General features: G+C 40.5%; 1 protein-coding gene across 1 annotated transcript; it reads left to right on the top strand.

Annotated features, from left to right (window-relative positions):
- The first annotated feature begins 18,305 nt into the window (after positions 1-18,305).
- SLC10A2 (solute carrier family 10 member 2) lies at positions 18,306-36,297 on the top strand. The gene is made up of 6 exons (XM_030856620.2): positions 18,306-18,682; positions 25,489-25,607; positions 29,821-29,909; positions 31,102-31,277; positions 33,448-33,605; positions 36,140-36,297. The coding sequence occupies exons 1-6, from the start codon at positions 18,306-18,308 to the stop codon at positions 36,295-36,297; spliced, it is 1,077 nt and encodes a 358-aa protein (XP_030712480.1).
- The last annotated feature ends 35,792 nt before the right edge of the window (positions 36,298-72,089 follow it).

Raw genomic sequence — 72,089 nt, 5'->3', positions numbered from 1 at the left:
CAAAGTAAGCAATTTTGAACAACATTCCAATGAGATTAAAATAAGTGTCAACACCTTTTTAAAATCTGCTTGAGGATAAGAGAGCTGATAAGACAAGGAATGTAGAGCTGCAAGGAGGTTAAACAAGTATTGGTGATCACATTCCCCCAAGGTTGGAATTCTAAAAGAGAGCATAGAAAGGATTAGTTGCACAGTTGACACTTTTTAGGGATGGAACACTGTGCTCAGAGTTTAGCACATAAAAAATAACCAAGAACTTGCTGTGTGACCGCCTGGAGGGGTGGGATAGGGAGGGTGGGAGGGAGGGTGACGCAAGCGGGAAGAGATATGGGAACATATGTATATATATAACTGATTCATTTTGTTGTGAAGCTGAAACTAACATACCATTGTAAAGCAATTATGCTCCAATAAAGATGTTTAAAAAAATAAAATAAAATAATCAAGAACTTAAGAATACAGGACAAACTAAAGCCCAGTGGGAGAAAAAAAAGGCACCAGAATCAGATGCATGGTGGTTCCAAATACTGGAGAGTCTGTATTTTAAAAGAAGTATGACTACTGTTTTCAACAAGATTGCAAACAATTGATAGTTATGATCTGAGAACTGGCCAATTTCAAGATAATGAAAATTCTAAAAATAAAAGGCACAATAACTGAAATTAGGTAGATATGAATCAGTTTAGCAACAGAACAAACACAGCTAAATGAAAAGAGAATTGGTGAACTGGTAGATAGACCAGAAGAGAAGATTCAAAATAAAGGATAGAGAAAATGTTATAGAAAATATATGAGAGAATAAACAATTCAGAAGGCACAATAACAAGACCTAAAATATATGTAATTTGTGTCTGAGAAAAAATAGGACAGAAGTAATATTTGCAAAAGACAATGGCTGACAGCTTGTCAAAATTGAGGAAAGATGTCAAACAACATATTTAAGAATACTATAAAGTCCAGGCAAGATACATAAAAAATATATGTAAATACAACATATAAAATGCTGACAACCAAAGACAAAGAGAAAATATTAAAATCAGGGAGATGGGGGAGGGAAAAAGGCAAATACTTTCAAAAGTGCAACAATAAGATTTACAGTTAATTCTCAACAAGCGCAATGAAATTCAGAAGAAAATGGAATAATTTCAAAGCTCTGAAAGCAGGTAACTGCTGAAATAGAATTTCACATCTAGTTTAAATATCCTGCAAGAATGAAGATGAAAATCAAAACTAGAAGAATTTTGTTAGAAGCTCCTCCTTAAAGAAAATGTTGAGTGCTGTTTGCAGGCAGAAAGAAAACCATCCCAGATGGAAGCTCAGAAATGTAAAAAAAAAAAAAAGTAAATAGAAAGATTACAAATAAAAGAATACAAAAAGATGTACTATGCAAGCAGTAACGAGAAGAAATTCATCATAGTCATATTAAAAATTGAGAAAATTTATTTTTTGACAAAACGTATTACCAGAGATAGAAACAGCTGTAATAAAGAAATGTTTAAATCATTAAGAAGACATAATTTTTTTTTTTTTTTGGTGGTATGCGAGCCTCTCACTGTTGTGGCCTCTCCCGTTGGCTCAGCGGCCATGGTTCACGGGCCCAGCCACTCCGCGGCATGTGGGATCTTCCCAGACCAGGGCACGCACCTGTGTCCCCTGCATCGGCAGGCAGACTCTCAACCACTGCGCCACCAGGGAAGCCCAGAAGACATAATTTGAGATTTCTATAATTTAATAAAATAGCTCACAATACATTAAACCAAAGCTGACAGAACTTTAAGAAGGTGTAAGTATATTCACAATTATCATAGGATATTTTAACGTACCTCTCTATATAACTAATAGAACAAGCAGACAAAAAATGGTGGAATACAGAATATTTTAAAAATATGATTAACAAATGTGACCTAAATAACACTATAGTCAAAATTGCAGGGTACAAATTCTTATCCAGTGCACACAGAACATTTACCAAAATGGAACATAGGCTCATTCATTAAACAAATCTCAACAAATTTCAAAGGATTAAAGCAAAACATGTCCCTTAACCACAATGCAAGCTATAAATTTCTTAAAAAGATAATTAGGAAACTATATATTTGGTAAATATTAATATATACCTCTAAATAAACCTTGTATCAAAGAAGAAATTTTTAAAAAATTAGAAAACATTTGCCACCTAAACATGCCTCCCTAAAGACCATAGTAAGGTTTTGCTTCTTTTTTGCATTTTAAATAAATAAAATCACAGACTATGGGTTCTGGTAATGGCAGAGTGGCTCATGGTGAGCTCATCCTCCTACAGATATCAATTATAAATTTTGGCAAAAATATTAAAAAGAACTATTTGAAGGTAATGAATAGCCACCAAAGGCAGGAAGAAACCAAAAGACATTTGATTTTTGATTTAAAAAAAAAAAAAAGAAAGGAACCACCTGGGTGAGATCTATGATGACAAAGCTTCTTTCTGAAGGCAGCCCTCTGTCCATGCAGTGTGGTGTAGAATTAAAGCAGAAAGCCACACAAGCTTGAGATGTCAGAGAAAAAGAAATTGGGATTGCCAGAGAATCTAAAAGTTAAGGGAAAATCCCAGGAAGAAGGAAGATATAGGGAGATTTCCCCAATTCTCCATATAATCTTCCTGAAATCCTTGGCTAACTCCTCAACAGCTTATGTGCGGGGGAGGCACCGAGGAGCGAGGCCGAAAGACAGAGCTGGGAGTCCGAAAGAGGTGGGCATAGTCTTCAGCTTCTGCCCACCACAGAAGAAACGACTTCCGATTTGAGTTCCTACAAATTAGAGGGGTTTTGTAAACACTTCAGGCTTCCCATCAAAGTCAAAGAAGGGCCATGCCTCAAAAGTAAAATCTATGTCTCAAGACTAAGAGTCTAGCCGTTAAGATTAGACTAAGTATGAAACGAAGAGCCTCACTCTTACAAAATGAAAAGCCGATACAAGTTCAATGTAATAAGCCAGTAATTTAACCCAGTAATTTACTGGGTCAATAAGAAACACTCTTCAGAAGAAGATCCTATAATTAAGGTCTCTGCAACATGTAATGTACAATATCCAGTACACACTTGAGAAAATAAAACCTAGACATGTGAAGAAACAGGAAAATGTAACCCATACTCAAGCAAAAATGTAATGATGTCTAGAAAAGACCTCGAAATGTGACATTTAGTCTCAAAAACTAGTAAAGTCCAGCATCCTTCCTCAAATAAAAAAAAGTCTAGAAACAAACAGGTTGGATACATAACCCAAAGGTAAGAATTTCAACATGTAGTATCCCATCAATGGGTGAATAGATGAAGAAGTTATCTATTCATATATATATATAATGGACTAGGAATAGTACTCAGCCATTAAAAAAAAAAGAAATCTTGTCATTTGCAGCAACATGGATGGACCCTGACAGCATTATGCTAAGTGAAATAGGCCAGATGGAGAAAGACAAATAATGTATGATTTCACTCATATGTGGAATATAAAAAACTAATAAACAAACAAAATAACAAATGAATAAAGCAAAACAAACAAGCAGATATAGAGAACAGGGTAGTGTTTACCAGAGGGGAGTGGGCAGGGGAGAGGATGAAGTGGGTAAAGGGCATCAACTGTATGGTGACAGGGGGAAAATAAATTTTTAGGGTGAGTGCACTGTAGGGTATGCAGAAGTAGAAATATCATGTACAAATGAAACTTATACAATGTTATAAAACAATGTTACCTCAATAATTTTTTTAAAACAAGAATATTTTACCTAGTCAAGTTGCTCTTCCAATAGGCAGGCAAAAAGGTATTCATTCTCAAACAGGAAAGAACAGGTGATGAGCCTTTCTCGATAAAACTAATCAATTGAATACACACAATTAAAAAGATAAATCAAAATCCAAAACTCATAAAAGGAGAACTCAAATAATCTGTGAGGAATTAAAATTGGCCACAATTTCTTTTGTCATTCCCCCCAACGAAAGATGAAGGTTTGGGCTTCCCTGGTGGCGCAGTGGTTGAGAGTCCGCCTGCCGATGCAGGGGACACGGGTTCGTGCCCCGGTCCGGGAAGATCCCACATGCCGCGGAGCGGCTGGGCCGGTGAGCCATGGCCGCTGGGCCTGCGCGTCCGGAGCCTGTGCTCCACAACGGGAGAGGCCACAGCAGTGAGAAGCCTCCGTACCGCAAAAAAAATGATGGTTTTTCTTCCCTACCTGGAATCTGCATCAGAAACGGCGCTGTGCCAGTTCCAGACGTAGATTTCAAGGGGACTGGGATGCTTTCTCTCAGAACCCAAGCATCAAGATGCGAGAAAGTTCTAGCCACGTGGAGCGGCAGTGTGTAACTGTTACAGGCAACAGCTCCAGCTGAGCTTCCAGCCAACAGCCAGCATGTGAATGATCCATCCTAGATGCTGTAGTCAACCACAGAAGCACGGGAATTAATGTTATGGTTATTGTTTGAAATCACTAAGCTGTGGGATATTTTGTTACACAGCACTTTAAAAAAACTAAAACACTAATATAGAAGAATTGACAGTAAACACTAAATCCATTTTTAAAAATCTAAACATCCATGAAACATAATTATAAAGCAGGATGTAAATATTATAATGACTGCAATGAGAAAAAGAATATTATGACTCATCATGGCTCATACTTCACTTCGAGTATAAGCCAACATCCTTACAATGGCTTATAGGGCTCTGCTTGGTCAGCCCTTCCAATCTGTAAACTTCTGCCCTCTTCTGTTCCTCTCTTATTCACTCACTCCTGTCCAGCCCTGCTGACCTCCTCACTGGTCCTAGAATTGCCAGGCATGGCTGAGGGATTTAATCTAGGTTTCCTATGGCTAGAATGGGTACACCAGCTATCTGACTCCACTCACATCTTTTCTGCAATCTTGCCTTCAAAACGAATTATTCAAGAGAATAACCTTCTCTCAACACCCATACCTGGCACTCCAACTCCTTCTTACCCTTTGTTTTTCTATTTTTATTTATGTTTAATTTCATTATTTATCTTCTCTCTCCCTCTGACCATACTACAAGCTCCACAAGGACAAAAATCTATTCATTCTATTCATGGACGTATCCCAAACACCTAGAACAGTTCCTGGCTGATAGTAGGTGATCAAATATATATTAAGTAATATAGTCGGAAGCTGGCAGATTGAGAAGAAATGTGAGAATGCTGATTTTTCCTATCTTTTATGCTAGGGAGTCAAAATTGCATAAAATTCATTATGAGTTTTTAAATGCATTCAATGTCTTATGCTTTCCATAATACCCTCTCAATATTTATTTGAAATCCTTTATTTTACATTTTTCTGATAAACTCATATGAAATCACTTTAATGCATCTAATTTTTACAAGAGTGTGCATACATGATCTCATTTTTATAAGCTTATCTCTTTCTGTGCCAACAGAAAGACCTTACCCTTCCCTCAGCTTATCTGCATGGGGACACATTTGACCTGATGCTCATTTAATATTAACAAAGGTTATTTCTGGAGGCTGGTATTTGGACATTTTTCTTACTTCCTTCTTTGAACCTGTTTGCATTAATCGAATTCTTTATAATAAATATTTATCAGTTGTAAAAATTATAAAGTTAAATTTAAAAGATAAATTACTTACTGCTTAATGAAGTACCGGTACCCAAATGTCCCCAAGGTAGCTCATATTCAACATGTACCAAAAAAATTGACTATCCTCATCCTATTTACCCCAAGCTTGTTTTCTTGTGCTTCATTGAGGATGAGGCCTGCTTATCAAATTGCAACTTGAAATTGAAATCTCTCTTTGACTCTGTCTTAACAAGGCACCTAGTTACCAAGCGTTCTTTGTTTATAATTTTAATTAGTGTCTCAGATCCATGTCTGCTCCTCAATTCCATTGCTGTGATCAAAACCCCTGTGCAGGAAGCAGTCCAAATTCCTTCATACATCACTGAAATATCTGATCATTTGTCCTTAATAGCTTTTCCTCTCTGTCATTGTCTCTCCCCAGCCTAAGCACCCCTCCTGAATTCTTAAAAGCCTGGACAATTTGCCTATATGTAGGCTTTCCTGTATTTTATTAGTTTTGTTTTCTCCTCTCTTTGTATTTACTCAAGTATCCTTCGGAAAGTCGAGTGTTTCAAAGCGCAAAGGAAAACAAGCAAAGATTGTCTGTCTGTTTTGTTGTCTTGGTTTCCCCCCAACCTAGAAGTTTGACAGGAGCTAGAGTACATGAAGATGGTGAAGAGGTGGGGAACCAAAGGGAGAAAATCTGAGAAAGAAGACACATCAAAGGGCATATTCCAGTGTTAACGTCATCTGCTTAATTAGCTGCCCCTGCCACTTGGACAGGTCTATTGCCCGGATACCACTGCTCCAGGTTTGGTGGGTGTGTGTTTTATTAGAAAGCTTGGTACCCTGAACTTTGTTTTTCAAAGTACAATTGAACATGGCCTCCTGACATGACTGACAAATAATTGGCATGCAATGGCCAGGCCCTGGGTCCTCTCTGAGGTCCAGGCAGCGGTGAAGCCACCTCCTAGGGCATCATCTCTCATGGGTCAGAGGTCAAGCTGTGGTGGACATGACCAGTTCTTTGAGGACCAGGAGAGACAACGGTAATCCAGGCACCTGTAGAGAAGCATCGGAAGTCAAAGTGAAACCATGTTCAAGGGCTTGTGAGGTTGGGGCTGGCAATAAAGCTGAGGTCAAAGAGGGGTGGAGGAGAGTTGCTGAGCAAGGACAGTAGGTCCCAGTCACGTAGCAAACTGACAGGCGAGGCAGGGAGTAAAGGTGGAGATGACTGATACAGTCAGGACACAGGAAGCTGCATGCGTGCATCGACCATGGAAACCCCCACGACAGGGGTTATCACAGCCTGATACAAAGCACTAAGCAAAGGTCCGACTGAATGTGTGCAGGAAGAGAATATTCTCATGCATTTAGTTAGCAAGGACATCCTTCCTGACACCATTCTGGTTCCAAATACACAGTAATGAGTAAGCAGGAGCCATTCTCCAGAAGGAACTCATAGGGTTGGTGCTATGGATTCAATTGCGTCCCCCCAAAATTTGTGTGTTGAAGTTCTAACCCCCAGTACCTCAGAATGTAGCCTTATTTGGACATACAGTCTCTACAGACGATCAATTTAAGATGAGGTCATTAGGGTGGAGCCTAGTCTAATACAATTTATTTTTAGGTCTCATTTCAAGTTTTATTTTTTACTTTTTAATTATGTTTTATTGCAGTAGAGTTGATTTACAATGTTGTGTTAGTTTCAGGTATACAGCAAAGTGAATCAGTTATACATATATGTATATCCACTCTTTTTTAGATCTTACTCCCATATAGGCCATTATAGAGTACTGAGGTTCTTATTAGTTATCTAGTTTGGGCTTCCCTAGTGGTGCAGTGGTTGACAGTCCACCTGCTGATGCAGGGGACACGGGTTTGTGCCCCGGTCCGGGAAGATCCCACATGTCACAGAGCGGCTGGGCCCATAAGCCATGGCCACTGAGCCTGCACGTACGGAGCCTGTGCTCCACAATGGGAGAGGCCCACGTACCGCAAAAAAAAAAAAAAAAAAAAAAAAAACTACAATGAGATATCATCTCACACCGGTTAGAATGGCCATCATCAAAAAATCTACAAACAATAACTGCTGGAGAGGGTGTGGAGAAAAGGGAACCCTCTTGCACTGTTCGTGGTAATGTAAATTGATACAGCCACTATGGAGAACAGTATGGAGGTCCCTTTAAAAACTAAAAATAGAACTACCATGTGACCCAGCATTCCCACTACTGGGCATATACCCTGAGAAAACCATAATTCAAAAAGAGTCATGTACCAAAATGTTCATTGCAGCTCTACTTACAATAGCCAGGACATGGAAGCAATCTAAGCATCCATCAACAGAAGAATGGATAAAGAAGATGTGGCACATATATACAATGGAATATTACTCAGCCATTAAAAGAAACGAAATTGAGTTATTTGTAGTGAGGTGGATGGACCTAGAGACTGTCATACAGAGGGAAGTAAGTCAGAAAGAGAAAAACAAATACTGTATGCTAACACATATATACGGAATCTAAAACACAAACAAACAAAAAAATGGTCATGAAGAACCTAGGGGCAAGATGGCAATAAAGATGCAGACCTACTAGAGAATGGACTTGAGGATATGGGGAGGGGGAAGGGTAAGCTGGGACAAAGTGAGAGAGTGACATGGACATATATACACTACCAAACATGAAATAGATAGCTAGTGGGAAGCAGCCACATAGCATGGGGAGATCAGCTTGGTGCTTTGTGACTACCTAGAGGGGTGGGATAGGGAGAGTGGGAGGGAGGGATACGCAAGAGGGAAGAGATATGGGGACATATGTATATGTATAACTGATTCACTTTGTTATAAAGCAGAAACTAACACACCATTATAAAGCAATTATACTCCAATAAAGATGTTAAAAACAAACAAAAAGATAAAAATAAATAAATATATTACATGCCCCAACCGAAAGACACTGACTGGCTGAATGGATACAAAAACAAGACCCATATATATGCTGTCTACAAGAGACCCACTTCAGACCTAGGGACACGTACAGATTGAAGATGAAGGGATGGAAAAAGATATTCCATGCAAACGGAAATCACAAGGAAGCTGGAGTAGCAATACTCGTATCCAATAAAATAGACTTTAAAATAAAGACTGTTACAAGAGATAAGGAAGGACACTACTTGATAATCAAGGGATCAACCCAAGAAGAAGATATAACAATTATGTATATTTTTGCACCCAACATAAGAGCACCTCAATACATAAGGCAAATGTTAACAACCATGAAAGGAGAAATCAACAGTATCACAATGATAGTAGGGGACACGCCACTTATACCAATGGACAGATCATCCAAACAAAATAAATAAGGAAACACATGCTTTAAATGATACAATAGACCAGATAGGTTTCGTTGATATTTATATAACATTCCATCCAAAAGTGGCAGAATACACTTTCTTCTCAAGTGCACACAGAACATTCTCCAGGATAGATCACATCCTGGGTCACAAATCAAGCCTTGGAAAATTTAAGAAAATTGAAATCATATCAAACATCTTTTCTAACCACAATATTCTGAGATTGGAAATCAATTACAGGAAAAAAAATGTAAAAAACACAAATACATGGAAGCTAAACAGTGCGCTAGTAAATAACCAAGAGATTAAAGAAATCAAAGAAGAAATTATAAAAAATACATAGAAACAAATGAAAATGAAAACATGATGACTCAAAACCTATGGAACACAGCAAAAGCAGTTCCAAGAGGAAAATTTACAGCAATTCAATCTCACCTCAAGAAACAAGAAAAATCTCAAATAAACAATCTAACCCTACACTTAAAATAACTAGAGAAAGAAGAACAAAGAAAACCCAAAGTCAGTAGAAGGAAAGAAATCATAAAAATCAGAGCAGAAATAAATGAAACAGAAACAAAGAAAACAATAGCAAAGATCAATAAAACTAAAAGCTGCTTCTTTGAGAAGATAAAATAAATTGATAAACCCTTAGCCAGACTCATCAAGAAAAAAAGGAAGAGGATGTAAATCAATAAAATTAGAAATGAAAAAGGAGAAATCACAACTGACACCACAGAAATACAGAGGATTATAAGAGACTACTACAAATAACTATATGCCAATAAATTGGACAACCATGAAGAAATGGACAAATTCCTGGAATGGTACAATTTTCAAAGACTGAACCAGGAATAATTAGAAAATATAAACAGACCTATCACAAGTAATGAAATTGAAACCATAATTACAAATCTTCCCACAAACAAAAGTCCAGGACCAGATGACTTCACAAGTGAATTCTATCAAACATTTAGAGAAGAGCTAACACTGATCCTTCTCAAATTCTTCCCAAAAATTGCAGAGGGAGAAACACTCTCAAATTCATTCTACGAAGCCACCATCACCCTGATACCAAAACCAGAAAAAGATATCACAGAAAAAGAAAATTAGAGACCACTATCTCTGATGAACATAGATGCAAAACTCCTGAACAAAATACTAGCAAACAGAATCCAGCAACACATTAAAAGGATCATGCACCATGATCAAGTGGTATTTATCCCAGGGATGCAAGGATTCTTCAGTATATGCAAATCAATCAATGTGATACACCACATTAACAAATTAAGGAATAAAAAACATAAGATCATCTCAATAGATGCAGAAAAAGCTTTTGACAAAATTCAACACCCATTTATGATAAAAACTCTCCAGAAACTGGGCATAGAGGGAACCTACCTCAACATAATAAAGGCCATATACGACAAAACCACAGCAAACATCATTCTCAATGGTGAAAAACTGAAAGCATTTCCTCTAAGATCAGGAACAAGCCAAGGATGTCCAATTTTGCCACTATTATTCAACACAGTTTTGGAAGTCCAAGCTATGGCAAGCAGAGAAGAAAAAGAAATAAAAGGAATACAAATTGGAAGAGAAGAAGTAGAACTGTCACTGTTTGCAGATGACATGTTGCTATACATAGAAAATCCTAAAGATGCCACCAGAAAACTACTAGAACTAATCAATGAATTTGGTAAGGTTTCAGGATACAAAATTAATGCACAGAAGTCTCTGGCATTCCTATACACCAACAACAAAAAACCATAAAGAGAAATTAAGGAAACAATCCCATTTACCATCACAACAAAAAGAATAAAATACCTAGGAATAAACCTGCCTAAGGAGCGAAAGACTTGTACTCAGAAAACTATAAAACAGTGATGAAAGAAATGTAAGATAACATAAGCAGATGGAGAAATATACCATGTTCTTGGATTGGAAGAATCAATATTGTAAAAATGACTATACTATCCAAAGCAATCTACAGATTCAACGCAAACCCTATCAAACTACCAATGCCGTTCTTCACAGAATTACAACAAAAATTTTACAATTCGTATGGAAACACAAAAGACCCCGAATGGCCAGAGCAATCTTGAGAAAGAAAAATGGAGTTGGAGGAATCAGGCTCCCAGCCTTCAAACTATACCACAAAGCTATAGTAATCAAGACAGTAAGGTACTTGCACAAAAACAGAAATATAGATCGATGGAACAGGATAGAAAGCCCAGAGGTAAACCCATGCACCTATGGTCACCTAATTTATGACAAGGGAGGCAAGAACATACAATGGAGAAAGGACAGCCTCTTCAATAAGTGGTTCCAGGAAAACTGGACAGCTACACGTAAAAGAATGAAATTAGAACATCCCTAACACCATACACAAAAATAAACTCCAAATGGCTTAAAGACCTAAATGTAAGACCAGACACTATAAAACTCTCAGAGGAAAACATAGGAAAAACATTCTTTGACATAAACTACAGCAAGATTTTTTCTGACCCACCTCCTAGAGTAATGCAAATAAAAACTAAAATAAACAAATGGGACTTAATTAAACTTAAAAGCTTTTGCGCAGCAAAGGAAACCGTAAATAGGACAAAAAGACAACACTCAGAATGGGAGAAAATATTTGCAAATGAAACAACAGACAAAGGATTAATCGCCAAAATATACAAACAGCACATGGAGCTCAATATCAAAAAAACAAACAATCTAATTAAAAAATGGGCAGAAGACCTAAATAGACATTTCACCAAGGAAGACATACAGATGGCCAAGAGGCACACGAAAAGATGCTCGGCATCACTAATTATTAGAGAAATGCAAATCAAAACTACAGTGAGGGGGCTTCCCTGGTGGCGCAGTGGTTGAGAGTCCGCCTGCCGATGCAGGGGACATGGGTTCGTGTCCCGGTCCAGGAGGATCCCACATGCCGCGGAGCGGCTGGGCCCGTGAGCCATGGCCACTGAACCTGCGCGTCCGGAGCCTGTGCTCCGCAACGGGAGAGGCCACAACAGTGAGAGGCCCGCATACCTCAAAAATAAAAAAATAAAAAAACTACAGTGAGGTATCACCTCACACCAGTCACAATGGCCATTATCAAAAAACTCTGGAAACAATAAATGCTGGAAAGGGTGTGGTGAAAAGGGAACCCTCCTGCACCTTTGGTGGGAATGTAAATTGATACAAGCATTATGGAAAACAGTATGGAGGTTCCTTAAAAAACTAAAAGTAGAGCTACCATATGACCCAGCAATCCCACTCCTGGGCATATACCCTGAGAAAACCATGATTCAAAAGGAGACATGTACCACTATGTTCACTGCAGCACTATTACAATAGCCAGGACATGGAAACAACCTAAATGTCCATTGACAGATGTGAAACATATATACAATGGAATATTACTCAGCCATAAAAAGAAATGAAGTTGAGTTATTTGTAGTGAGGTGGATGGACCTAGAGTCTGTCATACAGAGTGAAGTAAGTCAGAAACATAAAAACAAACACCGTATTCTAACACATATATGTGGAATCTAAAAAAAAACAAAAAATGGTACTGATGAACCTAGTTGCAGGGCAGGAATAAAGATGTAGACATAGAGAATGGACTTGAGGACACGGGGTGGGAGGGGGAAGTTGGGGCGAAGTGAGAGTAGCGTTGACATATATACATTACCAAATGTAAAATAGTTAGCTAGTGGAAAGCAGCATAGCACAGGGTATAGCACAGGGAGATCAGCTCGGTGCTTTGCGATGACCTAGAGTGGTGGGATAGGGAGGGTGGGAGGGAGGCTCAAGAGGGAGGGGATATGGGGACATGTGTGTGCATATTGCTGATTCACTTTGGTGTACAACAGAAACTAACACAGTATTGTAAAGCAATTATACTCCAATAAAGATTAAAAAAAAAAAAAAAGGAGCTGATACTCCCAGGTCTTCCACATCTGCTTGTGTGATCTGAGCATAAGGAAGGCTTACTTCCTCTGAGCCTCAGTTACTTCATCTGTAAATTGGGGATGATAATACCTTCCTTACAAGGAGATAGACTATTATTCTATGTTACAATGTCATGATCTTACTTCCAAACTTGACAGATGATAACTGAATAATTTAAGACCCTGGTGACCTTCTCTAAGCAGCCAAATTTCACTTAATCTATTGATGGTATACAAATTTACAGAGGGTAAATGATTGAAGAGCTGAGATTATGAAACCATTCCTTGAAATTACGCATCTACGTTTCCACCAGCTCTTGATGATGTGATCACATGGTTGAAGATTCTCAGAGAATCTGGCTCAGGTAGGAACACAAGTTCTCCATTTTTTTTAAAGATAGTGTCAACTTTCAAGTTTAGTACCACTTTGAAATCATTGTGTGAGTTGCAGTGTGTGATTAGCTGTATTTGTATAAAAATGTTTGCAGGTTTGAACCATTAAAAACTAAAAAGCATACCCAAGAAATAGCGATGGTCATCCTCCTAATAAGAGAGGACATGACCCAGAAAACAAACTTATGGTTACCAAAGGGGAAAGGGGGTGGGGGAGGGATAAATTAGGAGTTTGGGGTTAACACATACACGCACTACTATATATAAAATAGATAACAAACAAGGACTCACTGTATAGCACAGGGAACTCTACTCAATATTTTGCAATAACCTATAACAAAAAAGAATCTGAAAAAAATATATATGTATATGTGTATAAATGAAGCACTGTGCTGTACACCGAAAACTAACACAACATTGTAAATCAACTAAACTTCAATAAAATAATTTTTTTTAATATTATGGGTCACTGAGGAAGCAAAAAGGACAGAAGCATTGCCTTCTATAAAGAGAATTTGCTTGGAGGTTTATCTAGAATTAACCCAAAAGTACTTTATTAAAGATTCACAGAGATTCATGTTTTTAGACATTTAGAAAATGTTTAATTGACCACCACAAAGTTACTAAGCCATAGTTAGTTAGTTAGTAACCAGAGGATGGTTAATAGAACCAATCCTTGCTAAATGGTAAGAGCAAAACATCCATCTCCCTACCTCCCTCCTAATCTTGATCCTCCCCAAACCCCCCACTTCTACCCCCTGCTTTATTCTCACACGAAATCATCTCAAGTCTAGTGTTATCTTCTGTCACTTGACTTCCCTAGGACAGGACGTATATCTCCTCCCAGGCTGTTCCTACCAGGATAGAAGCATTGTTATTTTTAACTTCCTATTGAAGTATGGCATACTTCTGACCTCTTCAGTCTCTTTTCTCCTGCATCCAAGGGTAATACCATCCCGACCTCTAACACCATAGATTAGCGCTGCCTGTTTTTGTATGGGCTCTTGTGAGTCTGGTCTCTTTCACTCAACATTAACCTTGTCACGGTAGATCATCCATCCTAATTGATGTATAAAATTACACTGTGTGAACAGATCACAATTTATGTACCCATTCTACTCCTGATGGACTTTTGAATAGTTTCCAGTTTGGAGCTATTATGAATAGGGCTACCATGAACATTCTAGTCCATGTCTTTCAAGGAACTCAATTTATGCATCTGTTTAGGTCCTTACCTGGGACTGGAATGACTGGGTCAGAGCCCATGTGTATAATTTAGCTTTAATCGTTTTTGAAAATGGTTGCACCTCCTCCAGACTTTTAATAAGGTTTCACGTCCATTCATAAAAGCCTTAAAAGTTGGCCCAGTGTTTCCCACAGAAGAAGACCTAGAACTCAGATCTTCTGATTCCAAGTCCAGTGCTTTTCACATTCAGTAAATTTTAAACCCTTCATACTACTTCCTCTCACCAATACTTTGCTGTTTTTTTCCTTTAATGCAACTCAGATGCGTGGACAGCTAGTCATTCATAGGCTATTCTCCCCAGGGTATTTTTGCCTCAAAGAGCGTCCTTGGAGACTCCAAATAACAACTCTAATTGTGGACTTGCAGGTTCCACAAAAGGATGGGAGAAAGGAGAGAGGAAGGTCATTTCAGTCAGAGAGAACAGTTCTCCGGAATCTCTCAAGTCCCAAAAGACTGTTGGTCTGAAGAGAGCCATCCCTGATGAAACACAGTAGAAAATTGAAAGCTCATCTTTTATCATATGAACTTCAGAGCAAACACCTTGAAAAGTTATTAAATCCTCATTTCTCCAGAGCGATACACCAGAACCAGAGGGAAGCCTGAGCTGTCGAGTTGACTCACAGCCCTTGGTTTCTCCACCCAGGGAGCTAGGAACAGAAATCTGCTGCTGGTTTCTTGAAGACTGCCTATAGCTGAGCCCAGGGCATGAAGAAACTGAGCAGAAAAGATTGAAAAAGATGACAGTGGAAATCAAGCCCCAGCCTCCTGACGGCCCACTCAGGTGTGCATCTGTTCCCCGATTCTGTGTCGTAATGAAAGCAAATGATTTTTTTTTCATATTTAGATCTTTCCTATTCATCCTGGTCTGATGCCTGAATTTGAATGCAGCTGAAGTTCAGGGTATTAATTAATTGTGAATCTCTCCGATACTTGAATAGAAGGCCTCTCGAGCCTTAATGTGCAAATTTATGCAAAAACAATGTGAAAATTAGAAATGCACTGGCACATTTGTTTTAACCAGAACTGTAGCACTCTGTCTAGTCAAACAGACTGCTCATTTGCAAGTTGTCTATATGCAAAGCATTCTGCCCCTGGGAGCCTCAAATCTCCTTAGCAAGTCATCTGAAATTTGAGCAGAGCTTTGTTCTGATCCTACCCTCTCTCTCTCCCTTCACTTTCTCTCCTGCGGACCAGAGGCTCAGTAGGCTTTCACCTGGCACCTCCAGGCACGGCCAGAACATGAAGCCCCTCCCGGGAAAAATCCTAATCCTTCACCCCACCCGACAGGACCCCAATTTCCCTTTCCAGACCAGACCCAGTGAAGTAAAAGAGGCTGTTTGCGGGCAGGGCCTGGGCTAGCTTTCAGACTCTCGGGTGATGCTGGAGGTCAGAGTAGGGCAGCTGCTTGGAAAGCTGACGGACCCTGGGTATGTATGTGTCAAGTGCATGATTCTGCAGCTCTGCACCAGGCTGCCCCTCACCGCCCCCCAGCTTGGCTGGAGAAGAGCCAGCACAGCAGGTGCCAAGGTGCAGCGGCAGGGGGCGCGTTCAGCTCATGCGCCCTTGGCTGGCTGGCACGTGAGCCAAGAAGTGGGTCAGAGATCAGGAGATGCTTGGAGGCAGCCAGCAGGGCAGGGCCAAGTCACTCCACGCCTAGGAGTGGGAAGGGAGCCCTGACGGGAACGAGCTAGCTAATCATTTAGCTGTGGGAGTGAGAAGGGTGATGGGAGAGACAGAGGATCTCCAGGATCTAGCAAGCAGTCAGGCAGAGCTGATGGCAGCCCACCCATGCGGGGAAGGCAGCTGAGGAAGAGCGCTCCTGGGACAGGGGGCTGCACCAGCAGTGAGCGTGAGTCACTGTCACCCTTTGTGGACGGGACTCAAGGTTTTCCCAGCAGCTTAATCCAAGATGAAGAGGCCATCGTCAGGGACCCCAGGGGCTGAGGCTTTTGGCTCAATTGGCTCCTTTGCTTGGTGGCCCCCCTGCTGCCCATAGCTCATGTTCATTCAAGTTATGGAATCAAGTTGCTCTGGAAACGCTGTTTTCAGGAAGTTCTTCAGTAAGTAAGTGACCAGTAAATTCAATTTTTACCAGCTTGGGTGCACTTAGGGTCACCCTGATGTCAGTATCCTGAGACCAGTGTGGTCCCTGGGTCAGCATCGTCACCGTGACCTGTGAGCTTGTCAGAAACGCGGACGCCTGAGGCCCACCCCAGACTTCCAGATTCAGAATCTGCCTTTTAACAAGACCCACCCGGGAGCTGTGAGCACGCTGAGTTTGGAGCAGCTCCTTTCTAAGGTATTTCTCTCAATCGCCTCCAAGCCAAACTGAGTTCCAGTATTTCCAGTTATCTGCTGGGTAACCTTGAATAAAGCACTTCATTTCCTAGGCTCTCAAGTCCTCATCTGTGAAATGGGGATGCTAACCCTATTTAAGGTGATTAAACTGAATAATAAATTAGAATTTGTCCTATAAATTGTGAATCATGATCCAAATATTCAATTTGTTTTGTTTTGCTTTGTTTTGTTTTTTTGCGGTACGCAGGCCTCTAACTGTTGTGGCCTCTCCCGTTGCAGAGCACAGTCTCCGGACGCACAGGCCCAGCGGCCATGGCTCACAGGCCCAGCCGCTCCGCAGCATGTGGGATCTTCCCGGACCGGGGCACGAACCCGTGTCCCCTGCATCGGCGGCGGACTCTCAACCACTGCGCCACCAGGGGAGCCCCAAATATTCAATTTTATTCTTATGCCGCATCCTGACCCAAAAATTGGATTATAAACTCCTAAGAATAGGAAGAATCTCTCCTCTACTTCTTTTTTATCTTCCTTATATGCTGAGGACAGCTTTCTGCTCATAATACGTTTGACCATTTGACATGCACAGAAATCAACCTCCCTTGGAACCTCAGATTCCCCCCCCACCGCAAAAAAAATTTCTAATTTCCATTCCTGATGTCAAGCACAAAGAGCTCCCATCACTTTGACCTAATCCTCTGAGGTTCATCCCTCCAAATAATTGTATTGTCTCTTGCTATGCAGCACTTTGTTACCATGGCAACACATACATAATTATGTGTGTAAGTAACTGAGGGGGGCTTTCCTGGCCGCCTTCCCACCAGACAGTACAGAAAGCATCCTACCCTCCTGCATGCTACTCTCCCATAGGTTTGCATCAAAACCCTACAAGTTTCTCAAACGTAAATATTCTTTATGCACACTACAGACCAATACACACAGACAGAATAATACAGTAGGAAAACTAGTAGGGGAGTAAATTGATGGCCTGGGTTCCAGCTCAGAGTCTGATACTAATCGGCAATTTGATTTGTCACAAGGCACTGGACTTCTCAGGACCCAATCGCCCCCATTGCAAGGAGATGCTTTCCTGCGGCTTAACCCCTACAATGTTCTGTAATAGTCGGAGTTGATTTTAAGCGTCATTTAACTGAGATTATTGAACAAAGCTTCCCAGCATTAAACATTAACACAGCTCTTTTTATATGGCACAGTTCATTATCATGTCAATAAATGATTAATTAGAATTCTCTGTCTGGACCAATAATTTGGCAGGACTTTTATGATCCATAATTTGTGCTGTGTTGTAAGGTTACCTCTCGAAACTGACATACTAGCATTTATTGTTTTTTATTGCCTCTCTGAGGTGGCTTTTGAAGGAGACACCAGGTGACATATGTTTAAAAAGGGTTTAAAAGTTTGATGCAGTTGGAGTAGACAGTCCTCATCTAGTGAGGAGTAGAGGACAAGCGCTTCTGTGGACTTCTGTGAGAATTTGAGCAGAAAAGCCAGCAATGAATAATTCAACGGTCTGTTTGGCCAACGCAACAGTCTGCGATGGCCCGTCCTGTGTGCTGCCGGAGGATGATTTCAACACCACTCTAAGTGTGGTCCTGAGCACGGTCTTGACCATCCTGTTGTCTCTGGTGATGTTCTCCATGGGATGCAATGTGGAAATCGAGAAATTCCTAGGGCACATAAAGCGGCCATGGGGCATATGTGTTGGCTTCCTCTGTCAGTTTGGAATCATGCCCCTCACAGGATTCGTCCTCTCAGTGACCTTTGACATCCTCCCCATCCAAGCTGTAGTGGTGCTCATCATGGGATGCTGTCCGGGAGGAACCACCTCCAACATCTTGGCCTATTGGGTTGATGGCGACATGGACCTGAGGTAAGATACCTAAACCTCCCAGTACTGCAATCACCTTGAATTAATCTTCTCAGAAGCCTGTGGCGTTGTGAACGGCCGTCTGATCTGCCACTGATCTAGGGTCCAGCTAAGAATTGAAACAGGAGACGAAATGCCTTTACTCGCCTTCCTATGCAGCTGCTTAGCTCTGCGAATTTAGGGGTTCTCTTTTGTGTTTGCGTTTTAAAATCTAACTCAGTTAACAAGGAGTTGTATAATTGCTGTTTCTCTTTGGGAAAAAAGTCAAAGTTTTTCAAAAAAGAAATCCTTTCCAAGCCACAAGCTGCAGCTGAGAAAGTTTTCCTTGTTGGTATCAGAAAAAAAGAAAAACAAGAAACACTTTCTTTGTGGTGATCAGGAGCTTTGAATGCAATCGTGAAACTAAGTTGTTCATTAAAAGTTAGACCCTAGGATGAAACAATGGCCAAGCACCTCCAGTTTTTTGGACAAGCTTTTTCTTGGTATAAGGTGTAAGAAAGATTTTGTACATTTGCTTCACTTCTACTGGCATTAAACAAAAAAAAAGAAAAGAAAAGAAAACCTCTACAACAGCTTTTTTAAAATTATGCTTACCTTCCTATAAAATAAACAGAAAATGGTTTCTCTGCTTCCCACAGAGTAATCTAAATTGCAATGCTTGCCCAATTCATCCTGTGCCAGTCTGAACTAGCATTGGGGAAAAAAAAAAAAAAGTAATAGGAATAAGACAAAGCAGTAATGCAAGGACACCAAGAATTTTAACGCTGCAAGTTGAATAGACAAATGTCTTTTTCCTTCCCTCACCATTCCTCATTTCCTGTGAAAGGTATGCCTTTCTGCAAACCTGCCAGGTGTCAGTGTAACGAGTGCTTATTAAATACTGTACAGTAGGCAATGGGCTCTGTGCATCACGTTATAACACTCCGAAGCAAGAAGCTCATGTGTAGAAATGTAACCAGAGCAAAATGTCAGACTGGATTCCAGGTTGATCCAGTGCCTAGTGGGCAACTGGAAGCCTGCCACCTGAGCCCGGCTGGTGAGGATTTCTCCAGAAGCTTTAGAAAAGCCATACAAACAATATACCTTCACGTGACATCTCTCTCCCATAAGGAAATACCATCTCTTCCTTGCAATAGATTTTTTTCTAAGGAAAGTCTTGTGAGGAGCAAAGGATGGCAAGTGCGCTTCAGGTTTAGTTAATCTGTGAACCACCCTACAGAGATAAGGCCTTGCTAGATTTCAACTTGGTGTGACCTGGGTGAAAGCACAGGGTTAAAATTCTACAGGCAAGTTGAGGGGAGTGAACTGAACTGAATACAGGACTTTGCCACCAAACATCTTTTACATAATATTTGTAACTTTTTAAGAAAACAGGAGAGTCTTGTGCCTCCACGAAATGCCACACGTGTCATCATTCTGTAAGACAGAAAAGTGTGTGTGATGCTGAGCTGAGCAGCTACTGGGGCAGATTCCCTTCCGGGGGCTGAAACTGTAAAAACCTAACCTACAAACTCCAAGTTACACTTTCCTGTGGTTTTAAGGAAATCTTGTTTCTCTGGAAACAGGAGATGATTATGTAATCTTATCTCCCTCACATAACAATGCCTGTAAGACGTAAGAACCAGAATTAGAATTTGAAACCTTGGTGGAAAACCCCCAGCTGAATCAGTATAGGTGAATCCTTCAGCAGCTCCTCTAATGGGACACGTGCCACTGAAAATTATTAATTTTCATTCTAGAAAGTGTGCACTCCACAGATCTCCCTTGTCTTGTAAACAACACCAGCACACATCCAGTGCAGTCATCACCTCTCTAGCAACTTCACCTATCCGGAACTCAAACAAGACCCAGTGAAAGACTCTGCACACCCAAAGTAAATCATTCTTCATCTCACAGACGTTCCTCACACAGCACCCACTTACTCTCCCGATTGTAAAGCTCTAAAACTTTTTCCCAGCACAGAAGATGAAAAACAAGAAGTAGGGTGGAGCAAGTTGTTAGAAGGGGCAGGCCTATGTCCCACAGCAGCCAGTGGCCCCAAAAGCCTGACTGCAAAGGAAAAGATCAAAATGCCTCCAAAGAGAAGAAGCTAAGTCAGAAAGCACAGCAGCTCTGCATCACTATTTTAGGGACACACAGCTCTGTAAGCGTATCACCCAGAAGACATCACCACATTTTAGTGGAACAAGTAATAACGATAACCCATGATCACTGAAAGGACGTTAAATTATGCCTCTAGGAAGATCATGACATTATGCATTGCATATGTTAGAGGAAAAACTGTTGAAATATTTCTTCAGAGCAAATTAAGAAAGTGACACCTCAGCTATTGGGAAACAGTTTTCCAACACTTTTTATTCTTCTGGAGTGAGCAGTAGATAACTAAAGTCTCATGATCATTTATGTAGATACAATTCTATCTACCCTTTATATTTCCGATTCTGTCCTCTTGGAACTTTACCTTCTCCATTTCCACTTGAACTCTAGCAATGGCAGCGAAGACATGACTGTTTATACCAACAGGTATCTGCACTAGTTGAGCAGATACCATATAACACCGGCAAAACAACTCCATCTGGCTTTAACTTCCTGGATGTGGTTCCTGGGAGAAACTGAATCATCTCCCCTTCACGCTGTCATCTCTTCCCAAACCTGGGAAACCATTGCATTCTGCAGTCTCTGGTGACTTCAACACACACACACACACACACACACACACACACACACACACACACACACACACACACACACACACACACACACACACACACACACACACACACACACACACACACACACACACACACACACACACACACACACACACACACACACACACACACACACAGCAAAAAAAGCAGACCTTACTAATGGAATCCTTGCTCATTGTAATACAGCAAGTAATATTTCAGCTCCTTCTTAGACCACTCCAGCCTAGAAAGTTGTGGGAATCTCATCTGTGAACAAGTATTTTCACCTGTTCTAGCTCTGCCGTGGGCGCGTTATGAAAAAAATGTCTCAGGGAGAAAGGAAGGTGGTGCTCTCAGGTGAATTTGCTGGTGGCCCACAGTTTGGGGAACAAACACAGAGGCTTCCACCCCCTTGTGTCTTCTGTATACCCAAAGACTCCCCACTTTTTAATGTTTCCTTTCTTTAGCAATGGCCTCGGTCACACCACACAAGGATTTTCCTTTCTTTATTTTTTTAAATTTTTGTTGGAGTAGAGTTGATTTACAATGTTGTGTTAGTTTAAGGTGTACAGCAAAGTGAATCAGTTATACATACACATATATCCACTTTTTTTCTTTGGATTCTCTTCCCATACAGAGGATTGAGTGGAGTTCCCTGTACTACACAGTAGGTCCCTATTAGTTATCTATTTTATATATACTCGTGTGGATATGTCAGTCCCGATCTCCCAATTTATCCCTCCCCAACCCCTTAACCCCTGGTAACCCTAAGTTTGTTTTCTACATCCATGACTCTACTTCTTTTTCATAAATAAGTTCATTTGAATCCTTTCTAGAGATTGTCATACTGAGCGAAGTAAGTCAGACACTGAAAGACAAATATCATATGATATCGCTTACATGTGGAATCCATTTTCCTTTCTCTGACTTCTTCTTTGGGGAATCCCTGCCTCTGCATCCTTTCTTCAGGTTCCCCCAATTCCTTCACTGCTATGCACTGTCTACACTCCCTTTGATTATTTTCTAGATTTAAGAGTTTCTAAGTTTTCTTACTACAACCTTTGTTCTTTTGCCAAATGTTGTTACATTTTTCATCTTCCAACTTTGTGTTCACTGTTATTTTAGTTGTTCAAAATCCCTGACCCTCTGGCTTATCACAAATTCAAAGCAGTTCTTCCCATTTCAATGACACAAATGTCCAGCTCCTCTCTAATCTAAGAATTAATCCAACACTATTTGAATTCCCCTTTATTTTCCCTCAGAGGAACCAAGCTTTGTTTTGCTCTGCAGCATTTCTTTTTATTTACTAGCTAACATTTAGTGGACACTGTTAGGGGCCACTCACAGTATAAGTCCTCTAGGTGTATTTTAATCCTCAAACTAATCCTCTGAGGTTAGTACTATTATTTTCTGCATTTAATAGATGATAAAATTAAGGCTCCTATCCTTGACAGAGGTCATAGTCAGTACACGTGAGAGTCAGAATCGGAATCCAGACCTATTCACTTAGCCCTGTCCGGACTCTTAACCTCTGTTCAACACTATTTCTAACAATCATCATGTCTCCGCCTTCTAGCCCCACCTGTATACACTTCTTTTGATCTTTCAAACTTGGTGTTTCATTTCTAATATGATTATAATCTTTGCATTCCTTATCACGGACTTCACCAAATTCCTCAACATTCACTGAATTCTCATTTATTGCTTCCGAAAAGAAAAAAGAAGGAAAACTATTCTCCCTGGCAATGAATAGGACTAAGGAAAGAATTTAAACCAAGAGATTTTTTTCTGATGTTTTCTCTTATTCCAATATAAATGCAGGGTATAGTGTTTCCATTGTTGACATCTTTGCTCTTTGTAGAACTTCAAATTTTTTATGTAAAATGATTTTTCCTTGCTAATTTATTCTCCTACATTGTTCCTTAAAATCGTTTATCTGAGTTGGTTTTCATCTCATTTTGAGTGGCTCTGGCCATCTTTTCTCTTGCCTCTCTGCAGCATCTCATGGTCAAGGTGGCCACTAAATCTGAACCACTCCCTTCTCCAACTCCTGTTTTGTCGCTTCTCGTGGGCTTCAAGAAACCATTCTTGCCAAACTCAAGCCAGGACACAACTTCATAAGTTGTCTTAGCAATGAGACAGAATTGAAGCTTTCAGAAGGAAATTTGAAAGAAAAACAAGGGGAGGAGCAGACTTCCTTCTAACAGTTGTTCTCATGGTTTAAAACAAAAAATGGTCAGCCATCTCTTCATTGTGATGCAGGTAATGAACACTGCCCCCTTCTCCACCCCCATCCCATCATCTCCACTCTGGAAAGCATATTGGATGCACTGGAATAAAAGTAATTTTATTATGGGGATAACTTTAAATCCATCCTAATTTATTTCTTTAAATAAAAGATGAAAAAGAGAATGGCAAAGGAAGAGAGAGAGGGGAAAATCAAACTCCAGGATCTTACTTATAAGTAGGACAAAGCACTATTCGTAACAAATTAACTTATTATTCTGGTGTGGAACTCTGCCTTTAGCATCCTATTGCATATCTAAATTAAGTTAACGTGTCACCATAACAGATCGAACTTTTTGGCAATGCTTTACATACATCCCCAGCACTGGTTATTGTTACACAATTTTAGCTCTACTAAGACAAGTATTTTTTTCTAAATCCTTTAAACATGTCTTAAGCGACTTCATTCTGGTTTTTAAAAAAATGATTATTATGCAAGGTAAGCCGCCGGATAAACACCACCCCATCCTTCATTTTGCCAAAACTGCTTAGTTAGATGCAATGAAACGAGCTTCCTCACCTCCAGCTGTTTTCCTTAGCAATGTGTAGGGTGGTTTGTGGTCTTGGGTTGTTTTTCCGGAGGGGAGGCAGGTGTTGTAAATAACTTAATATTTCCTTGAAGTCCACATACAATTCCTTTAAGAACTTACTACTCTGATAGTGCTACGGCTATTAGAGAAAGGGCCTTTCAGAAAAATCTCTCTAGCTTCCTGATTCTGTATTATGCTGAAACACAACAGAGACACACACACACACACAATGGCTGGATAGGGTTAGGGTTAGGGTTACAGTTAACTGGCTTTTAATGAGCGCCTTGCGTTATTCTAAGTACTGGACTCATTGGGTCCCTTAGTCCTCACAGCCTATGAGGTAGTGATGATTATGATTTTCTTCATTTCACAGATAAGGAAACTGGCAAAGGGAACTCAAGTAAATTACCCATAGTCATAAACGTGGCCACGCCTCCTTCCAAGCCAGCCAGTGTCTGGCCCAGCCGTTTAAGGGCTCTGTTTCCCAGGAAGAGAATATGCCCCCATACACAGGGCACTTTTCAGGGACCAAAAGACCCGCTACCCAAAACCTCTCCTCCATCCACTGCAGTAGTGCTAAAAATAGCATCATTCCATGCCCTCCACTCCAAAGCCAAAGTCCACTTGCTCAACCGTGTCCACTCACTCAAACACTGATGCTTCAGGAGGAGCGCTACCAGACCCTGGTGCTACTGGGCACCATCTGCTAAATTTCTTAGCAGAACTAGAACCCAGACCCACCCTGCCTGCTTGCATGTTTTCCTTGGTTTTTGAAGTCAGCTTCCTCTCCTTCTCTCAAGCTTCGGGCGTTAGGGGAATAATTTGTCTGCTTTAAGGAAAGACATCGAGGCTTCCTCCCTTGGACGTGCATTCTCCTCCAGGGGCCACGGAGGCCCGTCTCACCCCGAGCAGACACAGCAAAGCCCCTGATGTCTTGGCGGGTATAAATGTGTCTGCTGTTCTCTGATTGGAGGTTCGAAGGGTGGCATGTCCAAGCACCTTGTACCTTGTTTTAACAATGAGTTTATACAGTCACAAAATATCTTCTCTGATCCTTGAGAACCAATGGGGAGGGAGGGGTGGCACAAGACAAAGTAGAAAGACACGAAATACAGATCTCACCATCTTCTCCCCGGTGTGGCCCTGCACAGACCAGGGTACATGTGTATTTCTGTCCATCGGACCGGATGGTGCTGCCGGCGGAGGGTCTTTGGCAGGACTTTCTAATCACGCACCGAAAAATGAAACAACCTCTCCCGTAGAAAACCCAGTTGGCTGTATCACCCTGCCCGTTTCCTTTCAGCATCAGCATGACCACATGCTCCACGCTGCTTGCCCTGGGGATGATGCCGCTGTGCCTCTTAATCTATACCAAAATGTGGGTCGACTCTGGGATAATCATAATTCCCTATGATAAAATAGGTAAGTCATTCCCCCACCAGGTTGCTTAACCCGGCCCTCCTCCCCTCTGCTTGTCCCTGGGTAGCTCCTCAGGCCAGGCTCAGACCCAGCTAGACCTTACCTCTCGCACCAGCAGTAGTTTGTGCCCAGTTAGGATTTCAGGACAAGTCTCGCCTGCGCTTGAATGAGGACTGGCCGAATGTGAATTCTAAAGCTTGACACCGTGGGAGAACTGGTTTTGTCCTCCACTGAAATCACCAGGGAGGGGGCTGACGGAATGGACCCCCGTGCACAGCCGTGTGGACCTGAGGAGGCTGGGGCTGCCAAGGCACAGGAGGCTCTGTCCTTCCCTTATCCCAGGGCACGACGGGTCCAGGGCGCTCCGGAACACTCATATTGAACAAATACAAAAAGCATTCTATTTATGGTTTCAAAATAGGGCACCCGGTAAGCAATGGCCATGAGAACCCTCCACATATAAATAGTGAGTTCCATGAGAAACACACTATTTATAACCCTCCACTGGGAACCACGTCGTGATTCAGAAGTTGATCTACTGGCCCAGCTTGTGTACCAGGCCCTGGGAGTCAAATGTGCAAGTTATATCTCTGTCTCCACTCAGCTCCCAGATGGTCACCCCCAGCCCCAAAGGGCTTTATTTCCTGTTTCTGGGAGAACAGATATTGGTGGGAGGTTAAGTCATTTGTGGAACATGGGGTCAAGGGCAGGACAAGACAGTTCCTGGTCTACCCAAACCAAGCATCCGCTAGAACCACGGTCATCAAAGATGAGATGTAAGTGAACTAGTACCTCAGTACCAATGGCCAGCTACTTGACATGCTAAACAGTCTTTTTTCAGCTGACCTTGCAGACCAGTGTCTCCCTGATGGGCTGCCTCAAAGAGGTGCAGGGGTCCCGTGGAAGGGAACATGTGAGCAAAGACTGAACAGTGCCTCAGAAAGATGTTTGTAAACAGGATTCCTGTTGACATGGGAAGCTGGACTGGATGGCTTCCATTTCTAAGAAAAACTGTTTCTGTGATAAAAACATGATTCGGCTCTACACAACTGAGTTAGAACAAACTTTGGAACACTCACGGGGGACAATCTGTTTTGCAACATTTTCTCACACAGAGTCTACTCTATTCCTACCATGGCCATTAGACATCCTCCCCACACATACAAAAAAGTGGTCCTTTTTGGCACACCTTGTTCAGTGTGGGATTTCTCCTCACGCGGTCCTTCTACATACCCCAGGGAGCTCCTTCCTATCAGATGTCATCTCCTGCAAGCAGGCTTTAGGGTGACCCTGTACAGCCACCTACCTGTGCCTCATGCTGCTCAACTCTCAGTCTGCTCCCTGGGAGGACACCTTCCTTCAAGGAAAAGAGCGCAGTTTGCTTGAGTGGTGTGCACTGTAGGCCTCTCACAGAATGTGTCTGCTGAATGAGGAGTTTTAATTCTATATTATTTGTCGTTGAAGAAAAAAATGTAAGCCTTAAAATAGTCTCCTCTTGATAGTCTTTCCCTCCTGGAAAATGCCCCATGGCGATATTGGGAAATTCTAACTACAGTGTGAATGACTGATAGCACCTTCTTCAATGTGAATACATTTTGAAAAGAAGAGAAAGTGAGTCATTAGTACCTGAAAGGAGGAAAAGGTCATCCTACAAGGCATAAAGGGCAAAAAGAAAAGAAAAAAGAAAACAGAAGGGGAGAGAAGTGAAGAGGAAAAGATAAAAAGTTTTAAAATGAGAGTTTGAAAAAGCAAAAGTATTAACTCTGCTTAGTCACCATTTTGTCCTTGTCCTTTTTCCAACCTAACCATCTTGCTACCCTTTAATGTAGAAAACACACAACCTGATTAATTCACAAGATGTTTTTGATACTTTTCAATGAGGCAATTAAGTAAGGCTCGGGGTATGTGTTTAATTTGTCCAAGATGACCAGGGAGCTGGAAATAACCCTCGGCCTGCTCTCCACTCTGCTCCGTTGGCCGGCCTATTGGGCCCAGTTTCCGTACGGTGCTCATCACGTTCTGATGATTCAATAAACACCCCCTGAGCCCCTTCAGATGGTGACATCTGGATGGAGGAGGGAGGCAGCTTGCGCAGCTGGTACCACTGCAAACACTGCAGAAAGCTCCCATGCTACCTCTTCCATCCCCTGCATGTCTAGGACCACAACCCGTGTATCCACTTCCCCATCTGATTCTCACAACTGCACCATGCATTAGACATAATTCTGGCCACTTCACAAATGAGGAAACTGAGGCTCGGAGGCTTAAATGATTCACCTGGTTCTCACAGTTTGCGAATAAGGTTCAGCTCCGAGTCTGTCTGGCTCCAAGTTCTACCCCATGACTCTGTTTCCCACTCGCTTTTCTTCTTTTTTCTTTGTCCCTTTCTTCCCTCCTGTACCTGCCGTGTAACCTTGATTACAGACCAAGCTATGGTTCGAACAGTGCAACTGTAAGCGATGCTCTCTCGTCTCAAAGGACAGGCATTTGCCACAGAGAGCTCAGGCACGTGGGGAATAAGAAACACAAATCTCTAGGCCTCTGGAGAGTAAAGAATTCCAGGTGGGAGTCACACACTCTGAGTGGGATGAAGGGCAAAGAGTGTCTCTTCCAGCCAACGTTGAGTCCCAGAAAATCTTTATCCGGTCTCGTCTGGTCAAGAGGGGAAATGCAATTCTGCCATTACCTTTGGCCACTGGTCCTGCTTGTGTGTCTATCTGGTAGCCTTGGGCTGCCCCCAAGAGATTACGACTCAGCAGAGAGGGGCCGAACACGGGCTGGGCTGCCTTTGCACAGATCCAACACATGACAAATACATTACCAAAACCTAACCGCACTCACATTCCAATCGCAGTATTGGCACCCAGATTTAAGCGAACGCAGTGCAACCAATTTGTATCAAGACGGCTTTCCTTTAAGGCCTACAAACATCCATTCAGGGACTAGTCTGGACACCCAGAGGAGGAAGTCTCCTCCCAAAGTAGCAGGATGTAAGGATACCCAAAGGGGATTCTTCTGCGGGCTCTGACCAGTACATCCATCAGTGACCTTTTGCATTTCCTTTATCCCACCATTTTCTCCTTACTCTTTCATCCCTAAATTTCTTTTTTTCTTTTCCTGCTCTTGGTACCCTTAGCTATTACTTAATCCCATTGAGTAATTTCTGGGAACAAGTAATTGCAGACCCTTCTATCCCCAGGAGGGCCAGAAGGCTACAAAGACATTATGTCTTCATCACTATTATATTCATTCTAAATTGATATCTACAGGCCTGGAATCTAGAATCCATTTCCCAGTCCTAGTTCAATCTACTCCAATACCAGACCACCACCACTCTCAGAGTTTCATTCTTCAATTCCACTTTCTCCTACTACTTTAAAAGGATGTTTGAAAAAGAAACAGCCTGTGAGAAGTTAGAAGTTGTTTGGTGCCATATTACATAAAAGCAGCCATCGGACAAATGAGTGTTAAACAACATGGAGAAACAAACCACAGGTCACAGGAACAGCAGTAAGTTTAACGCAGAGAAACTGAAGTATGACTCTTTTATCTGGCTGGGTGAGCACGTTCCTGCAAAGAATTATAATTACTTGAGAGGTCGACAAATATATTATCTCATGGAAAATTTAAAGCACGCTTTTGCAACCTATTCTTTCACTTCTCTGCTGCAGATTTGAATCACCCCAGTCTTAACCGGAAGTCATTAGCCACAGGATGCCTGGAGAATTTTGAACTTTTTTCTTTTATTTCTACTACCGTGAAGTAACAGACAGATGTTAAATATCATCTTTGTACACCCCAAGAATACACGCGCGCGCACACACACACACACAAACACACACACACATACACATACTTTGAAAAGGTATTTTTCCTAGGATATCAAGATCCCAAGGCCACATAAGCCAAGATTCTGACAAATTGAAACTAAAAGATATTGATTGGCAGCATAAAGAACTCTTAAAAAAAATTAATCCAGGATTTAGGGAAAGGACTTATATCATCGATATATCAATTTTCCACCAGAAATACTGAATTATTTACTGGAGTAGGTAAAGAAGCAGAGTTTGGGGGGGTGGGTTGTTTTTTAAATTATTTAGTGTATTCAGGAAGGGAGCCTGATCTACCTCCTAAACGTTTTTTGGGGCCGCTTACTCTCGTTTTGCTCTTTCCTGTGCTGTATTCTGTTGATCAAATTGCCCTCTGTCACCTGCAGGTATATCTTTGGTGGCTCTTATTGCTCCTGTTTCCATTGGAATGTTTATTAATCACAGATGGCCCGATAAAGCCAAGATCATACTTAAGGTAAGTGTCCCATGCCACAGGCAGCATGGTCAAGTGGCCCAGAGTGTGCACTGCAGCGATGCGTCTCTCCATCTACTGAACTGGTTTTTCTCACTGTATTATAAAGCCCCTTCTAGAGGGTCTTAAAGTTATTAGACATGCAGCCCACTCTTCTAGAACACCCTTGAACCTAGGGGTAAGACAGGAATTGTCTTACCACAACCACAGGGCAAGTTTCTATCCGCGCTTTGAGATTCCCAATTCAAACTTTACCTCTTGGTTTTATTCTACTCTGTACACCGACGGCACTTTGCTTTTATCTCTGTTATGTGGGTTTGTATTATAAAAAATATCTAGACAGCTGTCTTAGAAAAGAAATCGTATCTTTCTTATCCCTGTATCTATATGGCCATCTGTACCTGGCAATTGGTAGATTTTATATACACATTTATATATACATAAAAATAATAATATATAACTATATATATAAATGATGATATACATAATTAGCAACAATTCATTCCGTTTTACCAACTATATTCTAGCCACCTGATGGAGATAGACAATATAGATGATATAGACAAATATAGACATGGATAGATTCCACTTCTCATGGGGGCAAAATAAGGCACTTGGTGTCCTCCGTTTCTCTGGACCAGAAAAAAAAATGTTAACATCCCCGATTTTTTTTTAATGTGAAAAGGAGAAAGCAATAACAGTGTTTTGTTTGTCCATGCCTTTTTAACTTTTATAGAATTTTATCTCCACTTTCTCATTATCATAACAATCATAAAATGTGACTCAGGTAAGATTTCATCCTCAATTACAGATGAAACATCTAAGACTCAGAGAGGTTTCATGATTGACCTAAGGAAGGCAGGCAGGAGGACTTGAATCTGGAAGCCAGCTCTTCTAGTTCTTATTGGAGTGGGTTTTCTTCCTCTCTGACAAGGATAATTTGCAACTAGAACATCTTCTTCAGGCTGAGTACGGACTCTCAATTGGTCCTGTTAAGCTTCTTAAAGATTAAACCGTGGGAAAAGCCCCAGCACTTCTGGAGGGTCTACCGCGGCCGTCGGGCAAGGGTTACACAGAAAGGTCACTTATTCTCACTTTCCCAGAGAGAAAGAGATGCTTAGGCTTCTTCTCTGACAAGAATATTTGGATTTGCATTGCCTCACGATTGCTGCATCTGCTTGTGTCTTTCTTGCAGGTTGGGTCCATCACAGGCATCTTGCTTATTGTGCTCATAGCTGTGGTCGGAGGAGTACTGTACCAGAGTGCCTGGATCATTGAGCCCAAACTCTGGGTTATAGGAACCCTATTTCCCTTGGCCGGTTACTCCCTAGGGTTTTTTCTGGCCAGAATAGCTGGTCAGTCCTGGCACAGGTATGGTGTTTTGGTAAATCAGACTAGGAATCTTCTTCTGTAATAGCTGCTGTATTTGTTTGCTAGGGCTGCTGTAACAAAGCACCACAAACAGTGGTTTAAACAACAGAAATGTGTCTCCCAGTTCTGGAGGCTAGATGTCCAAAATCAATGTCAGCAGGATTGGCCCTTTCGGAGGGATAAAGGGGATCCGTTCCAGCCTCTCTCCTTGGCTGGTAGATGACCATCTTCTAGCTATTTCTCTCCGCATTGCCTTCCTTCTGTGCATGTCTCTGTGTCCAAACTTCCCCTTTTTATAAGGACACCAGTCATATTGAATTAGGGTGCATCTGAATCACCTTGTCTTAACTAATCGTATCTTTAGTGACCCTATTTCCAAACAAGGGCACAATCTGAGGTACTGAGGGTTAGGACTTCAGCATATGCATTTGGGAAAACACAATTCAACCTACAACAGCTGTACATACTGATGCAGATTCAAAGTTTCTCACCTGTAATAACATTACCCTATTTCTGAATACATCATTCTATACAGACTCATTCATCCCTAAATTATGCAAGTCCCCCAGAAAGAAAACACTGACTGCCTCTGTTCAGATCCTCCTGGACCATTCCCCCAGGTGCAAGTTGGCCTCTTCCATTGTCACGCGTCCTTATTCTCCAAACAAAGTGACTTCAGCCGAAGCACCCAGGTTGGCCTTGTGATCCACAAGGGTTCCTCAGGCCAGAAACAGGATGCACTCATGATCCACAAAGCGCTGGGTATCAGAACTTGTTTTAGCGTGTATGGGCTTTCCTCTCTGACTAGAGCATCAGAATCAACATTTAATTTTATTTTATAAAGAAATATTTAATCAATATTGTATTTAATAAGGATATATTGCTTATTAATAAATGCTATCCATATACTAAATATAATATAAATAATCTCTGTGTATATATGCACATATAGAAATAGATGACACAGACACTTCCACTGCTCAGAGGGCAAAATAAGTTAATTGGTGCTCCTTGTTCCTCTGGACAAGAAAATATTATAATCCCCAATTTTTTTAATTTGAAAAGGAGAAAACAGTAACAGCGGCTTTTGTTTACATAAAGCTTTTTAACTTTTGTAGAGGTTTATGTCCATTTTCTCATTATAATGATCATAAGGGTGACTAGAGCAAGATTTTATCTATGTATATATAGAGAAAAAGTGATAAAACATTTATTTATATTATAATGTATTATCTAATAATATGTTAATGAGTTACATATTTGTTTAATATAAATAAAACTATATAGTGAATACATACATTAAAAACAGATATATATATACGCACATACACATGTACTTGTTCTCATATCTGCTTTTTTTCCGGAGTAAATATTTTTTTAAATTGAGGCTTAATTGACAATGTTGTGTTAGATTCAAGTGTACAGCAAAGTGATCGTTATACACATATGCATATTATTTTTCAGATTCTTTTCCTTTATAGGTTATTACGAGATATTGAATATAGCTCCCTGTTCTAGACAGTAGGTCCCCTTGCTGTTCACCTATTTTATATATAGTTTGTGTATCTATTAATCCCAAACTCCTAATTTATCCCTCCCCACCCCCCGCTATCCCCTTTGGTAAGGGTAAGTTTTCTACGTTCATATCTGCTTCTTTTTTTTTAAACATCTTTATTGGAGTATAATTGCTTTACATTGGTGTGTTAGTTTCTGCTTTGTAACAAAGTGAATCAGTTATACATATACATATGTTCCCATATCTCTTCCCTCTTGCGTCTCCCTCCCTCCCACCCTCCCTATCCCACCCCTCTAGGTGGTCACAAAGCACCAAGCTTATCTCCCTGTGCTATGCGGCTGCTTCCCACTAGCTGTCTATTTTACGTTTGGTAGTGTATATATGTCCATGCCACTCTCTCGCTTTGTCACAGCTTACCCTTCCCCCCTCCCCATATCCTCAAGTCCATTCTCTAGTAGGTCTGTGTCTTTATTCCTGTCTTACCCCTAGGTTCTTCATGTCTGTCATACAGAGTGAACTAAGTCAGAAGGAGAAAGACAAATACCATATGCTAACACATACATATCTGCTTTTAATGTTATACAATAACAAAGCAAAACAAGTACACCCCAAACAAACCAATGAAAACATAAGTTCTCGGAACATTTCTTTCAGGTGTCGAACAGTTGCTTTGGAAACAGGGATGCAGAATACACAGCTGTGCTCCACCATCGTCCAGCTCTCCTTCACTACCGAGGAGCTCAACCTCACATTCACCTTCCCACTCATCTACAGCATTTTCCAGCTCATCATGGCAGCAATATTCTTAGCACGTAAGGAACACTGATCATCACATTTCATTGTGATGTGCTTCTTTGAGAAATCCTGGAGTTGCTAGTATGGCATTTTTTAATTCCCTTTTTCTGGTAGTGAAATCAACAGGTGGGAAAGGCCACCGATAATATTATCACGACTTCCCGACTGCTGATGAAAAAAATTATAATCTTACCAAAACGTTCTAGCAAAGGGTATTTTTAAGTGAAAAGTAAGGGAGGTTGATTCTCTCCACTGATTTTCTTTTTCTCAGTAATTAAGGAGCATATTAACCTGTTAGGACCATTTTATAGTGTGCCTTCCTACCTGCTTCCAGGAACCCTGAACTGGTCATTTTTCTCAAATCATCATCTTGATATGCTTAGTATATATGTAGGATATTTATCAGAAAATTAGTATACAAGGGATGTTTATCAGGCTAAGTTATATTGGAAGACATGTATGTATGTGCATATATGTGTGTGTATATATATTTTTTATAATAACCATACAATTTAAATAGTTGAAGCAAACATGTTCTTTATTTCAAGTACTAAGAATAGCCAACTTGATTTTTAATTTCACTCTAATGTAGCATATAGCTTTGATCCATTAGCCCCTGCCACCTGCTGGCTTTCACCTACTTGAAACTTTTCTTTATATTTTGTTTTCTAAGTACTGGTCATATTTGACCTTTATTTTCAAATTCTGGGGATTTTGGGGGGGGGGGGGTTGGTTTAATAAAGAAACTTCCTCTTAAAGCTTAGTGGCATTTTAATGAGGATTGTATAGTGAAAGTGAATGAAAAAATAATGTGACTCTTAAGTGACACAATGACCAGAGGTACAGTTTTGTATAGGCTGAGGTTTGGTTTTTCACTTAGCTCCAACAGATGTTTAACTGGCCCATAGGAGTTAATCACTCTCTGTGCTATCATCTTGAATGTCATTCTCGAAGCAGAGTTGTCCTTTCCAGTACAGGACCCTCTGAACCCATTAGAAACGTTCCACTGACTTATCACTGGCACAGGAGGGAGGGCTCCACGGCCTAATTACCTTGTTTACCTGTATGATGGAGATGTACCAGGTTTGGTACACTGTGGGATTTTCCCAAATAATACTAGTGGTGTCTACTAGCCAAACCAGAGAAAGTAGATTGGTGATAGGACAATTACATAGATTTACTAGTTAAATAACTAATTCAAAAGGGATTAGTAGATAAGCTGAAGGAATAATGGAAAAGTGGGCAATAGTATTGCTCTTGTATTTTCCCACAGTTTTAGCAGCAAGAATGAAAACAAGGATATGCAATGCCGGGAAACATATTTTGGTGTAAGGATTAGAAGTCTAAATACTTTGGGGGACAAGAAAAGGAAAGAAGGAAGGGAAGAAGGAAGGGAGGGAAATAAATAGTTTGGTTAAATAAAATCAGTGATAAGTTGAGGGATTCCCGGCTCAAAACAGTTTATAATAAAAGTGTTGGGATATTGTAATTAACCACAAGCTCAATTCAATAGAGTCAATAGCTCAGTGGCTTCAAAACTAATATATTAGTAGAATGGTAGAGACCAACCAAGGGGATATTGACCTTGACATATTAAGACCTTGGAAGCAGGCTACTGTCTCTCTCAGCTGTGTATCATCACAAGAGTTACTGTTTACTGAGCACTTACTACTCTCGCAGGGCTGTGCTAGGCCCTTTACCATTTTATCTCACAATTGCCCTCTGAGATAGACAGTATTATTATACCAATTTTAAGTGTGAGGTATTGGGAACTGAAGGTGCCAATAAATAACACTTTCTTTTCCCCTGTAGACTTTGGAACCAGATGAGAAGTAGAAGAAAAAAGAATCAGATATTTAGATAACAAAATAGCCCTTTTATTATAGATAAAGTTTAATTAAAAAATATGGCTCAAAACAACGACCACATGGGCTTGGTAATACCATCCCTCTCCACTGCTTCCTACATGTGCATGTAGCACACGCATACACACATCAACTGCAGGCCAGTCTGTCCAGGTGTGAGCTGACCTCAAATATATGCTGAGAAATGGCTGCCACCAGAGACTAGCAGCTTCATGGACGAATCACCCATCAGCCAAGGCTCCCCCATCATAGGAAAGACAGAGTGAAGGCTGGGAGAGAGTTATTCCAGCTCAAGTCCTCCAACACAGACCAGTAGACCAAGGTCCTGACAACACCCCTTATCTTGTAGCATATTATTGAGGACTAGTGCATAACTGGGAGACAGTAGGGACAGAATAAACGTCTGCTGTTGTTGTTATTGGTGAGTACCACCTACAGGGCTTATGCCTGCAGAAATCAGGGGAGCAAATAGCCCTTAACTGTGTGCTAGGTCCTTCTGAAGTGCAGTCACCCCTCTTACCATGAGCGATCATGGAACTAAGAATGGTGATCACGCTCTCTAAGTAGCCTCCAGCCCACAGAAAATGCCAACTGCTTTTTGAGACACAGATTATAATCACTGTCCAAAGTAAGTTTGCAGCTTATTATTATGAAATTTGCTTAACCTGCTGTGTATTGTTTTCTAGTCTATATAGCATACAAGAAATATTACAGAAAAAACAATATGGAACTTCCAGAGGGCAAAGGCAATGAACCAGTCCCTGAGTCATCATTCCAAAAGGAGAATGAAGGATTTCAACCAGATGAAAAGCACACACCAGTGGACCAAAAGGAAAAATTCTAAAGAATACGCATCAGCTATAACAATATTTAATTATTTGTTTTGATGGGATATTTGGCAGAAAAAACGTTAAGGAGAAAATTTAAGTTTGAACTGAATTCATGTATTGGTTTTGGTACCATGTGACTGGTGGTCCAAATCCTTAATGTGACAAATATTTATACATATATACATATACACATATATATATATATATATATATATTCTGTCTTTGAATATGCCCCCAAAATATCCTCAAACCTCAGACTAAACCCAACATAAGAAACACTGAGAATTTAATAACCAAATTAGAATCAAGCCCATAACTCGTCAAGGGTTTTGTATAAGCGTTGCTCTGACGTGGGAGTCCAATGATGCCCACTTGACCTTTTTAGGAAAAACAGAATTCTTTCAAATGGCTTGAATTTGGCCGCTCTTCAAGCCCTGGAGAGAGACTTCCTCTAGGCTTGCCTGTGTGACACTGGCTACTATGACAGCCATTTGGTTCATGCAAAGCTCCCACAGTAGGCAACATAGAGCAGGGAGGTGGTGGAAGACACAAAGACAGAAGTATTGGAAGAAACTCGACTGCTCTAGTGGGTGAACTCCATTCCATGGGAGATCATGGGAAATACATGGAAAGCACAGACAACAAAAACTTGCTTGCAATGCAAGACAAGAGTCAATTAGGTGTGCAAAAGTAGCGCTAAGAATGAAGTCAGGGGCCACGCGGGAAGTGAGTAAGTATCAAACAGTGTTTCAGCAAGAAGAGGACAAGCCCAGGGCCCAGAAATGGGAAGAGCATCACCAAGTGAGTCCCTGGGATTCTGTGAGCCGGTCTAACAGGAGGAAGCAAAGAGGATTTGGCCAATGGCAGCGGAGTCTCATGGCAACGGGGAAGCAGCTGGCCGACAGTTGGGTGTCTCCATTACGGGGCTAATTTAATCTCCTTTCCCTCATTCCACAGCAAGATGTGGTACCTCCTTAATTCAGTTCAGAGTGGTCTAGTTCCATTTGCTATTCAGACATTTTCACTAACTCACCCATTCCCTTTCCAATGCGTTGGTTTCCAAGGGCCTTTTGCACTTGGTTGGTGTGAGTTCAGGTCCAGCTGGTGCCCCTCAACATTACAGGAACATGAATATCAGCTCTAAACTTAGTTCTTCCAATACCGAAGGGGAGGGATTCTGCGTTTAAATGTTGTAGCATTTATGCCTTTTTATACCACGTTCACATTTACAATTGAATAAGGCCTCTATATTTTTTCATCATTAGACAAATACATTAAAAGGAACTGAGGATTTTTTAAAGGCTAGTAGAAGGTGGTACCGATCTTCCCACTAGGGAGGGTCAAAGACTATGCTTCCAACAGTGCAAAAGGAAGATTTTTCAATCTATCTGTCAAGTCCCTCCTATACTTTCCTCACCAAATGGAAAACAGGCAGGTTTATTAAAGGCACACTGTGAATTCATATCATAATTTCAAGACACCCAAAGTCAAGGGCCTGGATGCCAACAGCTGCAGCAAGCAGTTTTTTCCTCCCTGTTGATCCAGATGCGTAAGTCAAACAGAATCTGGCTCGCTATACAACGTGGTATCTTGTGAGCGTTTTTTTTTTTTCCTAATGTGCTAGAGGGAAGAAAAATAGATGAGCTTTTTCAAATGAAAACTCTCTATTTTTAAATGAGTTTGAAAAGCTGATTAAATTATGTATTTTATTACCTCTGTGAGTATCCTATTAAATGAATTATTTTAAAGGCTTGAATAAATGAAAATAATTTTTGTAATGGTTGGTCTATTTGGGTCTTTTTGACAACTGTCAAAATGTCTTCACTCTTCAGTTCGAGAGATATAAATAAGGTGAATATTTTTAAATGTTAAATTGCTTTTTGAAAGGTGCCTGAAAGAAACTCTTAATTAAATACTCTAATAATTAGGTCTCCCACTGATACAGACTGAGGTGGTCCCCAAGAAAATTATACTGGGGGAACATTAATCAAATATTCTTAAAGACAATGTGACGATACCTGATTTTAAATAATGGTAAAAGTATTATGTGTACTTATAAGGCCATCACCGTCTTCTATGAAAAAAAAAAATATATATATATAGAGAGAGAGAGAGACAGAGACAGGCAGACAGAGAGATGCAGAGATACAGAGAGACAGAGATACTTCAATTATGGTCCTGGTGCATTAAAATCTCTCATTAAAAAGAAGAAGAAATTCAGGTTATGAACCTCATTTGACTACTCAAAGACATCACTCTGTTCTCCATCTAGGAAACTCTCATTCTCTTCCAGAAGGAAACAACTTATCTTTCTGGGAATATTTGGCATCCCATTGCCTATTAAGCCTTTATTTCTCAAAAACCACATTAGCTTAGAACAAGGGTCTTCAGGTCTGTGGTATGGATACTCCCAGTTCATGAAATTTCCCAGGAGTCTGCAGGCACGGAGGGGAAGCAGGTCCCATTTCTTCAACCTGCATACGTACACTTTCCCAAAACTACCCTGTTTAAATGCCCCAATGCTTGAGATGTTCTCCCTTTCTACCTCCTCCTTCCTGGCAAGACACTCCCCCTTGAAAAAGGAAAGCCTTATTCTCACCAGCCCTCATCTTACTGTGGTGCATCGGCCCAGGGTAGAAGAATTTTGAACGCAAACTAAAGGAACAATTCAGAATATTAGTGTCTAAGAAAGGCTTCTCATCTTTCTCAATTTTTAGAAACATTGACAGAAGACACTTGTTTTTCATCCAAGAGATGACAAACTTATGGCAAATATCCGAACTGTATCTATCTATCTTGAAGTTGGAATTCAAATGTGAGGGGATTGACACAGGGACCCATACTGATGTTATTTGTTAGAATTGAAGTCAAACTTTTTTTTTCTGACAGAAAGTGTGATTTAGCCAATTGGTTTGACAACGGCCCTTGCTTTGTCTGTTAGGAAACTCAAAGGGCATTTTTCCATGAATTAGATGAGCAAAATTTGTAGCACCAGGGTTTTTAAAAATATAGTTAAAAATGTGATAATGTAAAAAGTACATTACAAAATGATTAATGTAGAATATATAAAGACTCTTACAACCCAATAGTAAGAAGGAAAAGGACGATTAAAAATGAGCAAAAAATCTGAACAGATTCTTGAGCAAAGCAATAAAGCAAATAAGCATGTGGCCATGGCAAACAAATACATGAAACGATGCTCAACACCATGAAGAGTCAGATAACTTCAAATCAAAACCACAATGAGGCACCACTGCATCCCAATAAAATCGCTAAAATGTAAAGATTACTGATGATAGCAAGTATTGCTGAGGATATAAACACTCAGAGATTGCTGGCGGTAGGGTCGCTTCAAAACCAATTTGCAGTGTTTTATAAAGTTAAACACACACTAACTGTATAACTCAGCAATCTCACTCCTAGGTTTTTACCCAGATACTAGAAGTAAAACATACTAACAGAAAGATAAGAGGCCCGAAACCTGTAGGAGGCATGGACTGAGACAGGAATGAGGGAACATTTTTGGTGGCGGAGATGCTCTATATCATGATGGTGGTGGTTATACAACCTTAAAACATTTGTCAAAATGCACGGAACTGTACACGTAAAACTGGTGAATTGTATTCTATGTAAATTACACCATTAATAAAACTGATTAGAAATGTTATTGGTCAAGATGAAGCAGGTGAACTTATTCCATTCCCAATCCTCTCTGAGAATACTGAGTTAAATTTGAAGCCCGTAAGTGAAAGAGTAATAGGCTCTAAGAGCTATTCGATAGGGCTAGCCAAGCTTTCTGCAGTCTATTTCCTAGGAATTGGAACAGGGAATAGCGCACGTTCCAGAGACATTGTGAAAAGCAGGTATTTCCAATTCTTTGCTTTCAACAAAACTGAGAGGTTCTGATCAAGTTGTCAATCTTGCATAGTTTCCTTGATAGACCGCTGTGATTTCTTTGGCAGGTAACTTGGAAGGAGTTCAGACTCGAGGCACAATAATACATACCAAAGTCCTTTCGCTGTTGTCTCTCTCTTTATGTGAAACAGGTTGATCAGCACTTAAATCCATTTCTTTTCATTTTTTTTTTTTAAAAAAGGAGCAAAGTGGATGCTGAACCCTATCTCAGTCTAACAATAACAACAAAAGTTTACCTGGTGCCATTGTGTTCCAGGTTTCCTTTAACTTCCACACTACGTGCACTGATTTCACCTGCACAGCAATCCTACAGCACAAGTAATGTTTTCTCCCTTTTACAGAAGAGGAAATTTAGGCACAGAGAGTTCAGTAACTTTCTCAATATCACACAGCTGGCAAGTGGCAAAACTTGAACTCAAGACCCAGCTCCACATTCTGTGCTGCTGACCCCATTGCTAACCTACAACATATTCATCCACAGGTACATGGAATCTCACAGTTTTCACAAATTCTTTAGATTAGAATAATACTCTTCAGTGGAAATGAAATTAAAATATAAATTCAAGTAGAAAGAAAAACAATGTGAAATTCCCAAATATGAACGCAGAACTTGTCCATGTTTTTTTCCTTTTTAAACAGCTTTATTGAGATATAATTTATTTACCATAAAATTCATCCATTTAAAATATACAGTTTTATGATTTTTACTATATTTACAGACCAGTGAAGTTATCTCCCTATTTTGAAACAATTTCACCACTTCAAAAATAAACATTATGCATTTTATCTGTCACCCACCTATTCCTTCATCCCTCCCAGCCATAAGCAAACACTTAATCTAGTTTTTTGTCTCCACAGATTTCCTTATTCTAGATTTTCATATGAATTAAGTCAGGTAATATTTAGATTTTTTTATGATGGTTTCCTTTCACTTAGCATAATGTTTTCAAGGTTTATCCAACCTTCCACGTATACCAATACTTTGTTCCTTTTTAATGGCCAGATAATATTCTATTGCATGGATACCCCAAATTTTATTTATCCAGTCATTGGTTGAATGTCAATTGAAGGCAGAACTTGTCCATATTTTTTTTAATTGACAATGGGTATCATGCCTATGATGTATGCAAATTCCATTGGATACATTTAAAAGTGATGTAACAATTTAATTTAAAAAGTTCAGTATTTACAAAACTGTGTTTGCAACTATAGTCAGAAATTGAATTTATAATTAATCTTATGATGACAAATGGCAAATAGCACCTAAAAATGTATAAGGTATTCATAGGTTTTAAAAGTTATTTGTGGGGTATGAAATCTAGTTTTCTTTTTTTTAATTCTAGTGTTCTGGCCGTCTATTAACTTGCTGAGTATTGCATTTAAAAGCCTGGTCAGTGTTATAGAGGTGGTAAGTGAAGCTGAAGAAAGATCGTTTTTTCTGCAAATAAAATAATACAGACACAAACACACACACACATGCACACACACATATAGTGCAAGAAGTAATAAAAAAGATAGTATCATTATTCAAAATTAAAATAGTGGCTTGGGATGTTTAAACACAAAGATTACTTGCACGTTGAACCAGCAGGGTTTTCAGCTGACTTACTGATGTTCATTCATTATATTGAATTATACTGATGTTCACTTCATTATAAAAGTTCTTAAGTCACCATGGTTACATCATTCTCAAACCAGGAGAATTTAAAAGAATAGCTTTTCAAATATAACAAATATGATTCAGTCCTTCTGCTACTGTGGATTTAATGACTTTTTTGCAAGTAGTCTCTTGGAACTAAGGAACGTTATAATGACTACTAAATGTCTATCCTTTAAAGGAATCAGTAAGGACAATACAGATATTCATTAAGGACAAAATGAAACAGCAAGGTGGACAGGGTTATGAAATAACGTTAAGTAAAAAAATAAATTAGTATTTAATTATCTTTACACTGAAGTACATGCAAATGATACGGGTCAAAAGGAAAATGGAAACACGAAAACTGTCTAAGGAAATGGAAGTGAGAGATGATTTTTCAGTATATTTCTTTATTAGTATATAATATGTGAGAACCAGATAAACTCAAGAGGGAAAGAAAGAAACATTAAGAATCGCCTCGAAGGATAACCTAGGTTCGCACATGGCAATATACGGATCTGGGTGAATGTGGCTGGAGGGGGAGAAATACACGCCTCTACTGGTTTTAACATCTTCTGCCGCCTGTGTCTTTTCTCTTCCCAGCAGGTCCCCATAAGTCTCTGTTCCTAACCAGTGGAGCACAGGCTCTCCAGGTGTGGCCAACACTATCGTCTGGTTAACCCAACACCCATTTCCGATTCCCTTCTCCCATCCACCCTCTCAACTAAAAACTCACCATCCCACTTTTTTTTTTTTTTTTTTTTTTTTTTGCGGTACGCGGGCCTCTCACTGTTGCGGCCTCTCCCGTTGCGGAGCACAGGCTCCGGACGTGCAGGCTCAGCGGCCATGGCTCACGGGCCCAGCCGCTCCGCGGCACGTGGTATCTTCCCGGACCGGGGCACGAACCCATGTCCCCTGCATCGGCAGGCGTACTCCCAACCACTGCGCCACCAGGGAAGCCCTGCTCCCACTTTTATTTGCAGCTAGGTGGCCATATGCCACAGTTCTAGACAATTACATGTCAGCAGAAATGTCCAGGGAGATTGTAGTAAAGCCTCTGGTAATTTTTGTTGATGTTGCTGTGAGGTAGCAGATGCATCTGGCATTGCTCCTTCTTCCACATCCTTCTGCCTTCAAGACAAATGGGTGCCTGATGCCACTCTAGTGACTAGGAGGGAACAAACAGGGACCCGCACAGACACCAGCCCTAGGACCGCTGAGCCACTGAACCAATGCCACCATCCACCTGCCTCCGGACTTACTGATATCTGAGAAGAATAAAACCTACTTTTTAAAGCTGCTGTTACCCTGACATGTCATTACTTGCAACTAGAAGCATTCCTAACGTATAGACCTGGTAATTACTGTAAGTGGAGCTGTCTCGGGTATAAGACTTCCACACAAACATCTGAGGACACAGTGAAGGTGGACAAGAAGAGGCTGAAAGTCGTAGGGGGACAGTCAAGACAAAGTTCCTCCAAATACAATTTTGTTCGAGGCACAACAAGGTGACAAGTTCTGTAAAGGCAATGAATTTTTTTTTTTTTTTTTTGGCCTTACCACGAGGCTTGCAGGATCTTAGTTCCCCAAACAGGTATCGAGCCCAGGACCATGGCAGTGACAGCACTGAGTCCTAACCCCTGGACCACCAGAGAATTCCCAGTAAAGGCAATAACTATAACATTTAGTTTGCCTATCTCTTATCACAAAAGAAACTCAGTACATATTTGCAACATTGAATACATTGGCTCTGAGTCAGATTATGGAAAATGTTGCACATTTTCAAGCCAAAAGAATCTCCCCATAGACTTAAAATTAAAAGTAATAAACATGGAAGTTACAGATATAAGGACTATGAATATTTTATATTATTTCCAAGTAGCTACTGCCAAGCTATGTGTTGGAATATTTCACTTTGTACTACATAGCACAATTATAATTTTTATTAATTCTTCCCAGACCATGCAAATTTCTTTAAAGTATATTTACACTACTCATTTGCTCTAATGTAAACAAAAGTCCTACCCTACAGTGATCGGATGGGATTAGAAAGACAAAACAAAAATTCAAATTATATAATTCTAATGTGTAGTATAGCATTTAAAGCTTTCAAATACATACTTATTACATTGGGTTTCCAACTGCACATAGAGTCATGACTCAGATGGTTCTTTTACTGAGTAAATATGCATTAGGTGCAATTTTAAGCACTCATCATTAACTCATCCAACCAGAACAAACCCATTAACAGTGAGCTTATCTGGTTTATCAAGTGAATCTAGACTAGGTTCTTAGGAATATGCTTAAATGTTATATTTATTCATTAGACCTCGCTAGAATCACAAGGTAACATATTCATTATGCCAGGGATTTTTAATGGACCGTTGCAAGTGATGTTCTCCAAAATGCTGAAGTGATATAATACGATTAACTTTATAAGCCAGGTGTTAATTCTCATGATGTAAAGGACCATGAATGAATCACCAACATTATAAAGAATTTTGTTACCTTTGGTCTCTAAGCTCCCTATATGATGTCTTCCCAAACTTCCAACCCCCAGTCTCCATTCACCTTAGAAACTTTGATCTCTTTCTTCTTTACCTGGAGATTCTACGGTTGAACCTGAGAAATTTCCTGAAAGCTGATGCTTCCCCCAGACCACCAGCCAAGGTCCACTGCCTGGGGCTTCTCCTAAATCCAGGCTCCATTGATTTAGAGCCTGAGTAGGTGAGAATAGAATCATTTGTCCAGCATGAACTGGTATCTCTAAAAATATATACATCATTTTATCTTACATAGCACATACCACATTGACCAAAATGCTGAGAATGATTTAATTTTCTGATCTGGTGATCTCCTTATTATTCTCTACCCATAGATTTTATATCTGCACTATCACTTGGCACTTCCCAAAGGCTTATGTGGTTAGTTTTCTTTCTCCTTCCCCAAGCCTCGTAAAAAGGGTTTGATGAAGATTCATTGAATAACGGCTATTTTAAAGTACTATAGATCTTTAAAACACTCAAAGTGTCTTTATTCCTTTTTCATGCCACCTGGCCAAAATTTTCTTATTCTTGTGTTTCAAAAAGTCATTAGTCCTACAACGTATTATTTCATAACTCACGAAATATACATTGGTTCCACACGTAGGTATCAGTAGCCCACTTGTAGTTACACCTTCCTGTTCCTACCTAGTGTTTCCAGGCTCACAGACATTTACCTAAGGCTCACACTTCGCTGAATTACAAAATCCTTGGAAAGACCTTCAATGATGAGGGCAGTTACCAAAGGGCACACTGCGATTATGCCTGTGTGCGTGCATTCTTGCACTCACACACGTTTTGTGTGTCTAATTAGTGCAAACAGGATCCTGATATTTACAGGGAAGATGTTTTCCGTGAGAAACAGCCCTATGCTTGCAAAGGTAGGATGCATCTTTGCAAGGGAGAGACCTTTGACTATAACGTTAGGGTGTGTTGGCCGCCTTATGAACCTTGCTTGCCTTTGTTTATTGCACTAATTTCTGACAATTCAGAAAAGGCCGTTTCTAGCAGTTAACATCTACTCAGCAGCTTCATTTCCTGAGAGAACGTGCCTTAAGGACACTGCCCCACCTCTTCTACAACTCCCTTCTTCAAGGACTTGAGCATTTTATAGACTTGTAAAAAACTGTGTGATATCAGATGATGACGATGTACATCTGTCATTTACCTAAAGTTCTGTTCCTTCCACACTCCATCTTATCTGTTTTGTTTATAACTCTATTTTATTGTTATTGGGATTACTGAATCATAAACCTAGGAAGAAAAATGTTCCATTTAAAAATATGTTTTATACTATTGGGGGATTACACCCATACTTCGAAGCTTCATCACATCTTGCACAGCAGTTCTTTAAAATGTCTGTGTTGTATCACACAGCATGAGAGTATTTCAACCTCTCTTGCATTCCCCCCCCCCCCAGTATATAACTTCCATGTGGTCAGGGACACTTATACTCAATCCTACATAACCTTGGCACCTAATATAGTGCCTAGCTCATAATAGGGGCTCAATGATATTTGTTAAACAGAAGTATGAAAATCTATTGTTGAAAATATTGACACATGAAACATTTTTCTTCTCCCATTTTCTTCCAATTATAAATCTCCTTATCAATCTTCTCATCTTTCAATAATCCCTTATACCATCCGTGACCATCTCCATTATTTACTTCTTGGCTCTATGCTCTTCAACTACAGTATAAGTACAGTCATCCCTCGATATCCGTGGGCTATCTGGATATCCAAAACCCCCAGAGATGCCAAACTCAGGATGCTCAAGTCTCATATAAAATGTGGTAGTATTTGCATATGATCTATGCACATCCTCCCCTATACTTTAAGTCATCTCTAGATTATTTATAATACCTAGTACAATGTAAATGCTATGCTAATAGTTGTAAATACAATGTAAATGCTATGTTAATAGTTGCCGATGTGCAGCCAATTCAAGTTTTGGTTTTTGGAACTTTCTGGAATTTTTTTTTCTGAATATTTTTGATCTAAGGTTGCTTGAGTCCTTGGATGTGGAACCTGCAGATAGGGAGAGCCAACTATAATGCATCCCATTAAAATAGAATTAATGGTTTAACTTTACACTGTTAATGACATATATCCAGCCTTGATCTCTCGTTTCAGCTCTAGTCCTGTAACTAATTGCATGCAGGGCATTGCTACTTTAAAATAACATCTATCCTCTTTGTACCAATGTTGTCTCCACTTACCTAATTTCATTTTTTCTATCAATAGCATTCTCCAAGTCAGCCCAGCTTGAAAATCTGGAGTCATCTTCTCTTCCCTTTCCTTTATCTCCTATAGCCAACCAGTTAAATGACGGGTCCAGTATGAATTCAAAAAGCCTCCTAAATCCAGCCCCTCCTCCTTGCTTTCATCCCCATACTCCAATACTGCCCCTCATTTTCTCATATCTGGACAACTTCATTAGCCTCTTGGTTTCCCTTCCTCCAGTTTCTCTTCCCGCCGAATTCCCGTCCACCCAGCCTTTGACAGCATCTCCAACAAATATTGAGTCGACTATGATTTGTTCAATGAATGAATGGAAGAATGGATTCATGAATAAATGCTCTAGTATATAAAGTGCCTTAGATCTTTAGTTCATTGTAGTCTACAATCTGACTCCAACTTTTGTCTACTATTTCCAAACTACCCCACCATCCCAGGTAGTTTTCCCTAAGCAGGCCAGAATCAAGTTTCTCTGGCTTTAAAAAGCACCCATCCCTCTTTACACATGCAAACTTCGCCCCAAACCTCCATGAACAGATGTCTAGAATGGCTTGTGCCCCTCACTAGCCGTCCATCTTCTCAGAATTCCTATAACACCCCCCATCCAATAGTGATAAATGTTGGCATTCTATCTGCAATGGCACTGCACTCTTTCTTTCCCATGTCTTTTTTCTTCAGCTAGATTTACATAATCTTGGAAGACGGATGCTACATCTTAAGGTCTTTGCTCAACTGACTATGATGATTTAAAGGACTATGCATTTCTTTAACTCTCAACAGGCTTCATTTTTACCTTTGTATACTTCCTGCAAAGAATAAAAAGGAAACAAACTTTAAAGCAAAAAAAAAAAAAAAAATCTATACATAACAGGCTCCTGAAAGGAGAGGAAACCACATGTTCTACACCAGTTAATTAATATGGAGCATATAACTCAAGAGACCTTTTTATAAGCAGAACTTCCTAAAGGCTTCCAGCTACAGCCATGAAACTGAGAAACAGAAGAGAAAATCAGAATTAGAAGCAGAATATTTTATTGTTTTTATTATTGCTTTCTGAAATGCCCAAATTAGCTTACTATTTATTAGCAGTAGGATGAAATGGGAAATATATATATATATATAAACTTATTCCTGCTGTTGTGGAATAACTATCTAGAGAAATTTATTTAATGTGATGGTTTTCTATTGCTTAAGAATAACAAACTGTACAACCTGTTTTTTAAAAGCATCCAGTAATAGTAAAGTCAAAAGACAGAGAATAAACAGAGACCAAAATCAGATTTCAAAGAAAGTACCATATAATTTTATTAAGGATGTTGTTCCTACAACTCAAAAGTTGAAAATGCTCTTATCGGATAAGTTTCAAAGATAAGAAGAATAACTGAAGATAAGAGTTTATTTTTGACCCTCCAAGGACTAGCAGGCATTTAGTAAAGTATTAAAAATAATAAAGGAAATAACTCACATGTTTTGGCCTCAGGAAATACCCTGCTGTTTATGGAAATAATTCCCCAATCTTTATCCCTTGTTTTTTCAGATAATTATTTCAGTATTCATTTAGCTTTGTTGCTTAATAATAAGAGTTTCAGGGGAAAGATTCTAGACAAAAAGACTAATACGTAAACAGAGCAACCCCAGGCCATTCTGTGAGGTGAATTGTGCATCTCCTTTTCCCCCTGCATTCTGCTTCCTCTTCCTACCAGGTGCTCACCGTGGGTCGTTAGAAGTTTCTAGTCTTATCTGGCATTCCTTCCCCAGAAAACTTATTCTCCAATAAGGCTGACCCTCTTCAATATTTTACCATCACTCCTCATATACACTTGACTCCACACCTTAATGTGAACCATTTCTGTAGCCTCTGACACTTTCTTCTCGCCTCCCCAGATATCCAAGTTTCATCATCCTTGGAGGTTCCACTCGAGTCTCACCTCCTCTGTGGAGTCCTCCCTGATCACATCAGGGTCTTCAGAAATGCAGCAGAGCTGCAACATTCATACAAATGCTGTATCTTCTCTCCTCAAGTAGGTTTGCCTGTCCTGGTGGAATGATATTGTCGACGAAAATAATCAGTCAACAATCTATAATAGGAGTAGACAGACAGGAGTTTTATTTCAGCCAAGCTGAGGACTGTAGCCTGGAAGCCAGCCTCTCATATAACTCTGAGGAACTGCTCCAGGGAAGCACGGTTTCAGCACAGTTTTAAGTCTTGTCAGAACAAATAACACCAAACAAGTCAGAGATACATTCCTTCAAGGTTTCAACAAAACAGATAAGAACCTACACAGTGAGTCAGGATGGCCTTGGCCCCTGGGAAGGGGGTCATCATCGAAGGAGTCCCAGCCTTGGCATCCCAGGAAGGAAGGCATTTGATCTTCATTTTTAACATGGACGTTTTTTACCTCTGGTCAATGCGCCCTTTCCTTTAATAATTCCAGCAGATGTACAATGTACGTTTGATAGGCCACAAACAGGCTGTTTTAGTTAGCATAAAATTCAAGTTAACTCATGTATAAGCCAGAAAGACTTCCCCATACTTCAACATGTGAACATTTCTTTTATCAATATCATGTTTTATGCTTCAAAAGACAAGTGACTGGGGCCCAGAACATGAGCCTACCTTGTTTAAAATGCCCACCTCTTAAGTCTTCACATCTTGTTTACTGCCTTCTATTTTGGTGAGCTTTTGTGGAAACACGTCGTATCTCCCCCGACAATAGGAGACGCATCTTGAGAGCAGAGCTATGTCTGATATTGTACGATTCAACCACCAATATGGGCACTGTCATACACAGACTAAGAAATAACTGGGAACTCTGGAAATATCTGTTTAATAAATGTAACACAGTGGTTTGGAGTTTGAGCATCTGGAATCTAAGTATGGTTCTGTCACTTACTACCAGTGCAGTGTGACCTGGGGGTTGTTATTTATCCTCCACCAGCCTCAGCAGCTGCATCTGTGAAACATAACAGCATCAGTGATTTTCGGTACTGTCTTGGGTATTCCCAGGGTTGTGGTGCTTTTAGCAGTCTCCTTCCATCCATAACTGGGAGAATGGCCATGTCTGCGGTGAGAGACAGTGCTTTATTTAAGAAATTTTAACTATCCCATTAAACTCTCTGAAGAAAATTTACTGACTCTTATCACAGTATTTTTCTGAAGTTTTCCTTCCAAACTCGTAAAGGTATGGGAAGGCAATAAAAAAAAAGGAAACATTTATAATATATATGTTCACTCTTAATAACCCAAACAAATGATACTGCAAAAGACTTTGCTGTCAAATATCACTTTGTAATCCTCTAGGGGTATCCAAGCTCAGTTAGGAGCGATAGGCTGAATTCTAGAGACGGTTTTGTGGTTCACTGCAGTCTTGGTGGAAGTCTTTAACCCATGACACTCACTTCAGTGAAAAGTTCAGAACCACGTTCAGTCACTTCACACATAACAACACGTACTTGCTTTGTGCTATTGCGGCTTGGCTGCAACACGGAGCTACACCAAAAACGGATCTGAGCCTCCAAGTGGCAGGTTTCTGGAAACTTAACCTTTGCTTACCTGCGTGACTCTCTGATTCTCACATGCCAAAACAATTAAAGAAGCAGGAGTGGGTTAAAAAGTGTCCTTTTTTTTTTTCTTTCTAAGTCATTGCACACAATTCCTCTGCATAATTTGTTTTCCATTTTGCAGACTTCAACATCTTGTTTACCACCGCTCAGATGGACTGTTTCTATTTAGAAAAGTTTCTGAGTTTCTGTGAATTGATTAAGAGTGAGATTTCAAAATATAAAAAGTAGTCATTATTCAGTAAAAGAGGCATTGACGATCAACCGTGAGTGTGTGCGATGAGGCACGTGCCCAGGAAGTGAGCTGACTCTGGACCTCTCATTCATTGGAGCATCACTTATCTCTTGTGCAAACCTTGTCTTACAGGCACTGTGCTCGGCATTGGGAGTCGATCAATTTCCTTGCTTTAGGATCCCATATATGTCCTTTGTATTTGCAATTCGTAATTAAGATGATCTGATTAGCAAATCAAAGAGAGAAACGTTACCATTCCAGAAGATCCATCTGAACACAAGAACGAGTTTAAAATCAACCTCTCAACAATGTGAGACGGTCAAATTAACTTCCTGGCCATGGTCTTTAAAGGTCTTCCATAAGAGCGCCTCTCCAACTTCATTATGTAACCCCCTGCACTCTTTCAAGCCATGAAATATATTATCTGAGCTAAAGTAAGTTAGTCATAGGCTCTGTGCTATAAATGCATACTCGATTTAGCCTTTTTAAACTTTTATTCCACTGTTTTTTGCCATCCTCTCCCTCCTTGGAAAATACTTTTTTCTACTCTGTGTCTATCAAATCGAGGCTGCTTTTCTCAAATTCAATCAAACAGAATCATTTCTTCTAGAAAATCCTTTTACGCCAAATTTCAGTCACGATGTTCACTCGAATAAAGGACATTCCACTCAATCTCACACAGTATCTAGATTTTTCTAAAATATAAGTGTAAATATGCATTTACTATGCACCTTGCACAGAGCAGCTGTAAATTAATATCTAATGAATGCATAAAATTTCCTTCAATTTCTCATCTCTCTGCATGAAGAGTCTTTCCAATATATCATCAATCTCTATTAGTGTACATTTTGGCACATCGACAGTTTTGTTACGAAGAGAAACCAATCACAAAGTTATAAAGACCATTAGAGATACTTAAAAAAAACGTGTGGGGTTCGCGTAAAGAGAAAAGTAAAGGTTTAGTCATGTAGTAGTATGAGCCACTTCAAAGGGGCCTTTGATTTTTAGAAGTGAGTCCTGGGAAACGTAGACTAAGATGAACAGAAGAGGTGCTTAACAAGTTAGCCCAGTTTTCTAAGAACACATACACAATGACTGGTCAAATCATAAGTGGTGTCTTTTATACAGAAATTTCAGTAATGAATAGACAGATCCAGGGAATTTGCACAGAGAAAAATAGATTTCCATGTTAGTCACCCAATGGATGTAGATCAGCAAAGCAGTTACGGTTCTAAGCTGGACTCCCCAAGGTCTCCTTGGCCAGAAATGGTGGAGGCCCATAGAAACTTCTCAAATTAGGCCAGAATCCTGGGACTGACCTGGCACAGAACCATAGGGAAGCTGGAACAGAAGCCAACATTGACCTCAGCATGGAACTGCCAAATACAAAACACCACCAAAATTTTAAGAGAATTAACTACACAACAGTCAGAGGGCTGAGCAAGGATGAGAACGCATCTTCTTAACATATCTCTCCTGAGCTCAGAGCATTGACTCTTGCCTAATATCTGACAATAGAAAATATTATTTCACCCGTTTTGTGTCAGAATCAACCCCACGATAAGACCTTAAGTCAAAGCATGATAAGTGGTTGAGGCTATTTCTCACGTAGGCACAGCAATGCTGAGGAACATGAATGTTAAAAGGGAAAATAGCAGTTTGCAGGACCTAAACTGAGAAAACAGAATATTATTTATATAATATGTATTATATAAATATATATAATATATATATGTGTATATATACACATATATATATAGCTTAACTTATTAAACTTGATGTTCTTTTCCATTGAATGCCTTATTAAAGGAGTGGGAAAGAATCATTGCTTGGTTATTGGTCCCAAAATATAGTTTTCTGTCTTAGTGTATCTCAATACGCAGTCACTTGAGACAGTGACTCAGAATTGGGTGCTGAAGGGATTTCAGCAGAGATGCCTTCTTTATGACATTGCAATACAAACGTACAAGTTAATCAAATGCAATGAAATTTTTCCTTGCTAATCTATGCAGCCAACACTGTATCGGCGAGTAGCTGTTTAAATTTACAGCTTCCAAGCAGGGGAAGTTTGCTGACAGGTAGGACACAGACCGTCTTAGGAGGAAAACACCCGCGAAAGCAATTTTTTTCAAGTTCTTAACATCCTATGCCCTACCTCTGCAACCAGTCCCAGGAAATGCAGGTTTTGAGTCGTGACACACAATCTGCTGGCTTCAAACCCTGCAAGAAGTTGGATGGGAACCGTCTTCAGACTTAACTATATCCTCTGTCTACCGTGTGACTCTCAACACATGCCTTTTTGTGTGTGTGTCCTCAGCTATCCCCTCTCAAGCAGCCTGCTTCTGAGTCGGTGAGGCTGGGTTCAGGAACCCCACGTCCACCTTGCCCCAAACAAGTGGCTTCACTGTTGATCTTAACCAGTACTAATCAACTCAGCCCTTACATGTAAAGTAGACCAGACAGAAAGCAGTGTGTCCTTGGTCATCTAATTACATTACCTGCAGCACATTCTGTTCTTTTATTATATTTTTTGATCTTTCACTCTTGCTAAACTTAATAATCTAACACCATATGTTATTTTTTAAATTCTATGTATACACACAAAAAAGGGAGACTTGAGGGACGAGGTCAGACACATAAAAGTGTGATCTCCCCAGTCACAGCCAAATTCCTAAAGGGTGAGCCCATTAAATGGCCAAACAAAATAAGACACATTGCTAACTTCATTTTCAAAAAGTTCCCACGTGTAGGTTTATAAGGGCCTAGAGGGATGAGTTGCCCTCAATTGTGTCTCGTTTAATTTGGCCATTTAAAGGGCTGACTCTTTTCTAACTTGGCTCTAGTTGGAGATATCACACCTCTACGTGTCGGAACTTGATTCTTAACTTGGCTTTTTCAGGGCCCATTAAATGTTTCTGATTTGGTATCACTCTAAAAGAATGTGTAAGTGGTTTCTTTGCACTAACGTCTGGACAGGTTGGGGTCAAGTGTGATTGGTAGGTTTCCACTATTAAATTATTTCACACTCCCTCACCCCCGCCTAACAGCTGAAAGCTCGGAGTTCATCTTCTGGGTGGGAGGCCAAGATATTCTGAGATCAGACACTAAAGAAGCTGGATGTACACATTGCAGTTGCAACAAAACAAAAATGATAGATGGCTTTGTAGAATAAATGTGTTTTCTTTACCAAGGGCTTCTCATTAACACTTTTTACTTGGAAAAAAATAAAGAGGAGTTGCTTAATCCAGCAGATAGAAGGCAGAAATTATGTCCTTGTTTCTGCCTGTTTCTTCATTTATTAAATGGAGAGCCTACTATTTCTCACAGGATTATCTAGTGTATGATTTAGTGGGAAGAAACTCAAATGGAATAAACTCTGAATTCCTTCATGGAAATGCACTGTATTTGTTTCTTTCCCCAAGAAAGAATTAACTTCAGGGCTTCCCTGGTGGCGCAGTGGTTGAGAGTCCGCCTGCCGATGCAGGGGACACGGGTTCGTGCCCCGGTCCGGGAAGGTCCCACATGCCGCGGAGCGGCTGGGCCCGTGAGCCATGGCCGCTGAGCCTGCGCGTCCGGAGCCTGTGCTCCACAACGGGAGAGGCCACAGCGGTGGGAGACCCACGTACCGCCAAAAAAAAAAAAAAGAAACTTCAGCCTACAGAGACACATAAAACACTAGAAAACCTAAATGAAAATAATTTAGAAAGAAGATTCATGAAATGGAGCGAGAAATGAGTAGATGGATCACGAATGTCAGAGGTAGAAAACAGCGTTGGAATCCAGACTTATTAGCTTTCTAAGCCATTTCACCTCGTGGAGCCTCAATTTTCTTATGTGTAAAATAGAAACTATACTAATTTCTACCTCACTGGGTTTTTGAGAGACTCACATGAGACTGTAGATGTAAAAGTACCCTACAGAGTATAAATCCCAATAAGGTATTTCACTAACATTATAAAAGAAGTAGAGAATAACCGCTAAGATATGGTGGGACTCTAGCTGTAAGGGTTCATAGCAAGGGGATAGAATTGAATCGAAGAAGATTAGAAATGGGTTCTTTGGAGCAGGTGTAATTTGAGGTGGGCCTTGAGGATCAGTCTAATTTGAGAAAGTACAAGGGAGGAAGAAAGTCTTCTGGGTGACAGGAGTAGGAAGGAGGTTGGGGGAGAAGTGAGGCTGGAGGGTAGCAGATGCAAAAGCAGTGACAGTCACAGCATGGGGAAGGGGTGCTCGTGGTGAGAACACTGGAGCTGAGGATGGGCACCCAGGAGGACAGAAATGAGTAAGAGTACTGTTGTAGACAGAGTATTTGTGTCCTCCCCAAATTTGTTGAATCCCTGACTCCCAGTGTAATAGTATTTGGAGAAGGAGTCTTTAGGAGATAATTAGGGTTAGAAGAGGTCACGAGGGCAGGGCCCTGGCCTGATAGGATTAGAGCTTTGTAAGGAGAGTCACTAATATTATAAAAGAATTAGGATACATATATACAATGGAATATTACTCAGCCATAAAAAAGGAACGAAATTGGGTCATTTGTAGAGACGTGGATGGACCTAGAGAAAGTCATACAGAGTGAAGTAAGTCAGAAAGAGAAAAAGAAATATCACATATTAACGTCTATATGTGGAATCTAGAAAAATGGTACAGGTGAACTGGTTTGCAAGGCAGAAATAGAGACGCAGATGTAGACAACAAACGTATGGACACCAAGGGGGAAAAGCGAAGTGGGGGAGGATAAACTGGGAGATTGGGATTGATATATATACACTAATATGTATAAAATAGGTAACTAATAAGAACCTGCTGTATCAAAAAAATAATAAAAGAAAATTCAAAAGAAAAAGCGTTAGGGAATAATTAAGAGGTCTTGAGTGCACTCAAAGAGACACGGCCTCCTACAAGCCAAGAGAAAAGGCCTCAGAATAAAAACCTACCTCGCTGGCACCCTTGATCTTGGACTTCCCAGCCTTCAAAACCATTAGCAATAGATTTCACTTGACTAAGTGGCGCCGTCTATGGTAGCTGGTCATAGCGGCCCAAGCTGGCTAAGACAAGCTCCTAATATGGAAAGCCTCAAAAAGCAGCCCGAGAGGAGGCTGAATACAGTGGGCTGTAGGTTCCTGAGCGGCATGACGAAATGAAAGGGGCGTCTTTGGAAGATGGTCTTGGTAATGGTGAGCAGGGTGAAACGGAAAGAAATGAGGCTGAAAGCAGAGAGATGAGAGTGCGATGACAATGATTGGAAACGTAGCAGTGAGGGTGGAGAGACTGAATCTCACGGGCACATGTAGGACTTACACAACAGTATCCAGAGACTGGGAATAAAAGAGTGGGAAGAGTTAGCCTAAATCCTAATTTTGGCTCTCATCCTTGTGCTTTTTTAAAAAATGGTTGAGGGGCTTGGAACGAGCAGGCTGAATTGCTCAAAATAAGAGACTCAATTATTATTACTATCCATCTTCTTCATTATTAATATAGAGCCCTAAGCCTTTGCTCATGGGTTGGCCAATCAAAGATCAGATGCTAGAAGGACTATCTCAGTTTGGCTTAGTTCCAAGTTTCCAAGAAAGTTGCTGCTACATCCCCCTGCGTCCACATCGAGAGAAACAGGACTAGCCAAGCACTCCTTCCTTTACCTGATAAGTTCATCTGTGAATGAGTGAGCTAGCATTTGTGAATAATATGGAGCCCTGCAAAAACACTGCCACTCAAACATAAAAATTAGTATGCGGAGACACACAGCCATTATAACAAGTATTCATGGCCCACGGAACAGCCAACCTTTAAAAATTCAATGTTTTCCATCAGGAACTTCCAGAAGCATAACTTGGAATTTCATCATTGGAATTTCATCATTGGAATTTCATTCATAGTTACTCAAAGAATAAAGTTATAATTTAGATATCTAATTCCTAAAAGTTTCGTGCTCAATAAAATTATCTTAATAGATATTATCTCAAGTTTATGAAGTTGCTTCTTTCCTTCCGAGAGTCTATCTTTTTGTTATAGTCATTCAAAATATTCCAGAGATGTAAGCGGAAGAAAATATGACATCAGACCAAAGAAATTATTTTAGACATTTCTTCATTACTAAGAAATTGTGAATTGTTCATAGATAGATAGATAGGAAGAGATTCTAGATACAGATATATAGAATCTAATTCATAACATTAGAACTAGCAATAATTTTACAGGTCATCTAATGTAATGCTTTTATTTAACAGGTGAAACCACTGAGACCCAAGCTCGTACAGACATACCTCATTTTACTGCACTTTGTTTTTTTGCAGTTCACAGACACTGTGTTTTCTACAAATTGAAAGTCTGTGACAACCCTGTGTCGAGCAAGTCTGTGGGCGCCATGTTTTCAATAGCATTTTCTCACTTCGTGTCTCTGTGTCACATTTTGGTAATTCTTACAATATTTCAAACTTTTCCATTTGTGTTATATTAATTATGGAGATCTGTGATCAGTGATCTTTGATGCTACTATTGCAAAAAGATTACAATTCGCTGAAGGCTCAAATGACGGTTAACATTTTTTAACAATAAAGTAATTTTTAATTAAGAGATACATACATTTTTTACGGGGTAAGGGGGGGGAGGCATAAACTGGGAGATTGGGACAGACCTGTACACGTGACTATATATAAAATGGATAACTAATAAGCACCTATTGTGTAGCACAGGGAACTCTACTCAGTACTCGGTAACAACCTATATGGGGAAAGAAGCTAAAAAAGAGTGGATACGTGTATAACTGATTCACTTTGCTGTACAGCAGAAATAATACATTATAAATCAAGGGTACTCCAATAAAAATTAATTTTAAAAAGATACGTACATTTGAAATAAGGCCATTGCACACTTAATAGACTACAGTATAGTGTAAACCTAACTTTTATGCGCATTAGGGAACCAAAAATTTTGTGTGACTCGCTTTATTGCAATATTCCTTTACTGCGATAGTCGCTTTATTGTTGTGGTCTGGAATCAAACGGGCAATATCTCCAAAGTCTGCCTGTATACAGTCCACGGATTCCACATCCACAGATTCGACCAACCAAAGATCGAAAAAAATTTTTTTTAATTCCGGAAATTTCCAAGAAGTAAAATTTGAGTTTGCCCTATACCGGCACCCATTTGCATACCATTTACACTGTATTAGGTATTATGACGTAATCTAGGGATAATTTAAAGCAGTCGGGAGGATTGCATAGGTTACATGCAAACACCCCACCATGTTATGTAAGGGACTTAAGCATCCTCAGATTTTGGTATCCTCTGGGGGCACTGGAACCAATACCTGTGGATACTGAGGCACCACTGTGTTCACATGTCACAAAGAAAAAGAAACTGAGGCAAGAGAGTTAAAATAATTGAGCAAAACGATCGTCTCTTGGGTGAGTGGCCACGCTCAGACTAAAGCACATGTCTGGGATTCAGAACCTGTCCTTTCCAAAGCCCAAACTCATGATCTTTTCATTTTGTCATCCCGCCGGCCTGTCTTCTTCCCAGCCTGTAATCCAGGAGGCAACATTCAGAACCCAAAGCCATCCTAAGAGAACCAGAGGAAGTCACTCTGGGCCTAAAAACACCCAAGAGAGCCAGTCAATTTGGAGAAGAGCCAAACTCGTCCTTAACCAGGTCTGCTGAGATCTGATTTCTCATGCAGTTACTGAGTTAAGCTCAAAACCAGAGCTGAACTGGAGTTCAGAACAAATACATAACCCCTGTTTCCTTTGACCTGCTCTTCCCCTGGCTTCGCTCGGGAGGCTTGCCTTTTTGCCCTCTGAACTCTACCTACGCCCCCTCCCGTGTACCTTCTGCTTTAGAAGCACTCAGGTCCCCACTCTGAGCTCCATGAGTGTGTCCCCTCCGGTGCCTGAAATCAGAAGCTTGCTTTCCCACCTCTGCCCTCTCGGGTTCCTGATGTGGCAACCTAATTGCTACAAAACAGAATTTTCCAAACTGTTTCTCTAAACACACACATAAACAGCTTTTCAAGTTCAAATAAGTTTTGCAAACTTGGTTGACTATATTCCCTTCTTGGGAATTCACTCTAAACATATTAAAGCTTTGGGGAAATTCATAGCTAAAAATAGAAAAAAGAGAAGAAAAAGAGATGCAGGAGGAAAATGGGGGAGAAGAATTTGTTTCTATTTAACCCAGTGTTTGCCACGCTCATCTGACCATAGACCTCTTTGTTTGCATAATTTCTCAAAAATAATATTCTGTGAAATGTGTTTTAGGAAAATTTGCATTAAAGTCTTTATGCCTGTAATTGGATTAGCATATGACTTATACCTGCTAATGTATTTGTGATTTAACTTAAACTTCCTAGAAATATACCTTAACCCAAAGGAACAATTCCCGGAGGGAGAATCTAATACAATTGACAGTCCTTTGAGGGAGCAGAGAGTGACAGTCTTTCCAGCCCTAGGAAATGTCATCAGGAAATGCAGCCAGCCTAGCCCAGGTCCCCAGAGGCACCTCCATGCCTACTCCCACCATGAACACCTACCAGGGGTTCAGGAGTCATGGCGGTAGAGCTTTTCTGTTTTAATCACATTTTTCTGCATAGAAGCACACAGATCCAAAAAGCCCTGAGGAGAAAATTGAAACGACACAGTTTATCACACAGTTTTCTTTCTGCAGCATTTATTGAAAAAGGCATCATCACATGGAATCCTTTTGAATTGAGTTTGGGTTTTGTAATTTTATTTATTCATGGTTCGCTGATGTCAAGGTGTTGTGAGAGCTTCAAATTCTATTTCAGACCCACCTAATTGTGCTTGAAAAGATCTAGGAAAAGAGTGCCCACCATGTGAATTATCTGCACTGTCTGTGCTCTAGGTAACGGCTCCCACAGCTTCCTGCGGGACTCAGACCAAAGGGTGGTCTTCCCTCTCAACATCCTCTCAACAACTTGCTCCAACTGAGCCAAGTAAAGCCTGACTGACTCACCTCAGGAAGACCCATCTCCCTTCACGGATGCTCCACCACCTCTCTGGAAATGATGTTGCTTCAAACGTTTTCTTTATAGTCAGTGATGGATTGACCACAGCCCACACTAGCCTGTACTTCTGTTTCTCCCGCTCCTACGTTTATTGTCCACTGTCTGAGCCTGTCGGTTACTCCATCTACTACTCATGTTCTGCTGCGGCTGCAGCAGCGGGTGAGTTGGAGGATAAATAGAGAAAATTCCTTCTAAGGTAGCCCCATCTGAAGCAGTGGGACTGGAGACTGACAATGGCTTGTTGAAGCTTCAGACCAGCTCATGATTTTGTCTGTCTGCATCCTCCTCAGTCACCTAACATTCACTCATCCTTCAAAAGAAAAATGGGGGCTTCCCTGGTGGTGCAGTGGTTAAGAATCTGCCTGTCAATGCAGGGGACACGGGTTCGAGCCCTGATCCTGGAAGATCCCACATGCCTCGGAGCAACTAAGCCCGTGCGCCACAACTACTGAGCCTGCGCTCTAGAGCCCACGAGCCACAACTACTGAGCCCTCATGCCACAGCTACTGAAGCCTGTGTGCCTAAAGCCCGTGCTCTGCAACAAGAGAAGCCACTGCAATGAGAAGCCCGCGCACAACAACGAAGAGTAACCCCTGCTCACCGCAACTAGAGAAAGCCTGCACGCGGCAACGAAGACCCAATGCAGCCAAAAATAAATAAATAAAATAAATTAATTAATTTTTTTAAAAAAAGAAAAAGTTTTAAAAAAAAGAGAGAGAAGTGGAGGGCGTACTTTTCTCATGACAAGGGCATATGAAGAATAACAACCCAGGATTATTTCTCACCGAATCTGCTATGTAGCTGGGTGCACCACTGTATAACAAACAAAATGTTAAGGACACAGTTGCAAAACAACAAGGCAAGCAATGTCTCAGGATGATCTTTTATTCAATACATTCACTTTTTTTATTCCAGAAAAGCGTTATTTAGCTCCTACTTTGTGCCAGGCAATATGCACGGGGCTAGGTATGAATTAAAGAAGAGTTCCTGCTGTCAAAGTGCTCACTGAAGGTCCAGGGAGAGAGGGAGAAAAATGAACTAGCACCTACGCGACAGCATAGACTTCTACAAATGCTTTGAAGGAAGTATTTCAAGAGCGCTGTAGGAAAACAGAAAGTCCAGCCAAGAAGAGTCTAGAAAATAAGAAAGAGACCCTGAGGTGAGCTTTGAAGACAAGAAAACGTTTATCATGTGGATAAAAGAGAGAAAACCATTTATGCCAGAGAGAGCAGGGGATTAAAGGCTCAGAAGTGACAGGGAAACTGCTGAGCCCAGGGCCCTGGGTTCCTAGTCATGAAGTGAGCATCTGTGGCCCACGGGTATGCCAGGGAACAATGACAAGACAGGAGGCAGCCACCCAACCATGGAGGGTCTGATGCATCCTACAAAGAAACCTGGACTCTCACCTTAGGGCAGTGGAGAGTCATAGTAGCATTTCAGACAAAGAAATCATATCATTTAATTTGAATATGACGAAGATGATTGCCGCAGCACTAGAGGGGTAACTGGAGTAGAGTCGGTGTGAAAACAGGGAGCCTGCGCTCCCAGGACAGAGTGGCAATAAATGTAGGGCGATCTCCCAAATTCCGGCTTTGAAGAATGAGGAGCTGAATGTTCTATTGACTAAAAGAGAACATGTCTGTAGAGGATTGAGTTTGGGCTAAGTAATTTCAGGTTGCCTATGGGGTATTCAAGTAGAGGTTAAGGCTGGAGACTGAGGCTGGAGACCAATTTGAGTATTTTCTGGATGTAGGTAGCAGTGGACGCCATGTGGAAACAGGAGTTTGTCAAATGGTGTCAGATCATCCAAAGGAGATCACGAAAAGGGAGAGGAGAAGAAAGAGGCAGGAGGAACTCTAGGCAATGCTGACACCCACTAGGCAGGAAGCAAAAAGGAAATACACAACAGTTGAGTAGTCCAGAAAGAGCTAGGGAACCAAGATGACAATGGTGTTTCTGAAAGAGCTAGGGAACCAAGATGACAGTGGTGTTTCTGAAAGAGCTAGGGAACCAAGATGACAGTTTCTGAAAGAGCTAGGGAACCAAGATGACAGTGGTGTTTCTCAGGTGGGTCGCCCACACTGCTAGCCTGAGTGGGAGGAGAGATTCCTCACATGGTGTAGACAGGTGGGACCTCGAATTTTTGCAGGTTTCCCTGGGGACCAAGGGCATGACATCGGAGACCTAGCTCCTCTCACTTGTGTTCTGAATATCAGCATCTATCCTTTGCTCTGCTCTTTCGCCGGTTTGGTAATCAACCAATATGAAAGCAATCTGATTCATCACCCTTATGCATCTGCAAACTGGGAACATTTCTGTGGTTTTTCCAAGCCCATTTCGTTATCACTTTCATTTTACAGATAAGGAAAGGAGGCTCAGAGCGGTTGAGACTTCGTTACTCGCACAGGTAATAAGAATTAGCACCAGTACTAAACTCTCATGTGGCTTTAGATCCTACCATTTTTCACTGGATCCACTGGTTCTGATAACATTCCCCATTTGTACTCTTTTTGTCCTTTCCAATTCTTCCTTCCAAATGAATCCATATTGAAACTGGAGACTGTTCACACAATTTCACCTTGCCACCCTCTCGTAAATGGGAATCTCATTGCACATTCTGAAAAAACAGCTTATAAAAAACACAAATCAGTGAAGATATTTAGTTTCTGTGCTGTGTCTGTCTCTACTATTTGGGGAAAACAAAAATAAAAATAAAAATGAATGGATGAATGAAAACTTCAACAAATTTCAGTTAGGAAATAATGGCCTTAAGAATAATACCATTGATCACATTTTAAGTGGAAAGTACCCTGAAGGGGGTGAGCGATCAATCTAGGAGAATGTATACAAATGCTCTGCAAATAATACGCTAACAGACTTTTCATGACTATGTATCATATCCAGGAATAAGCCTCAGGAAACCCTAAAAGACAACTGGTCTAAAGGTTAATATTTTGAGAGTCAAGACCACTAAAATCCTAAGTAAAATACACTGTGAGAATGGGATGTTGTGTAAGATTAGGTCAGATTAAGGGGGGCTATCCTTGTTTAGTCAAGGAGCATAACTTTTTTTTAAGAGGTGGCAGAATGTGTCCCTGGTGATTTTAAATTATCATGCTGCTACGAGGAAAGAAATTGGGTCAAAACTCATTATCAAGTGGCATTTCCACAAGTAGCAAGGGAATACTCTATTTCCTATCAGACGTTACATCCAGAGTCTGGGTAGACTTCCTTCCTGAATCTCAGCCTAAAAACCTGCTTCATTTCCCCGCCTTTTCCCAGTACTTATAAGGATCCAAGTTTCAACAGTGACCATGAATAGCAGACCAACTACTCCAATTCCCTGCTCTGTAAAACTTATTCTAAAAAGTGACTTGTAAATTCAGCAGCTTGCGTCAGTTTCTTCCTGTCAACCAATAATGGCCAACCACCCCCATTCCTTGGGACAGACAGAGAAACGTTCATAGCCAAAAACTATTTTCTTTTTTTTATTTAGAATAAATCATTTGTGGCACAACTTTGCTTCCATTCCTTCCTCCCTGGAGGATCATTACGGAAAATTTAGTAGCCTGGACTTGCATTATCAGCTTTGGCTTTTGCTTTAGGGCCATAATTGTAAGTTACTGAGAGCATTAATTGTGGTGTTCTTTTGTTCCCCTGGCATCTTTCTTCAGACAACTCTGGGCAATACTGTTCAGTGTCTTATCTCTTGAATTCTCACAGAAGCCCTAGGAAATAAAAGTACCACGATGATTAATCTACTTTTTAAAATATGTGCTTCATCCTACCCACTGTAGTAAGATGCCTACCTATTTATAACTTCGTAATCAAACAAGAGTCATGGTCTGTTCCTGACATTTAGGCTTTATGAGGGCAGATATTTTACAATGTTTACTGGATGGATGGATAGATGGATAAGTAAATATATACCATATTCTTGGTATATTTTATTCTTTTCCCCATTTGTTTTATTTCTGACAAAAATGAATGGAAAAATTGGATGAATGGATGGGCAGATGAAGAGGTGAATGAATGGATGTAGGCTATATATATGGAAGGATGGTGGATGATTGGAAAATGCATGGTGGAGAGGTGAGTGGGTGGATAAATGGATGGATGGCACTGCTCATCATGACCCAAGATGTCATTTTATGCCATAAATGAGTCCACAAAGAGGAAGAATCTCAAATGACACCTACTGGGAGCTCCAGCTGGGAAAATAGAAAATCCATAGAGAAAGAAGGAAGAACTACGCTGGATTGGAAATGAGTAGTGTTAGCTGGAAGAAATCTTCAGGTAAACAAAGCTTGTTTGTTTCACCAAGTTTGGGATTAAATCAAAATTCAGGATTAAGTGCTGTTTTAGTTCTACAAACATGCCCCAGGGTTTGCCACAGGCTGATGAAGAGGAAACAGAGAGCAAGGCCAACCCACCCCTTCAATCCTCCAACTGAACCAGAATAGATCCACTGGTATCACTTTTAGGTACTGTGGCTCCATATACGAGTTTACCAAAAAGGGAGCTTCCACCGCTTAAAATACTTTTAAAATCAATCTCAGTAAACTAAGAGGAATAATGTCTTGCTTACTTCACAGAATCGGTACAAGAATCAAATGATCTACTGTAAGTGAAAACAGGTTTTGAAAACCACCAAGGGCTTTATACGTATAAAGCATCACCAAAATCATAAGAAATTTTTGGAAGATCTGAGATTTAAGAAAGAGCTAATTCATTTAAATTATGCCTTTCCTTTTTCTTCCTTTCTCACCCATCCACCCAGCCCTAGGTCTTTGCAGGTTCCGTCTTCTTACAAAATCATAATCTTCGTATATCTTACCCTTTCCTCTATGCTTTTTACGTCTGACAAAGACTGAGGCTACGAATATTAGAACAAGTTAAGAATTTGGTTGCAAGTATGAGGGCTGGAGAAGACAAAATAGTGTTGGAAAATATTTTGATTTCTGAGGCTAAACTGGGTGGGTGGGTGGATGGTGGGGGGTGAGAGGAGAGTCTCTGAAAGCATCCTTCATGTCTGAATTATACGGGTCATCTTGGAATTCTAAGGATCCTCAAAAGTAAGTCATTGGATCTTTTCAATGTAAGCTTCACCTTAAATCAGAGTTGAACCAGTCTTCCAGCAACATCAGCCTGTCCAATAGCAGTTGGACCCTCCTGGAAACCAAGAATCAAGTGTTTTCCAACATGTATGTTCTATCAGAGATTCTGTGATATGATTTTGATATTTTGATGCTATTTTAGTTATCTGCTGCTGCAGAACAAATCACTCTGATGGTCTGTCTCCCTTGGAGTCCTTCATGAGATTGTAACCAGATGTTGGCAGGGGCTGGAGTCATCTGGAGGCTCAACTGGGACGTTGGGAGACTGAGCCCTTCTCCCTCCCCTTAGGGGCTCAGGGCCTCTCTGCATGGTTTCTTCAACAAGATAGCCAGACTTCTTGCACTCCCGAAAAGGGACTGTTCCAAGAGAGAGACAGAAGCTGCTGGTCTCTTAAAAGCTAGAGCTGGAACTGACACAGTGTCCTTGCCTTTGCATTCCATGGTCAACATGAGCCACAGACCAGCCCACACCTACTGGAGGAGAAGACAACACAAAGGAGTGGATACAACACAAAGAAGCGTAGTTCACGGGGCTGTCTTTGGAGACTTGATGCCACATAGCATTACTATATCAGTAGGAAAGTGATTCTGCTGATCAAAGCCATTAAAAGGGAGAACTTGTAACATCACATACATTATCATTCCTCAAAATAAGAAGAATCAGAATCATTTGGCAGGAGAATATTATTCCACTGGCATACTTTAGATGCACACTGTGCACACAGTGTATGGTCACGAGGAATTTGATTGAGGATCTATCTCTGCTTATGAACTAAGATTATGAGTGTCCTCTGTAACCTCAAACTCCTTTCTTGATTTTGAAATATAATTAGCTGTTAAGAAAGAAGAAATGAAAGTGTAAACACAACGTGTGTTTTCCAATACACTGTGGTCTGAACACTTGAGTCCTCTGCCCCTCAAATTCATATGTTGCAATGCTAATACAAGAAATCTGCAACTCAAAAGACGGCCTCACCTGACCATGCTGGCACCCGTATCTCGGACTACCAGCCTCTAGAACGGTGAGAGATAAATTGCTCCTGTTTATAAGCCGCCCAGTGGGTCGTATTTTGTTAGTGTCTGAACAGACTAAGACACAATGCTATTCCTGAACACATAAATTCCCTTCTTTAATTTGATTCCAGGTATCTCACTTACTTAGGTCACTTGCTTTTCTCAATAATCCTCTGAAGTAGACAGGGTTCATGTGTCCTTGTGACTCCTAGACCACCCTATAGATGCACCCCATCCTGGTTTATCTTACTATTTTCACTTACGTTTGCCTGGTCCAATATGGGGAAGGGGGAGAGTGCTCTAAATGGTGTTCACCTTGATCCATAGCAAAGAAAGAGAAGAGAGAGAAAGAAAAAGAGTAAAACTGGAGAGGCTCATCTGATCAGCATAACTGATAAATCCTAACTTTGGAGCGTCGTGTAACAAAAGCTGCAACACCCTCTAACAATAATAACTCAAACAGAGAGTCACAGACTCAGGCTCTGGCCCTTCATCCACAACCCTGACCTTCTAATTATCCTGCTTTCTTGGTTGCAATAATGTAGTCACACGTTAAAGCCTGTGACAAGTCACTGAGTTCACAACATAGCTCAGAAGAATTGAGAACAAGCAGTTACTACAAAGGCTCCATCCTTACCAACAACAACAAAGCGAAGTAGTAAGTCCCCTACATACAAGCTTTCAAATTGTGAACTTTCAAAGATGCGAACGTGCATTTGCATGTCCAATCACGTAAGTTAGTTCACGTGTCTGGCGTACTTTGTCACGTGCGTGCATCCTCTACAAGTGGTTGTGCTTTTGTGTACTTTACTGTGCGGTACTGTGTAGAGTACAGTAGTACAGTATCTTTATTTCTTGCCTTTTCACTCAATACCAGCCCTTGCATGCCAGCTGTTGTCCTGGACTACTGTACTTTTCAAGGTACTGTACTGTAAGATTAAAAACGTTTTCTTTATTTTTTGTATTTGTTTTTTATGTCTTATATGTGTGAAGAGCATTATAAACCTATCACAGTACAGTACTGTATAGCCGATTATTAGTTGGGTACCTAGGCTAATTTTGTTGGACTTAACGAATGCACTCTCGAAACAGAACTCGTTCGTGTGTAGGGGACTTACTCTAATAATCTGGGCAAAATAACCCATTATTATTTATATGATACTAGAGCCACTACAACTTTCTCCCACTGTAACTTAACCTATAAATCTTATTGTCAATGAAGCCGCTTAATTGATAACTTAGTGAGTACATATGATTTTTTATAACTTAGTGTTTTATAGGGACATTTACTATCCTCCATCCTTATACAACATTCCTAACGGCATTTCATCAAAATAATGCTTCTAGTAAACCCCAAAAGGACCATCAAATCACTTTTTAAGATTATAATTTTCAAAGTGGATAATATATTCTGTAACTTAAAGAGAAAAACAACAAGGTATATTTCCCTCTATACTGCTATTTTGGGATGACATCTGAAAAAAGCCACTTTAAAATGACTGCTGCAGAATCACATGGTCCTTTGTTCATTCTTTCACCGACCACTTGAGTACACACTCCATGCCAGGCACCTCAACAGATGGCTCCTGCTTTCAAGTATGTTATAATCTATTTGGGAGACAGACAGACAAGCAATAAATATGTGGTGCTTGGGACCATGGTGAGATTTGCAAATGTAGAGGAGACATAAAAGACATAAAATCACACCCTCAGTCTGCTTTAGGGCATGAGAAAGATTAATAGAAAGAAGTAATCCTTGTGGAAACACTTGAAGGAAAAGGACTTAGTCATTCTCATCAACAGGACAAGAGAGCGTCTGAGAGAACAGTGTGTGCAAATGTGCAAAAGTGCAAAACACAAGAAGTTCTCCTGTATTCAGAGACTACAAGAACCCAAGTACTGGGGAAGAGAAAAGTGCAAGAAGCAGAAGAAGAAACAGATGCATGGGATGGGGTCAGATGGCAAAGGCCCTTGTTTTCCCTGCAGATAAATTTGGACTTGATTCCACAGGCCAAGAATTGAGAGAAGAGGTACATCCTTAGCTTATTTGCTTATGAGGAGCTGCTTTGAGGCTTAGCTCAAGCCCCTGGCTCAAGAGAACTGCATCTCCATCATCAGAGCCTGCAGAGCGTTTCTCCATGGGGAAATGCCAGCTAGGCATTGCTTCCATAGCCACAGTATCAGCATGGTCATCTTAACTACAACGCCTGAATGAAGACCCAAACAATCTCAGGAAAAATCTATCCCAATACTATTCCAATATTTTTAGCTGGACACTTGTAGACTATGAAAAAGAACTAAGGAAATCCTTGTTTGAACAGATAGTATGTGCTAAACAACCTAAATTTCTCAAACCGGGATATACAGTTAGATAAGAGTATGGTGTATCTTCCAGGTGTGTCAATTTTGCTCAACATTGTGTGGCAAAAATAAACATGTAGATATTTTTCTAAAACATGATATTCTAAGATGAAGAAATGTGACTTCAAAACGTTGTAACCTACAGTTCAAACTCCTCCCGAATGCCCATCCCCACTCCCACTCCCAGGGGACAAAACCATTCTTGGATACAGTTATGGGCATCAGTGTAAATGTCTGAGAATCCAGTCCTCCATAAATTATGTATGGAAATTATGTTGCCTTAGGAAGAAACACATTCTAGGGAGCTGATACATGTTTTATACTTGGCCATAATTCAACGTTAGTCCATATATGTTAAGACCCAATTTTTAAAGACAGGAATAGTAGCACACTGGAATTCTCCTCAACTGTTTAGCCTCTTTCAACAGCCCTGCTTATTTCACAAGGTTATTTTAAGGATTAAATGAGGAAGTGAAAGCACTTTGTAAACTGTAAAGTACTATCCTGATGTAATGTTTCATTAACAAATTAATTTACAAATGGCTAGGACAAGGTGCCTTTTGAATGATGGTTTCATTCCTACAGGAATTAGAAAAAAAGATGCTCTAGTGTAGTCTACTGAGCAAAATGAAGGGCTAGGGCATTCCGTGATGTCAGGGCACAGATGTGCAGAACTCCAGTTGTCGACATCAGACAGTAGCAATCGGGCAGCATGTGGAAACCCATCTGGTTCTCATATTGCCTGAGCGAAGTGGTGAGTGGAGGATTTTTCCTTCACTGAATTTGAGCAAATCCTCCTGAGGTTACACCAAAAGATTAAAAACAGTGCAAACCGTCCTCAGCTTGGTCACCATTCTTTGATGGACTCTGTCCGCAAACACTTGACTATCACATAAGACAAAGGCTGAGGTGGTAGATGTCAGAACAGAAATTTCAGAGTTCATGAGTGATTCTGCGAGATTGTCACCAGTTCATTCAACTCAGAATGTATGCATGAGATGTTGGAGGTGAACCAAACATAAACCAGACCTATGCAGTTTTCAATGCTCTCAGCTGTGTATTTGTGGGAAATATATTTCTTGGAGGCTTGCCACTTCTTTGTTGAGTACCATGGCTGGGGTTTCTGCTTAATAGTGGTGGTGGAGGTGCTGGTGACAAAAATGTTACAGCCAAACACAGAAGTCTGGCTAAAGAAAACAAACTTTGTCTCAAGAAGATGCACAATTAGCTCCATGTGTTAACAGAAGAACATTATTAAATTAGTCGATCATCTATGTCAGATGCAAAATATTTTACTTTAACCCCTTCTAAGCCCATGGTATGTTCTTATTAATAGACCATTCTGTGGAAATAAAAACATGGAAAGCTGATGGTAAATGACAGAACAGATACACTGACATTTTAGAGGATCAGTCTTGGTTCTCGGGTAGCCAGCGTTATCCAAGTGGAATCCATAGATATAAAAATAAATTCTTCAGCTGACCCTGAAATGTACTTGATTACTAGTATATGTGCCAAGACCTAGTATACAAAAATGGGGTTTTCCTTATTTATCTTATCTACTAAAAGATGGGTCCCAGCCAATAGCTGAGGGAACTAATATGGTCCTTATAAACATGAAATACAGTCGGGGACATCTAAAGACATTAAAAATGCTCGTTGTTTAAGTAAACCCAGTGTACTGCCTGAAGACTGACGCTGTGGAACCCAGTATTAGAATGTCATTTCCTCCAACGCACCTGAACTTCAGACTGATGCCAGCGACCCGAGGGTTCCTCCCAACCAGAATCCTCTTGCCTTAGAATGATATACACCTGCGAGCAGTTCTGCCACTTGGCTCCACACAGTAGTTTATCTTGACGTGTTATTGGACATAGCTCCTAAATGGGGGATCTTTCTTAATTCACATTTCTGATTGGTACTGGCTTTCACGTGCATATTTTTGTCTGATCTTGATCAAGCTGAATACTTGCAGTTATACTATGGCTGCCCTAAACCCTGCTCTTGTGCCGACTGCACACAACTAGGATGACATCAGTGTTAAACTGAGCTTTGCACAAAGCTAACAAGTGGAAGAGATTAAACTTCTCAAGAAATGGATGTTGGTGTTTGTTTGGTCTGAACAAAACAGCAGCCTAAAAGAACAGACGTGGGCACTTCCCTGGTGATCCAGTGGTTAAGACTCCATGCTTCCAATGCAGGGGGCGCAAGTTCTACCCCTGGTCGGGAACTAGGGTCCCACATGCCCCACTGCACGGCCAAAAAAAAAGAACAGACACTTCCATTGCTCACCAAGACTACGTGTGTCTCAAAGACTCTCTTGATCAGGTCTTATCATTATGCTTATTAAGAATAGGAATAGGGCTTCCCTGGTAACGCAGTGGTTGAGAGTCCGCCTGCCGATGCAGGGTACACGGGTTCGTGCCCCGGTCCGGGAAGATCCCATATGCTGCGGAGTGGCTGGGCCCGTGAGCCATGGCCGCTGAGCCTGCACGTCCGGAGCCTGTGCTCCAAAACGGGAAAGGCCACAACAATGAGAGGCCCGCGTACCGCAAAAAAAAAAAAAAAAAGAATAGGAATAGCTAAGGACATTTTATGTTACAAAGCACTGCACACATATATTCAATGCTTTAAAAAAAAAAAAACATCGTGAAATTGATGTTATTAATAACTTCATTTCACAGAGAAGAAAACTGGGGCTCATAGTGGTGATGTGACTTGCCCAAGAACATACAATCAACAAGTGACTAAGATTACAAGTCAGATTTCTTTTATTCCTAATCTTGAGAGATTTTTTCCACTACATGCATCTTTCTCTTTTTACATAACCATGTGTCGTTCTTCTGCAGGTTACAGGGTAATGGAATACGGGATGGGCTTTTAAGCTCTGCAAGTTCAATGAAGACCTTCAATTGCATGGAGTACTTTTTGTTGTAAAGCAGTGGCCGACCTTGGTCTTTCTCGTCAGTCAGCTCACTTACAGTTGGGCTAGTTTCGACTGACAAGATCATCCCACCCCTTTCTGTTCACTCTCAAAGGGCCCTGGGAAGGAGAGCAGCAGAAAGAGGGGAGGTAAGTATTGTGGTTTCTGGTCCACAGATTTTGATCCCATCACTTTAGCTGCTTCCCACACTTTCCATCCCATGGACATTTATTATTATACATTCTTTCTTAGGAAAGAACACTGGTTTATTCAATCTGCTCACATGATCATAAATATGAAACAGAAAGTCCACACTGAACAAGTTGTCTGCTTATCAAGTCATCATCTTTCTGACTAAGGAACATTGGCGAACATGACTCACATAGTAAGAATCCCTTTAGCCTATCATTTCATAAGGAAAGGTAAAGAAACCAGGTGCTTCCTGTGATTCTATGGGTTTATCTCTAAGAACAGGGGTGAGTAAGGAGGTTTAAGGAGAGTGAGAATCCTCTCCCAAATCCTTTACCTAGCTCTGCCGCTTTCAGCTCTGCACTTGGGGACTTCCTAGAACACTTTTCTGTCAGCATTAGCGGAAGGATAAAGAATGAACCTTCCTGGATTGGATGCCTTCTGACCCAAGATCTTCTGAGACCCATCCACTGTGGGCAGGAAAGGCTAAGTAAACGTCCTTCATATAATCTGGGGTGCTCTCATGGCCCATAAATACTGCCAATGACATTCATCGTCTTCATAGCCAGGATCTGTGACTCTATCTCCTCCTTATAAGGAGACTTCCAGACAATTAAAGAATAAACACAAACAAATCAACAAATGACTTCTTCAGCAATACTGAAACTGCACCTTGACATCGATCTTAAAGTGGACTGCCTCCAAGTGGCCACCTACAGATTGTATGCTCATAATGCACTCATTATAGAGAAAAATACTCATGACCTTATGAACATGTCACACACCTCAAAACAGATGTATTATAAAATGTGTACCACAGTACTAGAGGGCTATTGACCACTGGCTCCTTTGGAAAGTGTTGGGTCTATTATTCCACAATCATTTGTTCTGTCTCTGATCCAGCATTATTTCTTTGGTCTACGTGAGCACTTGAATCTATTCAGGTACTTCACCTGAAGATTTGAGTAGGTTGTTGAACAAAGTGTCCATTTGATACTTAAAAACCCTCTTATCTCAGATTCAATAATTCAGTTTTAAACATCTGCACTA

This window comes from Globicephala melas, chromosome 18, assembly GCF_963455315.2.
Source record: "Globicephala melas chromosome 18, mGloMel1.2, whole genome shotgun sequence".
NCBI classification, from domain to species: Eukaryota; Metazoa; Chordata; class Mammalia; order Artiodactyla; family Delphinidae; genus Globicephala; species Globicephala melas.
Note: the sequence above shows the minus strand (reverse complement) of the source record. Positions and strands in the feature narration are given on the sequence as shown.

Excerpts from the sequence above, each read along its gene's own strand:
- SLC10A2 (XM_030856620.2), top strand. The coding sequence starts at position 18,306 with ATGAATAATTCAACGGTCTGTTTGGCCAACGCAACAGTCTGCGATGGC. Across the intron at positions 25,608-29,820 it reads AATTCCCTATGATAAAATAG|GTATATCTTTGGTGGCTCTT; the intron begins GTAAGTCATTCC and ends TGTCACCTGCAG. Across the intron at positions 33,606-36,139 it reads GGCAGCAATATTCTTAGCAC|TCTATATAGCATACAAGAAA; the intron begins GTAAGGAACACT and ends ATTGTTTTCTAG.